At 48.9% G+C, this 52,206-nt stretch overlaps 1 protein-coding gene and 1 non-coding gene across 3 annotated transcripts; one reads left to right on the forward strand and one right to left on the reverse strand.

Annotated features, from left to right (window-relative positions):
• Window positions 1–5,244: 5,244 nt before the first annotated feature.
• Window positions 5,245–5,315, forward strand: TRNAG-GCC (transfer RNA glycine (anticodon GCC)). Its single transcript has one exon. It is a non-coding gene; the product is annotated as a tRNA-Gly (tRNA).
• Window positions 5,316–18,176: 12,861 nt separating this feature from the next.
• On the reverse strand, window positions 18,177–43,998 carry FGD2 (FYVE, RhoGEF and PH domain containing 2). 2 transcript variants are annotated; one of them, XM_053602488.1, is made up of 16 exons: window positions 43,604–43,998; window positions 40,022–40,220; window positions 37,625–37,708; window positions 36,872–37,020; window positions 34,094–34,250; window positions 33,746–33,884; window positions 33,157–33,215; window positions 32,794–32,940; window positions 31,971–32,063; window positions 26,607–26,686; window positions 26,494–26,524; window positions 25,978–26,070; window positions 24,876–25,007; window positions 20,664–20,810; window positions 19,468–19,614; window positions 18,177–19,114 (listed from the first exon to the last, which is right to left on the reverse strand). In XM_053602488.1, the coding sequence occupies exons 1-16, from the start codon at window positions 43,669–43,671 to the stop codon at window positions 18,899–18,901; spliced, it is 1,941 nt and encodes a 646-aa protein (XP_053458463.1). In that variant the 5' UTR covers window positions 43,672–43,998; the 3' UTR covers window positions 18,177–18,898. The 2 variants fall into 2 exon arrangements, with proteins under 2 accessions (XP_053458463.1, XP_053458464.1); XM_053602489.1 differs by having other exon boundaries at window positions 37,625–37,705; window positions 43,604–43,997.
• Window positions 43,999–52,206: the final 8,208 nt, after the last annotated feature.

Here is a 52,206-nt window from a genome sequence, read left to right on the forward strand (position 1 = left end):
TAAGTAGCAACAAAAATAATTTTATGGTTGGAGGTCACCACAAAATGAGAAACTGTATTAAAGGGTCGTGGCATCAGGAGGCATTAGGAAGGTTGAGAACCACTGCTCTAAGAAGTTGTACTTTTCCTTGGAAAAAAAATTGAAAACTAGTACTAATTTAGACCCCAACCACGGTGATTGAGAAAGTCCATTTCTCCATATCCTTAGTAGCACTAAATTTATCTTTTAAAAATCTTTGACAATTTGATATGCAAGAAATGGTGCCTTATTATTTGAAGAAAATTCCCTCTAACACAGCAGAAGACCTGAATTTGAGTATTGGTACCACTATCTGTGTTATTTTGCTAGGGCTGCCATGAGAAAACCCCACAAATTAGGCCAGGAGAGGTGGCTCACACCTGCAATCCTAGCACTCTGGGAGGCCAAGACGGGCAGATTGCGAGCTATGATGCCACAGCATTCTATCAAGGTCCATAAAGAAGTGAGACTCTGTCTCAAAAGAAAGAAAGAAAAGAAAAGAAAAGAAAAGGAAAGAAAGAAAGAAAATATCACAAACTTGGTGGCGTAAACAGAAATTTGTTGTCTTACAGTTATGGAGGCTGGAAGTTCAAGATTAAGGCATCAGCAGTTTTGGCTTCTCCTGAGACCTCTTCCCTTGACTTGCAGATGTCTGCCTTCTTTCTCTGTCCTCTCAAGGCCTTTCCTCTGTGCGCACATATCTCTGGTGTCTCTTATTCTTCTTATAAGGACCCCATTTATACTAGATTAAAGTTCCACCCTTATGACCTCATTTAACCTTAATTACCTCTTTAAAGATCCTTCTTACAAATATAATCACATCAGGTGTTAACGCTTCTGCATATAAATTCTGGGGGACACAATTCCGTCTGTCTAGCAGCATTTGTATTTACTTGCTGAATAATCTTGGAAGCATCACATATCTCTTTGAGCCTCTATTTTCTTACCTGATTAATGGAGATATACCACATTTCTTCATTCTCTTTCTTACTGGATTATTACGACAATTAAATTAGATAGCACATAGGAAGGGATTCTGGAGAATATAATTATTAACACATAAGAGGCTCATAATTCTAGGTCTCAATTCGGAGTTTGTATAATATAATAGTGTAGAAGGATGCATCACTTATCTATTGCTGTGTAACAAACTGTCCCCAAACTCCGACTTAAAATAGCAGTTAATATTATTTCTCTCAGTTCTGTGAGTTGGCTAGAGGGTTCCTCTGCTGGTCTCATTTATGTAGCAAGAGTCTGCTAATGGCTTGCTGGATTGGATGGTCAAGACTGGCTGGCATGCCGGGGCCTCTCTCCCCGTGATCATCCAGGCTGGGCTCTTCATATGATGATGGAAATGCTCCAGAAGACCCAAAGCAGAACCCAGCTGCAGAAGTTGCCTAGCGTCACTTCTGCTACCTCCTACAGGTCAGAGCAAGTCACAAGGCCAACCCAGACTCAAGGGCAGGTGAAATAGATCCCACCCTGTGACAGCAGAAGCAGCAGTCACATTGCACAGGGGCATGGGTGCAGGGCTGTGATCCTGCTTAGGGCCATTACTGTTACGATTCTACACAGGGACCCTGGGCAAAGCTCATCTGTATCTGCCCCCACACTGAGTCACCCAGAGACCAGAAAACTTTGACCTTACTCTTAGCAATGACCTAATGCCTTCCAATTTTCTCCTTACCCTGGTCTCAACCAGGTCAACTTTGAAGCCCTGCTTGCTGGCTGTGACTCTGGTTTGGGGCCCTGCTCATGCACCTTGGCCTTGCTGTGCATCTGAGGACTGGTTTGAATGACACTGCCAGCCTTCCACTCCTGACTGGCACCCAACTCTGCTTCCTGGAACGCACAGCCCAAGCTCTGCCCCTCCCCTCAGCTGCCCTCTGGCAATACCAGACCTGCCCTCCGGATAGGAAGTTCACATAACGCCAGTGGATTCTCCTAACCAACATCCCAAGAAAACAGCTAATACATCTAAAAGGGCAAAATAGTTCTTTCTGCTTTCACTCACCTCAACCTAATAAGCTCCAGTAATTCAGGCCTTTGAGAAATTCCACAATTTATGCTCCAAATTTTAGTCTTTTTTTTTTTGGTCTTTCCCACATGTTCTTTAGAGCTCATGAGTTACTGAGAATATAAACCCTCACTGTTGTTATTGATAAAAACTATAAAGGAAAAGATAATATCAAGAAGGCAGAATCTGCAGAATGGTTTATTGGGAGGGCTGCCAAAAGTGAACATGAATCACGTTTTCCTAATTGAATTGTGTATTTTTTTAACAGGTTCAGAAGGTCTGAATTGTATTTTTTGATGTAGTAGCAGAACTTGCTGCCTAAGGATCTTCAGAGGGCTGTAATGCAGAGCATAGAATTGTTTGGTAATGAAGGTTTGGCTTGTTTATAAACTAAGTTTTTGTAAGGGGCAGCTTTTTTTATTTGCAGTTTGGCCGGGGCCGGGCTTGAACCCGCCACCCCTGGTATATGGGGCTGGTGCCTTACTCCTTGAGCCATCTTTATCTTTATAGATATAAATTAATATCTTTATCTTTTTGATATATTATTAAATTATTAAATGATTCCAGCGTTTTGAGATGTATTGTTTTGTTTTTTTGTATTTTTTGGGTTTTTTTGTAGAGACAGAGTCTCACTTTATGGCCCTCGGTAGAGTGCTGTGGCCTCACACAGCTCACAGCAACCTCCAACTCCTGGGCTTAAGTGATTCTCTTGCCTCAGCCTCCCGAGTAGCTGGGACTACAGGCGCCCGCCACAACACCCGGCTATTTTTTGGTTGCAGTTTGGCCGGGGCCGGGTTTGAACCCGTCACCCTCGGTATATGGGGCCCGCACCTTACCGACTGAGCCACAGGCGCCGCCCGAGATGTATTGTTAAGTGAAAAAAAGAAGGTACACTGCAATCAACTAGTTCCTCTTGTGTAAAAAGGGAAGACAACAATGTAAGTGTTTATATCTCTTTTCTTTGGAAGTATCTATAAGAAACCAGAATATTGCCTCATCGGCAGAATGAGAGGGAGATTTTTTTCAGTTTATCCTTTGTACTGCCTATATTTCCACCTTGTGAGTATATTGCCTACTCAAAAATAAATCAGTAATGTGGGGGTGGGTACTGACTGGGAGTGGGCACTGAGGTGTCCTCCAGGGTCCTGGGGTCTGGATCTTGGGAATTGTGGATGAACACATGTGAAAAATCATTAATTTTTACATACAAGATCTGTGCACTTTGGCTGGGCATGGTGGTTCACATCTGTAACTCCAGCACTTCGGGAGGCTGAGGCAGGAGGATAGCTTGAGCCCAGGAGTTGGAGACCAGCCCAAGCAAGAGCAAGACCAAGACCCTGTCTCTACAAAAAATAGAAAAATTTGCCTGGCATAGTGGTACATACCTATAGTCCCAGCTACTTAGGAGGCTGAGGCAGGAGGATTGCTTAAGCTCAGGAGTTGGTGACTAGCCTGAGCAAGAGTGAGACTCTGTCTCTACTAAAAATAGAAAAACTAGCCAGGCATAACGGCGCACACCTGCAGTCCCAGCTGCTCAGGAGGCTGAGGTGGTAGCATGATTGAACCTAGGAGTTCAAGGTTATAGGGAGCTATGATGACAACACTGCACTCTAACCTAGAAAACAGAGCACGGCAAGATCATCTCTCAAAAAAAAAAGAAAGAAAAGAAAAAGAAAATCTGCTCACTTTCATATAGGCTATACTTCAAAAAAGTGATGTCTTTTAATGAAAAAGTGAAATACAGTCAGCCCTCTGTATCTGTTGGTTCCACATCTGTAGATCTAACCAATCACCAATTGAAAAAAGATTTTTTTACTATTTTTTTATTTAAAAAAATTTTTTTTTTTAGACAGAGTCTTACTATGTCATCCTCGGTAGAGTGCTGTGGTGTAAACAGCTCACAGCAACCTCAAATTCTTGGGCTTAAATGATTCCCTTGCCTCTGCCTCCCAAGTAGCTGGGACTACAGGTGCCTGCCACAACGCCCGGCTATGTTGTTGTTGTTGTTGTTGTTGTTATTGTTGTCTAGCAGGCCCAGGTCGAGTTCAAACCTGCCAGCCCCAGTGTATGTAGCTGGTGCCTTAACCACTGAGCTACAGGCACCAAGCCTGAAAAAAACTTTTTTTCAGGCTTGGCGCTTGTGGCTCAAGCAGCTAAGGCGCCAGCCACATACACCTGAGCTAGTGGGTTCAAATCCAGCCCAGGCCCGCCAAACAACAATGATGGCTGCAACCAAAAAATAGTCAGGCATGGGCGGCACCTGTGGCTCAAGGAGTAGGGCGCCTGTCCCATATGCCAGAGGTGGCAGCTTCAAACCCAGCTCCGGCCAAAAAAAACCACAAAAAAAAAAAAAAAAATAGTCAGGCATTGTGGCGGGCGCCTGTAGTCCCAGCTACTGGGAGGCTGAAGCAAGAGAATCACTTAAGCCCAAGAGTTGGAGGTTACTGTGAGCTGTGACGCCACGGCACTCTACTGAGAGCTACATAGTGAGACTCTGTCTCAAAAAAAAAAAAAAAAGAAAGAAAAAGAAAATATACAGACCTTTTTTCTTGTCATTCTCTAAACAATACAGTACAACTATTTATATATCATTTATGCTATATTGGGTATTATAAGTAGTTTAGAGATGATTTAAAGTACACAGGTAGATGTGCATAGGTTATATGCAAATACCACACCATTTTACATCCGCGACTTGAGCATCCATGGGGGTTGAGGAAAGTCCTGGGACCAATCCCCCATAGACACTGAGGGATTGATTGTATATAAAAAATAACTTCGTAAAAATTAGAAGTCAGACCAGGATATATTGCCTTGCTACTTGACACTCTCCTGAGGGCAACATAGTGAGACTCTGTCTAAAAAAAAAAAAATAATTAAAATAAAAAAATAGTGGGCGGCGCCTGTGGCTCAGTCGGTAAGGCGCCGGCCCCATATACCGAGGGTGGTGGGTTCAAACCTGGCCCCCACCAAACTGCAACCAAAAAATAGCCGGGCGTTGTGGCGGGCACCTCTAGTCCCAGCTGCTCAGGAGGCTGAGGCAAGAGAATTGCTTAAGCCCAGGAGTTGGAGGTTGCTGTGAGCTGTGTGAGGCCACGGCACTCTACTGAGGGCCATAAAATGAGACTCTGTCTCTACACAAATAAATAAATAAATAATAAAATAAAATAAAATTAAATTAAATTAAAAAATGGTAAAAACTTTTGAAAGCGTTGGTGGTTCAGTGGTAGAATTCTCGCCTGCCACGCGGGAGGCTGGGGTTCGATTCCCAGCCAATGCAACTCTGGTTTTTTCTTGGGTGGGGCCTGTGGCTCAAGGAGTGGGGCGCCGGTCCCATATGCCGGAGGTGGCGGGTTCAAACCCAGCCCCGGCCAAAAACCACAAAAAAAAAAAAAAAAAAAAACTTTTGAAAAGTTTACTCAAGCCAGTTTCTAGAAAGTGAAATGTAACTTCCAACTGGCTTCCAATGCAATGTCTAGGTATAGTCCTGTACTTTCTCGATTCAAAGCAGAGCAGTACTTGGTCTGAGCATTAGAAGCCTGACAGGAGGCTGGTCATGGTGGCTCATACCTGTAATCCCAGTGGCTCACACCTGTAATCCCAGCACTCTGGGAGGCTGAGGCAGGGGAATTGCTTGAGCTCAAGAGTTCCAGACCAGCCTGAGCAAGAGTGAGACCCTGTCTCTACTAAAAATAGAAAAATTAGCCGGGTGTTGAGGCAGGTACCTATAGTCCCAGCTACTTGAGAGGTTGAGGCAAGAGGATCTCTTGCACCCAAGAGTTTGAGGTTGCTGTGAGCTATAGTGCCACAGCACTCTACCCAGGGCAAGACTCTGTCTCAAAAAAAAAAAAAAAAAAGCCTGTTAGGGCAAACCCTCCTACTCTCTGAGTCTGGGCTTGATGATAGAAAGAGACAAGAAGAGGTGAGCTGGGTCTCCTTGACAGACTTGCGAAATAAGAGCAGAGAGCAGAGGAGGCGAAGCTGCACTGGCCGATCACCTCTGTCGGGGCTTGCTGGGCACTGTGCCTACTGGTACAGCAGAGGCAGACAAGGAGTTCTTCTGAGAGACAGCAAAGAAAATCAAAGTTGGAAAAATAGCACCCATACACTAATAATCCTCTCATTTGCTGAGTATTTTGCCATTTTCCAAGCCTTTTTTTTTTTTTTTTGTAGAGACCGAGTCTCACTGTACCGCCCTCAGGTAGAGTGCCGTGGCGTCACACAGCTCACAGCAACCTCTTAACTCTTGGGCTTATGCAATTCTCTTGCCTCAGCCTCCCAAGCAGCTGGGACTACAGGCGCCCGCCACAACGCCCGGCTATTTTTTGGTTGCAGTTTGGCCGGGGCTGGGTTTGAACCCACCACCCTCGGCATATGGGGCTGGCGCCCTACTCACTGAGCCACAGGCGCCGCCCGCCTTTTTTTTTTTTTTTTTGAGACAGTCTTACTTTGTCATCCTGGGTAGAGTGCTATGGTGTCATGGCTCATAGCAACCTCAAACTCCTGAGCTCAAGCGATCCTCTTGCCTCAGCCTTCAGAGTAGCTGGGACTACAAGTGTGCACCACAACACTTGGCTCATTTTTCTATTTTTAGTAGAGACAGGGGTCTCATTCTTGCTCAGGCTGGTTTCAAACTCCAGAGTTCAATAGATCCACCTGATCACCCCACTTTAGCCTTCCAGAGTGCTGGGATTACAGGTGTGAGCCACTACACCAGGCCTTAAAACCCTCTTACACCCATTATATAATTTGACCTTGAAATAGCCCTGCAAATGGAGGGGGCACATGTGGATCATTTCATTTTATGATGAAGAAGGAAGCTGAAACCTAGAGAGTGAAGTCCCAGGAGATGACACAGCCACTACTCAAACCTATGTCTTAAAATTCTAGGCCTCACGTGCTTATTTGCTATTTTCCAGAGAGGTCACAGACCATGTGGCGTCAGCTTTGTTTTCCCTATTTATCCGTTGTGTGATTTGGGGCAAGCTACCAAACCTCCCTGTGCCTCCTTGTTCTCATCTGTATAATGGAGCTGGTAGAAGGACTAAATAAGCCAACACATAGAAAGTACATAGTAAATGTTCATTAAAAATGGGCTCTTAGGCTTGGCACCTGTAGCACAGTGGTTACACCGCCAGCCACATGCACTGAGTCTGATGGGTTTGAGCCCAGTCCAGGCCAGCTAAACAACAATGACAACTGCAACGAGAAAATAGCCGGGCGTTGTGGCAGGCGCATGTAGTCCCAGCTACTTGGGAGGCTGAGGCAAGAGATTCACCTGAGCCCAAGAGTTGGAGGTTGCTGTGAGCTGTGTTGCCACAGCACTCTACCAAGGGCGACAAGGTGAGACTGTCTCAAAAAAAATGGGCTCTTGCTTTTAATTCTCAAAGAAATGAGAGCAAGACACAAGGAGGATGGCAAAGATGAGAAATAGAATCACAGAGAGAAGAGGGTGAGGAGAGAAATCTAGAGGTAAAAATGGCTCCAGCATGCCAGTTCTCAGCTGCCTCTGGCAGTAATTACAGGAATGGGACTATTAGGCAGAGGCCAGGGTCAGGCCAGCAGCACCAGTGGGAAGGTGCCCTCAGCCCCATCATGGCCTTCAACCTGCAGCAGCTCACTATTTCCACAGGCCCAAATCCAGCTGACAGCAGGCCTAGGACACAGAGTGAGGGCAGGTAGGGTAGAAAAGATATGAATAAGGTATCTTGGCCACTCTCAAGGGGCCTGTGATCTGGTCATAAAATCAAGCTTTGGCCATGTGAGCCGAGGCGGCTTCCCTCAGCCTCCTGCTCAGAATGCCAGGCGGGTGTCCAGTGATGTGCTGGTAGAAATGTAACAACCAGCTCTTTATTGGGGGATGAAGGGTCAGAAGGGCTGATGTGCCAATTTCCATGGTGTGAACACTCTTACTACAGCCAATTTCAAAATGAAGCAGGTCCTGGAGTCTGGCCATAAGGGAGGGACAGGCTGCAGTAAAGCAAGGACAAAGGCGTGGGCCATAGTCAGAGTTCAGCGACCCACATCCTCATCTCCAAGGGAGTCCCCAGAGGTGCTGCATGACTTTGGACACATCATTTTACCTGTCTGCCTTTCAGTCACCTCCAGAGAAGAAAAATAATACCTGCTGAGCTGAAAGGCACACAGAGCTTGAGTGAGCCCAGGCCCGGTGGTATTCTTCAAGCATCTACTGTGTGCCAAGCTCTGGGATACAGACGTGAATGAAAAAGCACCATGCTGGGATAGCAGACACAGATTAGAAAGTAGATGATCACCTTGCCACGTCTGAGCTCTGAGCCGTACACTTCATTCTGTCAGCCCTCAGAGTTGAGGACCAACCATGGACCAAACCCTGGTAAACAGCAGTGACCAAGAGACTAAGTGGCTGCCCTCCAAGAACTTGTGTCTTTAGTGGTGGAGATGGATGCTAATGAAATAAACACAAAGTAGGTAAAGCACTGTAATGTCAGTGTGACTCTTATAAAGGGGAGCAGAGTCAGGGGACTGAGAGTGGCAAGGAGCACAAGGTAGGGTGGATGGGTAAGTAAGCCTCTCCCGGGAGGGCTATGGAGGCAGAGACCTTAGTGAAGTGAGGGAGATTCTGCGGGTTTCTGGGGAGAGTTTCTAGGCTGAAGGAGCAGCAGGTGCAAAGCATCTGAGATGGGCGGGCCCTGAGGGAGGGTGTGGGGAGGGGCTGGGTTACAGAGGGCCTGGTGCACAGGGAGAGGGGAGGCTACTGGAGGGCTATGGAGGCAGGGCTGGGTTGGGTTTCAGAGTTAAAAACGTCTATGTGGACAGCAGCAATGCAGATGGCCAAAGAAATCCAGGACATATTCACTGTAATTGAATGTAATAAACTACAGAAACAAGTGTCTTTAATCAAACAATAAATAAATATATATCATGCAGGAAGTGCAAACGGTGACTGCTTACTGGATGGGCAGAAAGAATCTTAGGGCAGGACTGAGAGGAAGAAGCAGAAAACGTCCAGCACTGCTGGTGCATTCTTGCTTTTGGTCATCTAACAATCTTTTGAATTTTATTTTAAAAATATGCCCTTTAGGAGACCTTCTGGTATAGCTGTCTTACCAGCCTCCAGACCCATGGTAGGTCCACTCCAACCAGTATTCAAATCTGGCTGCTGTGTACTGATGAGTCTGCCCACTTTTCCAAGCCTTCCACTCGATGTGCAGCTTCCCCCAGAGACTGGAAACTCTGGAAAGGCTTCCTCCCTGTCCTAGACCTCCGTGGGGGACCAGCGTGTCCCAGTGCGTCACCCAAATTGTCGCTGATGGCTTGCCTAAGTTGTGAGATTTCCACCGCTCTGGATCGTGGGCTGTGTCCAACTCACCACCTCCTCACTGTGCTCCCTGAGCTATGACTTTGGTGGTCTGGAACAGAATGTGCAGTATCTCTGAGCTGGAAAGAACTCACAAACCCCACCAGACAGAACCGTCAAGGCAATGGAGTTATCTGTTCTCTGTGAAGGAAGAAAGCATCAAATGTTTGGGAAATTGTGTTAAATTAAATGTCAAAATACTTTCCAATACTTTCAACTGAATTGCCTGGCTGCCCAGCTTTAACTGGCGTCATCCACATCTTCCTCCTTTCCTCGTTCTGCTGTTCCCTTTCCCTCAGAGGAAAGAGCACTGAGCTCCCGCAGGCTGATTCTTCGTGTTCGCCTCTAGATCTCCACCTGCATCATCAGTGGCAGTGTAGCTTTTCTTTTGTTTTTGTTGTAAAACACACACACACACACACACACACGACTCGGTGCCCGTAGCACAGTGATTGTGTCCGGCCACACACCCTGAAGCTGGCAGGTTCAAACCCAGCCTGGGCCAGCTAAACAGCAATGACAACTGCCACAAAAAATAGCCGGGCGTTGTGTCGGGCGCCTGTAGCCCCAGCTACTTGGGAGGCTGAGGCAGGAGACTCGCTTGAGCCCAGGAGTTGGAGGTTGCTGTGAGCTGTGATGCCACGGCACTCTACCAAGGGTGGCATAGTGTCTCAAAAAAAAAATACACACAGATAGTAGAACCTCCATAGTTGACCACCTCCCTACACTGACCACCTCAAGCTGACCTAATTTTTTTTAGACAAAATGTAACTTTTTATGAGACTTCAATTTTTGAAATACATAATTCTTACAGAACACACACTATTTACATTTCAAGATCTTTTTACAAAGACGTGTGCCATTTTGAATAAGCTGACCTTATTTTTATGGCCTAGATATGCACCACAGGTACCTATCAGTAGGCCCAGTTCCTTATGTTGACTGCTTCTGTATGTTGACCAGTTTGTCACAGTCTCTTAGGTGGGCAACTTACAGAGATCCTAGTGTATATGTGTATATATAATATATATGTATATAAAAAAGCATAAAATATGCTGTTTTAACAAAAAAAAAGTCCTTCAGAACACAGTCATAATTAGAGGAAAAATGTTATCATGTGTCCAATTCATACACCAAGAAAATCTACTGTTCTTGGTACTTTCCTATTTGAGCTGAGTCTCACAGAAGTCCTTTTTATAAGAGCTGCCACTTTTTCATAGGGCTCAGCACAGGCGTCCATCCCCTGACATGATCCTACATTCAGTTGCAGTTTATTCTCTAAGGCCTTTCACCAGGGGCCAAATGTTGGTCTCACACCAGTAGTTCTGAATCTTATTTCATACTATACAAAAGAGTTCCCCAAATTGGAGATCTTCAATAAAATAATAGGTTCTTTAAAAAAACAATTAAAGCTTCTGTGTGGAGACGGACCTCCAGGGGGCAGGTGTGGGAACAAGGAGGGCTGGGGGGTGGTGTTAGCTACCACCCCAAAGATGACAGTGCCTGGGACTAGAGTGGTGGATGTCAGATGCTGAGGTGAGAGGAGGGCTCCCTTGCAATGTATCCTGAAAGGAGAGGCAATTGGCCTTGCTGCTGGAACAAATTATCCCAGGAATGTAGGAATGTACATAAGGAGCAGAGCTGATAAACTAGTAATGGCTAGTACCAACTCCCAGCTATTGAACACCTAACGTGGGCCAGGAGCTTTCCCTGCATAATCTCACTTGGTTTTCATGCCGAATCCTGCAAGGAGAAACTGCTCTATCAATGGACAGTGAGCAATCGGAGGCTTAGAGGTTGTGGGTGCTGTGCGCAAGGCCCCGCACCGTGTCTGCAACAGAGCTGGGATTTGAGCTTTTCAGGATATGAAGGGGGTGTCCTTCCCATGGTATCAGCTGCCCCTGGGATTTTGAAAGTATTAATATATTACCTGGCACATAATAAGTGCTTTTGTGAAAAGTAGGTGCTTTTGCACCATTTGCAAAATATTTACTGTTAAAAGCTTCATTTCTTTATATTTGTAAATTTCTTGTGAGCACTGCACACCCACCAGAATTAAAAAAAAAACAGAGGCCGGACACAGTGGTTCACACCTATAATCTCAGCCTTCTGGGAGGCTGAGGCAGGTAGATTGCTTGAATTCAGGAGTTGGAGACTAGCCTGAGCAAGAGCAAGACCCCATCTCTAAAAGTAGCTGGGCATTGTGGTGGGTATCTGTAGTGCCAGCTACTCATGAGGCAGAGGCAAGAGAATCATTTGAGCCCAAGAGTCTGAGGTTGCTGTGAGCTATGATGTCACGAGGGCGACAAAGTGATACTGTCTCAAAAAAAGTTAATTAACCCCCCCCCAAACCTACCATCCCAAATGCTGTGAAAAGTGGCAACTCACATTGCTGGTGGGAACAAAAAAGGGTACAGCCAATCTGGAAAACAGGAGGGTAGTTTCTGATAAAGTTAATCCTACACTTGCCATACCATCCAGTGACCCAATTCTAGGTATTTACTCAGCAGAAAAGAGAACTTGTGATCATTCACGACCTGAACATGAACACTGGTAGCTCATAGCAGCATTATTCATAATTGCCCCAAACTGGGAAGAACCCACATGTTCTTCAGTGGGTAAATGGCTGAACAAACAGTGGTACACTCATCTGGTGGAACACTACTCAGCAACGGAAAGGAATGAACCGCTGATAGATGCAGCAAAATGGATGGTTCTCAAATACGCAGTGCTGAGTAAAGGAAGCCAGGCTATGACCCACTTGCATGACATCTGGAACAAGCAGAGTTATCAGTCAGAAAACAGATCAGTAGTTGTCAGAGGCAGGGAGCAGGGCTAGGATTGACTACAAAGGGTGGCATGGGGACACCTACAGGGGATTGTGGTGGTGGTTATATGACTGTACGCTTTGGTCAAAACTTACAGAAATATACTAATGAGGGTGGATTTATTGTCTACAAATTATAACCCTATAAACTTAACCATAACAACACAAAGGTTGTGGCCCCACATGGGCACCACAGCCACCAGACTGCTGGGGAAGTCTCCAGCTTTTTAGAAGCAAGCACATTTGGTAGTAAAAATGAGAAGCCCTGCAGGGGTCCTCAAACTTTTCAAACAGGGGGCTAGTTCACTGTCCCTCAGACTGTGGGAGGGCTGGACTATAGTTTAAAAAAAAAAAAAAAAACTATGGGGGCAGCGCCTGTGGCTCAGTGAGTAAGGCGTCTGCCCCATATACCGAGGGTGGCGGGTTCAAACCCGGCCCCGGCTGAATTGCAACCAAAAAAATAGCCGGGCGTTGTGGCGGGCGCCTGTAGTCCCAGCTACTGGGGAGGCTGAGGCAAGAGAATCGCTTAAGCCCAGAGAGTTGGAGGTTGCTGTGACCTGTGTGAGGCCACGGCACTCTACCCAGGGTCATAAAGTGAGACTCTGTCTCTACAAAAAAAAAAAAACTATGAACAAATTCCTGTGCACACTGCACATATCTTATTTTGAAGTAAAAAAACAAAACGGGAACAAATACAATCACACCGCCTCATGTGGCCCACGGGCCGTAGTCTAAGGACCCCTGCGAGTCTTTGCTACCTGGTGGGCCCAAGCCCAGGACATACAGGGCCATGGCCTGGGATCAAATCTAGGGAGAGGTGCTGCAAGGGGAGGTCAGGGGCTTCCTCAGTCACATGGGCCCTGGACCTGAGCCTCAGCAGCTCTCAGAAGTGCTTCAGGTGCTCCTCATGTGGCTTTCTGGCGGCCCTGAGCTATGCTCTTGTCACTACACGTCTCCCTGTCTCCACTGCCATTTCTGCCAAGTGCTGCAGGCTGCTAGGCACACAGCCTCTGGCCTTGGGAGCTCGAGTCAGTCCCCCAAAGGAGGGCCGCTCAAAGGAGTCCTCCTTCCGATCTTCCTTTATTGCCCCCTTAATATGGGAAAGCATTTTTGTTTCTTGATTATAGAAGTAATACATGACGTTGAAAAACATTCAAATACCATAGAAACATCTGAAAAAGAAAGCAAAACAGCCAAGCCACTCTTCAAGTGTATCCTCTTAAATGAAGCAGATATAAAATACCTCTGTCCAGGCTTGGCGCCTGTAGCACAGTGGTTATGGTGTCAGCCACATACGTGGAGGCTGGCGGGTTCAAACCCAGCCTGAGCCTGCTAAACAACAATGACAACTGCAACAAAAAAAATAGCCAGGCATTGTGGCAGGCGCCTGTAGTCCCAGCTACTTGGAAGCCTGAGGCAAGAGAATTGCTTAAGCCCAAGAATTTGAGGTTGCTGTGAGCTGAGACGCCATGGCACTCTACCTAGGGAGACATAGTGAGACTCTGACTCAAAAAAAAAAAAACCTCTGTCCATGTAGAATGGAACATTACACCACTCAGTGGGTGGGAATGCCGCCTCTTCTACCCCAAGGTGTGAGGCTGCAAGCAAGTTACTCAACCATCCACACCTCCTTTTCCTCATCTGTAAAATGAGGATTGTGATATGGTATCTGTTCCTAATGTTATTAAGAATTAAATGAAATAGGGAGCATATGCATGCAGAGCAACTTGAATTTGTCGCCCGGGCTAAAAAAATTTTTTAAGAGATTAAATGAAATAATCTCTACCAAGGCCTTTAGCATAGTACTTGGCCCACTGTGAGTGTTTTTTTTTTTTTAGACAGTCTCAAACTGTCACACTAGGTAGAGTGTCATGGCATCCTAGCTCACAGCAACCTCCAACCCTTGGGCTCAAGCAAATCCTCTTGCCTCAGTTTTACTATTTTTTAGTAGAGACAGGGTCTAGCTTTTGCTCAGGCTGGTCTTGAACTCGTGAGCTCAAGCTATCTACCTGCCTCGGCCTCCCAGAGTGCTAGGATTACGGCGTGGGCCACCACGCCCAGCCCCCCACTGTGAGTGTTTAAGAATGCTCTCTCCTTCTGTAGTTATCAGGCACTTAATATATCACAGGCACCTTTCCATGTCAATACTTTAAGATCTAAGCCAGCCTTCTTTTTTTTTTTTTTTTTTTTTTTGTGGTTTTTGGCCTGGGCTGGGTTTGAACCCACCACCTCAGGCATATGGGACCAGTGCCCTACTCCTTGAGCCACAGACACCGCCCATAAGCCAGCCTTCTTGTTAAATAGTTGCATAGTTCTCTGTTGCATAAATTCATCAGAATTTATCTAACGAATTCCCTTTTAATGGGCATACTTTTCTTTTTCTTTTTTTCTTTTGAGACAGAGTTTCACTCTGCTGTCCCAGCCTAGAGTACCGTGGCATCAGTCTGGCTCACAGCAACCTCAAACTCCTGGGTTTGAACGATCCTCCTGTCTTGGCCTTCTAAGTCGCTAGGACTGGCACCCACCACGATGCCTGGCTAATTTTTCTATTTTTGGTAGAGATGGGGTCTTGCTCTTGCTCAGGCTGGTCTCAAATTCCTGAGGTCTAAGAATCCTCCCACCTCAGCTCCCAAAGTGCCAGGATTACAGATATAAGCTGCCTTGCCTGGCCCATAATTTTCTTTAATGAATCTCCTTTTGATGGATGTTTATGTACTTTCCTATTTGGGAGATGACTGTAAATGTACCGTGAACGGCTCCTGGATACATCTTGTTATACTGGCCTATTTCCTTGGGGTAAGTTTTCATAATTATAACTATAGGTCAAGAGTGTACAGGTAGGGAGGCGCCTGTGGCTCAGTGAGTAGGGCGCTGGCCCCATATGCCGAGGGTGGCGGGTTCAGGCCCAGCCCCGGCCAAACTGCAACAAAAAATAGCCCGGCATTGTGGCGGGCGCCTGTAGTCCCAGCTGCTTGGGAAGCTGAGGCAAGAGAATCGCGTAAGCCCAAGAGTTAGAGGTTGCTGTGAGCCGTGTGACGCCACGGCACTCTACCCGAGGGCGGTACAGTGAGACTCTGTCTCTACAAAAAAAAAAAAAAAAGAGTGTACAGGTAGAGTGCTGGGTGCATATAGGTAGGATGAGAGGGTGCTCAGGGTTAGTATGTAGGGATGTACAGTTAGAATGTTGGGGTGCTCATTTCTAGAATGCTGGGTACACAGGGCTCAGTCCTTGAACCCCTTTTTCTGTCTCGTTCACACTTTAAAATCCCATTTATAGGATGATAGCCTTGGCCCAGACCTGCTGCCTGAGCTCAGGCTCCCATCCACTTGACACGGCCCTGGTGGGCACTCCGCTGTGTCTCGTCCACACCAGAGCTCCCGATGTTTGCTACAGCACGCTCCATCCATCATCCTCTCACTTAGTGACAGCTCCATCCTCCACGGGATCCAGTCAGAGACCTTGGTGTCATCTGTGGCTCTCTGAAAGGGGACCTTATCCACTTTACCTTCAGAAAAAATTCAGAATCCTTCACTGTCTCACTCCTGATCTAAGTGTCTAAGCCAGCACCTCTCTCACCTGGTTTGTTGGAACAGACTCCTATAGCCTCTGCTCTCACCTCCTTTCTATTTTAGCAAGCAGCTAGAGGGAGCCCGTTCAGACCCCACCTCACTCACAGCCTTTAGAAGGCCTCCGTATCTCAATCTGCCTTTTCTGTCCCTACTCTCAGTGATGTCCTGACATCCCCACCCACAGGCTCTCTGCTGGCAGCCTGCTCCAGCCACACTGACCACACCACTGTTCTTTGCATGCAGTAGTCATGGTGTATGCAAACACTCGCTTTCCCCTCCACCTGGAATGCTCTTTCAGCATGACTGCCTGCCTCCCTTACAATTCTTTCATTAAGGTTGTTTTCAAACATCAACATCCTTCTGCCAGGGTGACCAGGTGTCCCAGTTTGCCTCACGTGGAGAGGCTTCCCGGTGCTTGACTTTGGTTTTAAATCCAGGAATGTACAGTTGGTTGGGCACCCCATTTAAGCACTTATCACAGCTGATGTGTTCTATATTTTAGTTACTTATTTTGTTGATTGTCTCCCCGCCAAGGATGTAAACTCCACAAGGGAAGAAACTTTTGTCTCATTAACTGCTGTATCCCTAGTGCAGGGACCACATCTACCTCCTAGAAGATGTTTCTTTTTTTATTTATTATTTTATTATTATTTTTTTTTTTTGGCCAGGGCTGGGTTTGAACCCGCCACCTCTGGCATATGGGACCGGCGCCCTACTCCTTGAGCCACAGGCGCCGCCCGATGTTTCTTATTTGTTGAATGAATGAAGGAAGGAAGGAAGGAATGAACTCATGACCAGCCTGGTCCCCTGAAAGATTTTACCAATGAGGTTTTTCAGGTTTTTAAAAACATGCTACATGGTTCGGCACCTGTGGCTCAAGCGGCTAAGGCACCAGCCACATACACCTGAGCTGGCAGGTTTGAATCCAGCCCGGGCCTGCCAAACAACAATGATGGCTGCAACCCAAAAATAGGGCGTTGTGGTGGGCGCCTGTAGTCCCAGCTACTTGAGAGGCTGAGGCAGGAGAATCACTTGAGCCCAGGAGTTGGAGGTTACTGTGAGCTATGATGCCACAGCACTCTACCCAGGGTGACAGCTTGAGGCTCTGTCTCAAAATAAATAAATAAATAAATAAATAAAAATAAAAACATGCTACATGGCCAGGGGTTGTGGCTCATGCCTATAATCCTAGCACTCTGAGAGGCTGAGGCGGGAGGATCACCCCAGCTCAGGAGTTCTGCACCAGCCTGAGCAAGAGCCAGACCCTGTCTCTACTAAAAATAGAAAATCTAGCAGGGCGTTGTGGTGGACACCTGTAGTCCCAACTACTGGGGAGGCTGAGGCAGGAGGATCGCTTGAGGCCAAGAGTCTGAGGTTGCTGTGAGCTATGATGATGTCACTGCACTCTAGCCTGGGCTACAGAGGGACTTTGTCTCAAAAAAAAAAATAAATAAATAAACAGAAAACTCCCCATCCTACAGGAGGGAAGTGGCCTCAGGTTAGAGGCAGGCAAACTGCCAGGCCTGCAAGGGGTCAAAGATCTAAGACTCATTGAGATTTCCTCCTTTGAGAACAGAGCCCAGTAATGGCTGAGCCTGCTGGGAGGAGCTGAGGGTGTCCAGGCCCAGGCTGGGACCACTGGATGTGACCTGCTTACCACTCTGTCACTCTGGTGGTCTCTTAGGAAAATGTACCCTCACCCACCAATGGGACATGGGTAGGGGGAGGTGGGACACAGGAGTTCCACCTATCCCCTTCCTCTCACCTTTCCTATCTTTCTCCCTCCTTTTCCTCTCCTTCCCCTGCCTCCCCACCTGGCTTATTGTCCTGAGACCTGATGGAAAGAGCTTTGACCTTAGTCCACTAGACTAAAACCTGGTTCTGGCATCAACTAGCTTAGCCAATTACTAAACCTCTCTGAGTCAGTGTCCTCATCTGGAAAATGGAGACTATAACTCTTGAGAGTAAAATGAGATAATCCACATAAAATACCTTGCACAGTGCCTGGCTCAGCTGACGTTTATTATTTACTATCATTATTACACATCTGGCACTTGATAGGGGCCCACACATTGGTTGTTTGCTTTTCTTCTTCATACCAGATACTCCAGACTGCTTAGATTCATGTGAGTACTCTTAAAAAATATTCAGACTGGGGCGGCGCCTGTGGCTCAGTCGGTAGGGCGCCAGCCCCATACACCGAGGGTGGCGGGTTCAAACCCAGCCCCGGCTGAACTGCAACCAAAAAATAGCCGGGCGTTGTGGCGGGCGCCTGTAGTCCCAGCTACTCGGGAGGCTGAGGCAAGAGAATCGCTTAAGCCCAGGAGTTGGAGGTTGCTGTGAGCTGTGTGAGGCCACGGCACTCTACCGAGGGCCATAAAGTGAGAATCTGTCTCTACAAAAAAAAAAAATATTCAGATTGGGGCAGCGCCTGGAGCTCAGTGGGTAGGGCCCCGGCCCCATATACCAAGGGTCGCGGGTTCAAACCCAGCCCCGGCCAAACTGCAAAAAAAAAAAAAAAAAGCCTGGCGTTGTGGTAGGTGCCTGTAGTCCTGGCTGCTCTGGAGGCTGAGGCAAGAGAATCATCTAAAAGCCCAGGAGTTGGAGGTTTCTGTGAGCTGTGATGCCACAGCACTCTACCGAGAGCGATAAAGTGAGACTTTATCTCTAAAAAAAAAAAAAAACTCAGACTAGACTAAATTAAATCAGAAACCTTTGATGGTATTTCAATATAGGCATTGGTAATTTTTAATTTTTAAATTAACTTATGTATATGTTTTCCACCTGCATATTTTAAAGCTCTCCAAGTGATACTAATGAGTAGTCCTGGCTGAGAACCACACTGGGTGACCAACAATCCTGGGCTACCTGGGACTATCCTAGTTTTAGCACTAAAAGTCCCTTGGCCCAGGAGAGCTCTGGCCAAACTGGATACTTGGTCGTCTCCTTCCCAAAAAGGAAGACTCATATTTTTTTGAATCCCAATCAGGACATATGGTCTGGGCACAAGGAACTGATTATGTGAAAGCACAGCTTGGAGTGTCAAGTCACCAAGAACTCAGGGTCAGGCTGTGGTAGGAGCCAGGCTAAATGGGAAGAGGTGGGCAGGGGAGCGGCTGGCTGTGGCTCAGTCAGACAGGTCCCCATCATGGGTCTTCTCGGGGCTCCAGCCACTGGCCGCCCGCTCCATGGCCTTCACCCAGCGATCCCTCAGCTCCTCGGTCTCAGCCTTGAAGGTGTAGAGCTGGCCTGACTGTTGCAGCTGAAAGACTCGGGTGTCCCCCTGGGTCCCAGTAGTTACCTGGTAGCCCAGCAAGGGGATGGAGGTGTGAGCCCGCATGTCCTAAGGGGAGGAGAGAGTGGTGGCCGCTGTCCTCATGGTCAGCACCACTGCCCTGGACAGCCATTGTGAAGGTAACAGCCACATGCCACCACTCATACCCCAAACCTTCATGAAAAGGGGTGAGCTGGCTTTCCCCTTTCACGAGGAAGGAGTGAGCTGGGCGTTCCTGAGGCTAAAGCAGTTGTGACATGGAGTCTGGGCTCAACACGGAAACCTGCTTATCCCATGTGTGAATCAAGGGTACCAAGACCTCATGGGGCCTCAGTTTCCTTATCTGACATATGGGGCCAATGATACTCCATTCCCAACACCCCTTGTGGGAAGGCTGAGACCTGGACAGGGCAGGGCCTTACCTGAGGGGCAGCGTAGACATAGAGCACGAGGGGGTCATCCCGAGGGATCACACACCAGCCTCGGGGGCTGCTCTTCCCCCACTTGTCCCCAGCCAGCTGCAGGAAGCTGCACATCAGGTTCCAGTCAGGCCCCGCTGAGGACCCTTTCTAAAACCAGAAGGAGGGACTGTCAGGGAACAGAGCATCCACCAAGTATCAGACATTGGCCTAGGGCCTTGACAATCACCATTTCTAACCTTGCAGCAATACTAGCAGGTGGCGTTATTTGTCCCTGAGGCTCAGAGGTCCCATCATGTGCCTATGGTCCCACAGTTGGCCACAGGCAGTGCTGCAGTCAGACCCCAGCCAGCCTGTTGTGCCCACGGGGAGGACTAGCACCTGGGAGTTGGTCCAGGAACAGAAAGGGGTGAGACGGGGCCAACCATTGCCAGGAGCAATCTGTGTTGCCTAGTGGTCAGGATGGGCTGGGGCAGAGACTGGGCCTAGAAGAATGGGGAGGATTGGAAAAGGACCACGTCTGTGGAAAGAAACCAACTTGAACCTGAGATCTCTCAGCTCCCCGGGCCAGTGATATATCAACCTGGCCTTCATGACAGAAGGGCAGGAGGGTTGTGGTAATCAATGCTGGGCCAGTTGACATGGTATCTGTGGTGCAAAGCTGAACACAGCTGAAGCCCCATCAGGGAGCAGCTCAGTCAGGCCCCAAGGGTAACAGAAAGAACATCTGTGCTGAGATCAGAGAGCCAGCTCCTAATTTGCCGTGTGGTCTTGGGCAGGTCACTTCTCTGGGCCTGGGTCTCTATGAGCTGGGACCGGCTGGCCCCTGAAGTCCCTTCTAGTTAGAATGGAGTCTCCAATCTGCCTGGCCTGGAGCCTCAGTATCCCCATCTGTAAAGTGGAATCAATGACACCAGCTCTCTCCACCTCCTGGGACTGCTGGGGCAGGGCATGGGGATATGAACACGAAGCATCCAGAGGAGCCACCCTATTATCAGATGGGGACAGAGAGGAGGGCAGAAGAGCCTAGAAAACAGCCTGCAGCCAAAAGTTGCTTCTATTTGCTGACAGGCCCAGCACTGTCTGGGCAGAGGGGAAAAGGCTGGAGTCTGTGGGTAGAAAGAGGAGAGAGCAGGAGCTGTGTGACCACAGCTTCCTCGGCACCCAGCAGGTGGTGAAATCTGGACAGGCACCCTCACCTCCAGGATGCCTCGCCTCTTGTCGTCCTTGTCCTCAGGAAGCACGTTTCCCGTGAGAAAGGTGTAGCAGGCATAGCAGACTCGGTTGGGCCTGTTGTCATCGTATTTCAGATGTGCTCGGTAGTTGGAGCACTTGGCACATATGACCTGATGGAGGGGACACAGGAGGCTTGGGCCTGAAATGAGGTATAAGAGAGCCCTCTGCCTTAGCCAGGAGGTGGGGGTATGAGAGCAACCAGGGGCAGGAGGGAGGAAAAGAAACCTTTGAGAGTAGAATGCATGTTGTGTGGGGCTGTTCCCCACACTGGCAGAGGCCTATCTGCTAGAGCTGGGGTGACAGGGGGAGCTCAGGCCCCACTACTAGGCCCTTAATGTCTCTCCTCTCCAGATTTCCCTCTCAGGAGGGGAGCTGTGAACCCAAAGTGCTTGCCCTTCTCAGGTCCCTGGCATCAAATTCACTTTTTAAGTGCTTGCCCTTTTCCCATCTCACCTGACTCTCCCAACATCCTCTCCAGGTAAAGCCACCTGCCACCGGGGCTGCGCATCTCCCTGGCAGACAGACCACCCACAGCAGGGCAAGTCTTTATAGTCTCACAGTTTAGCTTTAGGATTCATGCAAACTTTGCATTATGCTTCATCATAGAGTCAAGTGTGTTCTACTATTAATATTTTTTTTATTTGAGACAGTCTCACTATGTCACCCTCGGTAGAGTGCTGTGGCATCACAGTTTGTAACAACCTCAAACTCTAGGGCTTAAGTGATTCTTTTGTCTCAGCCTCCCAAGTAACTGGGACTCCAGGCACCCACCTATTTTTTTGTTGTAGTTGTCATTGTTGTTTAGCAGGCCTGGGCTGGGTTCAAACCTGCCAGCCCCGGTATATGTGGCCGGCGCCCTAACCACTGAGCTATGGGCGCTGAGCCTAAGTGTGTTCTAATCTGAAAGTAATAGGCTGATTGTTTTCGCCAGGAAGTCCAGGAGCAGGGCTCACCTCCAGCCCACCATGGGGAGGCCCCATGTGGATCATGCTGGGGAGGCTGAGTAAAGGCAGCCCAGGAAGATTCGGAGAGATATGGGGTGCTGCAAGATGTGACTTCTGAAAGGCTGGGGTGTTCCAGGGGAGCCAGGATATGGGCTTGGAAATGGAGGGCCAAAGGAAGGGGTGGAATTTATGAAGCAGTGCCAGCTTTAGGGGCTTGTCTATGCACCCAGCACAGCGCATGGCCTGGGAGGGAACTGAAGAAGCTGACCTGGGCCTGCCCCACCCTCTCAAGGATTCCCGTCTGGCAGGCAGGAGAGACAGAAACTGGCACCTGAATCACCGAGAGGCTGACTCACAGGTTCACCAAGCACTGAGCCTGCACAGGCGTGAGGGGCCACACCATCAAGGCTGACTCACACGTTCACCAGGCACCGAGCCTGCACAGGCGCGAGAGGCCACACCGTCAGGACCAGTGCGCCTCACATGGCCCCACACGGGGCTTCCACTACCTTTTCTTTTTTTCTTGAGAGATTTAAATTTTTTAAATGTAATTAGCATTTGTTTTCTCTTCTACCAACTTTTTACTTTGAAAAATTTCAAACTACAAACAAGTTGAAAGAATAACACAAGGATGCCACACACCAAATCTACCACTGTTACCATTTTTGCCACATTTGCTTTATATCTTTATGTGTGTATATATATATATATATTTTTTTTTTTTAAATAATTTGAGTAAAAAATTACAGTCACCATGGCACCTCACCCTTAAAGTTGTAGCTGGTGTCTCTAAGGGGAAGGACATTCTTCTACCTACCCATAATGGCATGGTCACACTTGGGGAAATTTAACATCAATGCAATATTATTGATTCATGGCTCATAATCAAATTTCCTTCCCCTAGTGGTCCCAATAACTACATTGGTAGCTTTTTCTCCCCCATCCAGAATCTAAGCAAGAATCATACATTTCATTTAGTTGTCAGAGTATTTTACATCTTAAGCTAGAAGGCAGATACTTGGGAGTTGTTATTCTTTGTGCCTCTTTGAATTTTTTTGCTACTGTAAATAATCTTTTAGAAACTACTTGCAAAGTTAGTTGCAAGTGTGAATCAGTTCAGCTCTTATTCACAGATGTGAATAAGGAACAGTAGCTAATCCCTTTCTACTTGGCTTTGGGATATAACTCTGAATGTAAGCGTGTCCCAGTCCTAGAAACTTACTTGGTGTCCTGATTGCAATTTTACACATTGGCAACACCTCCCTAACTGGCCCTAACCTGTCCAGCTGGACTCCTCCTGCCCCCTGGAGGTTATTAAAGACTAAGGTTGCAAAGGGTTTCTCTGTTTGCAGAGTGAATGGAGGGGGGTGTGGTGTCAGCAGAAAACAGCTCAAGTCCAGCAGATGCAGAATTAAAAAGCAAAGCAAGAATCAGGTCTGTGAATCCTAGCACTCTGGGAGGCTGAGGCAGGTGGATTGCTTGAGGTCAGGAGCTGGAGACCAGCCCGAGCAAGAGTGAGACCCCATCTCCACTAAAAATAGAAAAACTAGCCAGGTGTTGTGGTGGGTGCCTATAGTCCCAGCTACTCTAGAGGCTGAAGCAAGAAGATCACCTGAGCTCAAGAGTTTGAGATTGCTGTGAGCTAAGATGATTCCAGGGCACTCTAGCCAGAGTGACAAAGTAAAACTCTATCTCAAAAAAAAAAAAAAAAAAAAAAAAAAAAAAGAAAGAAAGAAAGAAAGAAAAGAAAAGAAAAAGAAAAAAACAAAAAGCATCAGGCATGGTTGAGTCTGTAATCCTAGCATTCTGGGAGACTGAAGTAGGTAGATTGCTTGAGCTCAGGAGTTCAAGACCAGCCTGAGTAAGAGCAAGACCCCACCTCTAAAAATAGCTGGGCATTGTGGTGGACACCTGTAGTGCCAGCTACTCGGGAGACCGAGGCAAGAGGATCACTTGAGTCCAGGAGTTTGAAGTTGCTGTGAACTATGATGCCACAATACTCTACCAAGGGTGACAAAGTGAGACTCTGTCTCAAAAAAAAAAAAGAAAAGAAAAAGAACAGATCGCTCACAATGGCTCCCTGTGGCCCACAGCCAAGCACTGTTGGCTCTGTCTGGCTCCGCGGCTCAGACTGGGGCCCTAGACAGCAGCCAAGGTTCTCCACACTCCCGCTCAGGCTCTCCCCAAGGCAGTTCAACTGAGTGCCGGGTCCGAAGACACCAAAACAGTTCACAGGGGTGATGATGGGCAGATCCCACCAGCCAGAGATGCCTGGAGTCCCATCTCCCCGGACTCACGGTGCCCAGATGCAAGGAAGCTGTTGCTCGGCCGCCATCTTGCTCCGCCTCCAAAGTTAGACAAATTCTAAGTGGCAGTAGGACCTGAGAACACCACACAATTTGAGCACATCTGCTTCCTGCTATTCTGTAAATGACATCACTTGAATAACTTTTTAAAAATTCAAAAAAAAAAAAAAAAGAAAAAGAAAAAAGGCAAAGCAAGATCTGCCTTAATAAGCAGGCCTGGGCTGATGAGAGGGAAAAGGGGAGTGGGCACTGTTCCTCTTCTATAAGCTGGTGGCTCAATCCTGCTAGGTGAGCCCTGCCAGAGCTATTGGAGGGATGGGAGGAGAAGGGAAGAGAAGGAGGGAAGGAGAGAGGGTTTTTACGCTGAATCCTCACTACCAGCCTGGAGGTAAGCATTCTAATCTCCGCGGCATAGAGGAGGAAACTTAAGCCTGAACCAGGCAGGTAGAGTTAGTGACAGAACCATCAGGTGCCTGGGTGCTAAGTACATGCCTGTCAGCCGAGGTGGGTCAGGAAAACAGGATGGTAAGGGTGGGTGGGTCAGCATGTAATGGGCCTGGGGCTGCTGAAATAGTGGTGCAAGGCCTGAGAGGGCTGAGGGGTTTGGCCTTTCCTACCCTGGAACTGGAAACCATTTCATAGCTCTAGGTGTGGGTCTTGGGAAATGGTGGCATGAAAGCAGGTGAATTAATAGAGTTAGCTTCAGGGGATGTGTTCTGCAAGTTATTTAAACTTTCTGATCCTCGTTTTTCCATCTGTAAAATGGGAAAATGGCACACCCTGCTTCAGAGCTGTGCTATTGGGTTGCATCTGGATGACATAGGCAGAGCTGGCCAGGAGGGAGAGAGCAAGGCCTCAGCTGGAGTTGGGGGACAGAGGCCTCTGTGGGACAGGTTGAGGCAGAGGTGCTGGTGAAAGTACTCACGTAGCCACAGGCCCTGCAATGGTGGCGTCGGCGCGTCAGGGCGTTGAAGGGCTCCTGGCAGCGCATGCACATGGTCACCATCTTGTCCCGGACCCACTGTGGTGCCCGGAGGCCCAGCTCCTCAGACTTCAGCTGTGGGATGAGGAGAGTTGAGCAGGTGTGGACACTTCATAACCATTCACTCATTCTCTGAGACCCCTGGCCTCTGCCCATCTGCTCATGGCAGGGATTCTGTGTCTTGGGTTTCCCGGGGACTTCCACACAAAGCTGACCAAACGGACAAAGACCTTATGATAGGTTAGTTACCACCATGCATTACTCCTATTTTGCAGGTCAGGAAGTCCAGAGAGGTCAAGTGACTCAGCCAAGTGAGATAAGACATTCTTTCTGAGCTCCACTCCCACCTACCTTCCACACCTTCCTTGTTTGTTTTTTTTTTTTTTTTGGCTGGGGCTGGGTTTGAACCCACCACCTCCAGTATATAGGGTGGGCGCCCTACTCCTTGAGCCACAGGTACTACCCTTATTTTGTTTTGTTTTGTTTTGTTTTTAAAGAGATAGGGACTTGCTCTATCACCCAGGCTGGAGTGCAGTGGTGTTATCATCCCAGCTCATTGTGGCCTCAAAGTCATCCTCCTGCCTCAGCCTCTCAAGTAGCTGGGACTACAAGTGCCCACCATCACATCTGGCTAAATTTTATGTATTTTTTTGTAGAGTTAGGGTCTCACTATATTGCCCAGGTTAGTCTCAAACTCCTCCTGGCTTCAAATGATCCTCCTACCTTGACCTCCCGAAGTGCTAGTATTACTGGCATGAGCCACCACACCCAGCCCACTTTCCCTTAGTCTTATACGTCTCAGATACTTTCAAACTCAAAAACCTGCAGCTGGAGTTTATATATCATAGATGTGAAATCCTTCCCCATGACAGCTGTATAAAGAGGCTCTCAAAGGAAGTTTTACTCATGGCAAAATATTTGGCAATCTGCAAGTTAATGTTGAGGTGGGAGGGCTTTCCCTGGTCCCTTAAAGTTACTCAAGGTGGGTGACATTCCCTGTCCCTCCTAGGTAGAAAACACTGTTTAGGATGGAGGCTCCATTTACCTCCTGTTCCTGGGTATCTCCCTCAGGCCCCTGGCACGCAGCCTTGAAGGTTTCATTCCGCCTCTCGATTTGGTCAATGGCTGCTTGGCAGGCCTTGGATGGAGAGAGGGAGGAGGGTTGAGAGGCTTGCAGGGTGGAAGGGAGGGTGCACCAATGTGTCCTTCCATCCACACATTCATCAAACAATGCTCAAAGCCTACTGGTTGCCAGGCACTGGAGTCTAAGCACACATAGGCTATCTGAAACTATTACACTCAGATTGCAGATATACAAACTGAGGCTCAGAGAGGTTAAGTGATCTGCTGCAGACTGCCCAGCTAGGCAGTCAGGGGCAACAACATTGGAACCCAGACCTGACTCCAAATTACCACAGGGAAACTCTGGAGGAAGAGTAGAGAGCAACTGGACATGCTCAGGTAGATGTTTGCACACACATAGGCACACGTGCGCACACACTTACATGCAAACACACCCTTCCCTCCTTGTCAGCCCGAGAGGCCTGCAGCCTTCGCATACCTGCATCCAGGAAATCATTTCCTCCCGGGACCTGCTCAGAAAGTTAACACAGGTGTTGAGCAAAAAGCAACCCCTCCCAGTTTCCTGCCCTTCCCAGACCCCATGCCCCTTACCGGGCTTGCAGCTCCAGGGTGCGCTGCTTCCCAGACACCAGGAAGGAGTTGGGGAACTCGACGTCAGTCAGCTCCCGCACCTGCAAGAGGAAGGAGGGAGGCCACTGGTTCAGACTTGTCATACCCTCCTCAGGCACAGCACTGTGGAGTGGAGGGAGGTAGATTGTGCCCCAGGGACAATTCAAATTTAAGGGACAGGGATGGGAGCTTGCTCACCACCTCCCTAATTCTGTAGAGCCAGACAAGTGTGCCTGCAACTGGGCCTTGTGTTCTAAGCAAATGAGACTTACAGTTCCTAGAATTTTAACAGTAGCTAAGTTGGCCCAGCGTGAGATAGAGGTGACAGTTCCTGACAATGGATTCACCAAAAATGGAAATTGGATTTCAAAACTGGATGAGTATATGAAGGTACATTGTACCATTTTCTTTTTTTTTGTAGAGACAGAGTCTCACTTTACGGCCCTCGGTAGAGTGCCGTGGCCTCACACAGCTCACAGCAACCTCCAACTCCTGGGCTTAAGCGATTCTCTTGCCTCAGCCTCCCGAGTAGACATTGTACCATTTTCTTGGCTTAAAAATGTCCTTAATAAAAAGTTAAGGAAATAATCTTCACAGCAATTTTGGGAAGTAGATAATACCATCTTTATATAGAAGATGCAAAATGGAGGCTCAGAGAGGGCAAAAGACCTGCCTGAGGTCACACAGCATCTAAAAGGCAGAATAAGGATTCCAACTGAGATTTTCAGCCCTAAGTGTAAGGTGGAAGAACATTTATTTTTCTTCCCACCCCCGGAGTCCTATAAGCACAGACCTCTTCCAGGCAGTGTGGAGAGAGAACCTCAGACACAGATTTAGAGCTCAAGAGTCTCTAAAGGGAACTTTGCAAGGGAACTTTGTTGCCACTGAATCCACCTGACACTGGAACTCCTCTGCTGCTTCCCTGCCATGTGGTGGCCAGGCCTTGCCAAGTTTTCAGGGCTGTCCACCACACTCCAGAGAGCGCTAAGTGTGAGCACACCCTGCTACAAGTCCGGCCTAGACCATGGCTCCACAGGGCAGTCTTTCCCTCTAGAAGGGGCCTGATGTAATTTGGACTCAATATCCTTGGCAATGGGGAGAATTCTCTGGTTTACAAATTAAAGAGGTCATGTGGAAAGAAGTGTTTGGGGAAAGCTGTGCGCAAAATACAAAGGCTGGATGTGGGCAAAAGGGACAAACTTGTAGTACAAAGGACCAGTTAGGAAGCGATACCACAAATGGCCCAGGCTTACTGACTGCACTGGAGAGAAAGGAGGTTTCCAACTGGGTCAGGGGGAAGGGAGAGGGAAAAGAAGGCAGAAACCCAAGGTTTACAGTCCAGAAGGAAAGAAATATGATGCTTTGACAGAAAAAGGCGAACTGGGGGCAGCTCCCGACCTGCAGGTCCAAGATTCCCCCTGATGTTTCCACAGAGGCCTCTAGCTCCCCCATTAGGTTACAAGAGGACGATGTCCCAAGTCCTGCCATGCCAAGTCTCAACTACGTTCCTTGGGTCTGAGTCAATTCAGTCCTCTGCTGGTCCATATTGTGCCTTTGTGCTAATTAGAAAAGGACACCCTTCCTCAAAACACTTTACTGACATCTGTTGGCAAACTGGCATAATATCCAGATTTTGTTGGAACAAGACATTTGACTGCCATCTGCTGGACAATTCTAACTATAAATATACAATCCATAATAACGCTAATCTGCAGTCTGCTGTAGATAGTCCCCTCTTACATGAAGTATCCTTGTGTAGTGCACATGGAGCCCCTGGATATGTATGCCTGTACTCTTTTCCCCTTCCCAGACTGCCCCTGTGCAGGATGGCAAAACAATAAGACCAATTCAGACTTTAAGCAGAATCAGCTGCTGCAAACTAGGCCTCCCTGATACCCAGAAAGGAGGGTGAGGGTCACAAGCCAGTGGGAATCATTATGGTGGTCGAAGGTCAGACCTGCTACCAAACATCAAACTAAGAAAACGGTTCCTACACAGACCAGGGTAGGTCATTAGCTGTGCACCTGCCAAGCCGGTGCAATCCAGAAGAAGGTGCTGTGTGGCTGTAGGCATGTCAGACACATTCCCTGGGACTGGAAGAGGCCAAACATCTGACACCCTCAGGCTCATCTGTTTTCTCTTTATGCATCTGTTTAGGTCTCTGTATTTCTTGGCTTTTCTATCTGTCAATCTCTTCCTCTTTTTCTAGGCCTGGGTCTCTGACAGTAATGTGACAGGGCTATTTGTCACCATTTATTGTAGCTCTCTATAAATCTGCCTTTCTCAGTCTGACCCACCAAGGACTCCAAACATACAAGCCTGCACAACCCTGGCCTAGAAGACATTCTGGCCACTTCTAGGTAGAAAGCTAGATGCCCCAGTAGGGGGTGGGATCTGCACCCCTAAAAAACCTCAGTCATCTTAGATTTGGGGGGTGGGCTGTGAACCCCAGAAGATGCCTAGGTCCTCCCATTAGGATTCATCACCCCCAGGCTATGCCCAAATGCCAGGCAACTATAGTCAAGAGCAGGGGCAAGGCTCTCCTCTCAGAGATCCAGGGGCTCAATACCTGCCTGCAGCTCCCTCATGGGTCTGATGCAGGTGTGGATTGGGGAGAGAGGGTTTGCAAGATAGGCTAGACCAGAACTCTGCTGCTTCCAGCCCCAGCCCTAAGGATACACCAGGACTCAGCAGCTATCAGAGAGGATGGTCAAGAAGGTTCTCCTGCCATTTCCCCAACCATGCCTGAATCCCACCATAAGCTTTATCCCTCTGGGCCGTAGTCTTAGTAGAAGATGACATGGCATGATGATTCAATACAGGGCTCTAGACTCTGTTGCACCTGAGTCTAAATCCTGGTTAAGTTGCTCAGACCAGGATTTTCCATATGAACTCCATGAAAATTACTTAAGCTAGAAAGGTTTTCCAGGGCCTTGGTTTTTTTATTTTTATTTTTTAATGGGGTTAACTATAGATATACAGGGTCTGATAATTAAGTTTGCAAACTCATCCTATTAAAAGTGCTACATATATCATTGCTGAATATCACTATAGTCACCTTTGAAGTATTCCTGGTTGGAAGCCATTCACCAACACTTCAAAGCAATTTTGGGACTCTTTTTTCTGGAATGGTCATCAGAGCTGTCATCATACAGCACACAAAAACACACAACAATAATGAACACCACTTAGCAAGACACTGCCATACGTCAACACAAACACAGCTTAAGACACTGATATACCAAGGTTAAGGAACTTTACCGAATTGTTTGTACAGTGCTGCCAGTGTAAGCACGTGGTGGCAAGTTCATGAACTTAACTGTCAGACTTCATATGATGACAGCTCTGATGGTCATTCTAGAAAAAAAGTTCTCAAATTGCTTTGAAGGGTGGACTAGGCTCTGGAGTTGGTGAATAGCTTCCCTATGGGGAGTACTTTGAAGATGACTGTAGTGAAATCCGACAATGAGATATGTAGCACTTTTTCTAGGATGAGTTCGAGAACTTAATTGTTAGACCTCATACTCACACACGGCAGAACAGTACAAGGTTATTCACTGCAATCTCATTTGCATCCGCTGACAACAGAAAACAATCTAAATATCCCTCAGCAGAGGACTCAGCTGAATCAATTATAGTAACATCCACACAGTGGATATTATGAAACTATGTAAAAGGATGTGAGGTTCTAAAGTACATATCTCCAAAACTTGTAGTTAGTTTAAAAAGCAAAGTGCAAGCTGGGCATGGTGGCTCACACCTGTCATCCTAATGCTTCAAGAGACCCAAGCAAGATTGTTTGAGGTTAGGGAGTCTGAGACCCCATTTCTACAAAAAATAGAAAAATTAGCCATTTAGTGGTAGGTTCCTGCAGTTCCAGCTACTGGGAAGCTGAAGTAGGAGGATCACTTGAGCCCAGGAGTTAGAGGTCGATGTGAGCTGTGATGACAACATTGCACTCTAGCCCACATGACAGAATGAGACCCTGTCTCAGAAAAAAACTAAAAACAACAACAAAAAATAATAAAAAGCAAAGTGCAGAAAAGCGTATAGAGTATGTCACTGCTTATAGTATGACGTGAGGAGACAGTACTGTATGACTGTCTGTATATGCAAAGACTAGCCCTGGGAGGACTCAGGAGAAGCCAAGGCTGCCTTCAGGAAGGAGAACCAGGGGATAGAGTAGGGAAGAGATCTTTCTTTCTTTTCTTTCTTTCCTCTTTTTTTTTGAGACAGAGCCTCAAGCTGTCGCCCTGAGTAGAGTGCTGTGGCATCACAGCTCACAGCAACCTCCAACTCCTGGGCTTAAGTGATCCTCTTGCCTCAGTCTCCTAAGTAGCTGGGACTACAGATGCCCACCAGAATACCCGACTACTTTTTGGTTTTTTTGTTTTTTTTTTGTTTTTTTTTTCAGTTTTGGCCAAGGCTGGGTTTGAACCTACCACCTCTGGCATATGGGGCCAGCGCCCTACTCCTTTGAGCCACAGGCGCTGCCCTCCGACTAATTTTTGGTTGTAGTTGTCATTGTTGTTCGGCAGGCCCTGGCTGGATTCAAACCCACCAGCTCTGGTGTATGTGGCTGGCACCTCAGCTGCCTGAGCTTCAGGTGCCGAGCCAGAAGAGAGTTTTTGCTGTATATACTTTTTATATTGTTTGATTTTAGAATATGTATTATCTATATTTTTAAGGTATAACATTAAAATTATCTTTAAAAGATAAAAGGAAAAAATCCAAGGAAAATAACAGCGTTATGACCATCTGATGGGATGCCACAGGGCTCAGGAGACCGCACAGTCACTGGCCACTGCTATGGACTGCTGCTGTCCCTGCTCATTAGCAGTCATCTCTGGATGGGGACACACACAAGCCAGCAGCTCAGCTGACAGCTTAGACCTTTCTGTCTCAAAGTGTGGTCTGCAGACCTGCAGCATCAGCATCTCCTGGGAGTGGCTAGAATGCGGGATCTCAGGCCCCACCAGGCCAGCTGCCTCAGAACCTGCATTTTGTTTTTATTTATTTATTTATTTTTATTAAATCATAGCTGAACCTGCATTTTAATAACATGCCCAGGGAATGCGTGCACATGTTGAAGTTTTAGAAACAGAAAGCAGAGAGAGGCCGTGCTGGGCTGTGCACTGTCCCCCACATGGGCCAGGCCTATGGGAACCTGGGAAGAACCTGGGCAGGAGGGCTGCAGCCTGCATGGGAGAGCTCTAACTTTTCCACTTCCACGTTTGCTCAGGACGTTAGTCATCTAATTGAGAACCTGGGTTAGCCCCTCCTGCCACTCCCCATATGTACTCCCACTTTTAGGGTGAAGCCCAGTGGTAGTTGGAGGCCTCTCACCTTCATCCCTGCCACGTCGATGCGGGTCCTCACCTGGAATTGGGCGCCTACCTGGATGACCCTGGGCACGCAGTAAAGCAGCATGTTGTTGAACTGTGGGAGACACAGATGTGAACATGCAGGCAGGGGCAGGGCAGGAAGGATGGCAGGTGGCTGCCCTGAGGGGGCGCTGAGCACCTCTGGATTCCTCCTCCCCTCTAGCTGTACTCTGGGCCACCTCACAAGATGTCACAGGTGACACTGAAAGTAATGAGGAAGGGGTTGTCTAGCCTCCAACCCCACTGGGATGGCCACTGAAGAGACATGCTTCCTGTGGGCATCAAGGGATTATAGCAATGGCAAACCTTAGAAGCCTACAAGGCCTTTCTCACGGGGCTCAGGGCTACAGGGTTTACAGGAGGTTGTGGCTCCCTCACCTGCACCTCCAGGCAGGACCACCTTTCTAGATCACAAGGGAGCTCATGGCCTCTTCTATGCAACCCAGGGTGGTTATTCCCGGTAGCTTCTCCTATTCCTTCTTGCTGTGCGCCCTCTAGAGCACAGATTAATGCCACGGGCATTGGAGCCAGACTGGATTCAAATTCTGACTCTGTGGCTCCCTAGGGCATGTCCAGGGAACCCATGGGTTGGAAATCCCTGAGGCATAGAGGCAGCACATGACTTGTCCAAAGTCACCTGAGTGCCAAAGCAGAAAAAGACAGAGAGGCAGGCTCTTCCCTGTCCCTCCTGCAGTAACATACAGAGGCCTAGCAGGCATCACCAGGGCCAGAGTGGTCCATGGACTTCCCTCCTCAGTGTGGCCTATGGCTCCCAGCACCCCTACCAAGAAAAGATAGCGCTCCAAGGGGTCACTGCGGCGGAAGGAGATCTTAAGGACCGGGCCCTCTCGAAGCAGGGTGTTGGAAGGGTCTACTATGTCATCGTCCAGGCCCAGGCGCTGGTACACCTCCCACAGGTCCTGCAGCCGCTCCTGTGTGTGGGAGGGTGCACCCTAAGCCAAGGCCAGGCCAAGCTCACCTGTTTCTGGAAGGTTTCCCTTGTAGGGACAAGGACAGGAATGTGAAAGTGGAGCAGGTGTTGTGGTGGGCCAAGGGGCTGAGTGGATACAGCCACCAGGATGTGTGGGGATAGACCGAGACCTGCTGGGAGGAGGGGAACACAGCCCTAGCACAGGCCGGGTACTCACCATCTCAGTGATGGCCGCATTAGAGTGCTGAGCTGCCGAGAAGATCATATCCAGGGCTTCTGAAGAGGGGCAGGGTCAGAGTTAGCCTCTGAAAATTGGGGCCTGGGGGCTAAGGTAGGAAGCCCTTGAGGCTCAACAAGAGCCACAGGACTTGCCACAACAGCCCCCAGGAGAGGTCCTGCTGGTGCAGCCTGGCTCTTGGAGTGGCCCCAGGGTAGACTGAGTGGAAGTCACTGAAAGGCAGCAATTTGGTGTTTGGCCTTGGGGCTTCTTGCTGTTCCCAACCGGAGACAGACCCGGGGGGTAAAGCAAAAGAAACATAGGCTTTGGCACCATACAAGCATGAGTTCAAATCTCAGCTCTGCTCTTTTCTGGCTGTGTGATCTTGAGAAAGCCACTGAACCTCTCTGGGCCTTAAAGACCTCATCATCTGTAAAATATGGCTAATGGTATGGACAATGTCTGTGAAGCACCAATGATCAATGTTGCTGACTGATGGTCTTCCTGACCATTTTTGCAGGAGCTCAATAAACATATGGGAATGGCTTGGGCCTCCCCAGCCCCCTGGAACCCTTGTGGGTGTTCTCACTCTGGGCATCAGCCTGGTCTGGGGCCTGGGCTGGCAGCTTCTGGACATACTCCTTGAGCAACAGCTCGTAGCGTGGAATTCTCTGTACCGGTTCCAGCATATGGTGCTGCAGGGTGAGGCTGCCTGAAGCCTCGCTGCTCTTGGGGAGGGATGGGGGAGTGATAGGAGGAGGGTGAGAAATGGGAGGGGCAAGTCAGACTTCCCCCAAGAGTCAGGGGAGTGGGCAGGGTGGGTACTGGAGCAGTTTGAAGCAGTTGAGCCTGAAAGATGCTCTAAATCACTCAGGGAAACTGAGCCACTGCATGCTGGAGGTGGCAGTGCAGGCTCTGGCCCTCCCCGCAACCTCACCTGGATGCGAGTGATAACCTCCTGGAAGAGGGGAGACTTCTCAGTCCAGGTGGCCAGCAGCTCAGCAGCCCGCTCAAAGTTCTTGACATACTCACTATACATCTTCAGGAATGGGGCCAATTTCTGGATCACGTCACCGATGCGGGGGGTAACCGTCCTGCCAGAGGAGCACCCAGGATTGCCCTCAGCATGTGGTCTCCTCTCCTGACTCCAAGTAGGGCCAGGTTAGGCCAGGGTCCCTGACCCCCACCCATCTCCTCTGCACTTGTGGGTGCAGGCAGGGGCAGGCTGTCATTCTCCCAAGTTTGTGCTTCCCCACTCTTAGGCTGTGAGCGCCCCAAGAGCAGAGGCTATTCTGGTCCACTGATAGGCTTTTCCCACAGGTCCAGTAGAATTCTGGGCCCACAACAGGTGTTCAGTAACTACCTGGTGCTTGATTACATAACAATCACAAGGACCACATGCCCAGCATTGCCCCGGACACACTGCATGTCTCATTTCATTTAATTCTCACAACTCTGAAGGTTGGGGCACTTATTAGCACATCTTAGAGATGAGAAAAAGAGAACTTATCCACGATCATCCTGTGGTATGGCCTGAAGGTCATTCAACTGAGAGACTATTGTAGCAAAGCTATAAGGAGCCATGACTCTGGAGCTGGGTGCCTGGGTTTGATTCCTTGCTGCACCAGTGACCCAGCTATCTGTTCTTGGGAAAGCCACTTATCCTTTCTGTACTCCAATTTTCTCATCTGAAAAAACTGGGATGATGGGAGGCAATTTTATAGTAATGATTTTTTTTTTTTTAATTTTATGGCCAGGCACAGAGACTAACACCTGTGATCCTAGCACAGGGAGGCTGAGGTGGGAAGATCCCTTGAGCTCAGGAGTTCAAGATCAGCCTGAGCTGATCTCTGCAAAAAATAGAAAAAATTGGCTAACAAACATATGAGAACATGCTCATAGTCCCTAATTATTAGAGAAATGCAAATCAAAAACACCCTGAGATATCATCTAACCCCAGTGAGAATGGCCCACATCACAAAATCTCAAAACTGCAGATGCTGGCGTGGATGTGGAGAGAAGGGAACACTTTTCCACCACTGGTGGGACTGCAAACTAGTACAACCTTTCTGGAAGGAAGTATGTACAACCCTCAAAGAACTCAAGCTAGACCTCCCATTTGATCCTGCAATCCCATTACTGGGCATCTACCCAGAAGGAAAAAAATCCTTTTACTGTAAGGACACTTGCACTAGGCTGTTTATTGAAGCTCAATTTACAATCGCCAAAATGTGGAAACAGCCTAAATGCCCACCGACCCAGGAATGGATTAACAAGCCCTGGTATATGTATACCATGGAATACTATTCAGCCATTAAAAAAGATGGAGACTTTACATCCTTTGTATTAACCTGGCTGGAAAGTGGAACATATTCTTAGTAACGCATCACAAGAATGGAGAAGCAAGAATCCTATGTACTCAATTCTCATATAAGGACAGTTGATGACCTAATACATGGTGGGGGTTGAGGGAAGGGGACAGCAGAGATGGAAGGAAGGGAGGGTGGGGGAAGGCAAGAGCAGAGAGAGGGAAGGAGGGAGGAGGGTGGGGGGGTCATGGTGTGTGACACACTTTTTGGGGGTGGGACACAATTATAAGAGGGACTTTACCTAACAAATGCAATCAATGTAACCTGGTTCTTTGTACCCTCAACGAATCCTCAACAATAACAATAAAAATTAAAAAATTACTGGGTGAGGTATCGCATGCCTATAGTCCCAGCTATTCAAGAGGCTGAGTCAGGAGGTTTTCTTGAGCCCAGGAGTTTGAGGTTGCTGTGACCTAGGATGAGACTATGGCAACTTTAATTTTTGAGACCTTTCTCAAAAAAAGAAAAAAAAAATCAAAACCCCAAAAACTAAAGATAGTTTTTAAAAATAAATAATTAAAATTTAAAAATTTTTATTATAGGGCGGCGCCTGTGGCTCAGTCGGTAAGGCGCCGGCTCCATATACCGAGGGTGGCGGGTTCAAACTCGGCCCCGGCCAAACTGCAACCAAAAAATAGCCAGGCGTTGTGGCGGGCACCTGTAGTCCCAGCTACTCGGGAGCCTGAGGCAAGAGAATCGCTTAAGCCCAGGAGTTGGAGGTTGCTGTGAGCTGTGTGAGGCCACGGCACTCTACCGAGGGCCATAAAGTGAGACTCTGTCTCTACAAAAAAAAAAATTTTTATTATAAAAAATTTAAGCAATTATTCCATCACTAGATTTAACAATTATTAACATTCTTCTTTGCCAAAGATTTTAAAAGACATCCCAAACATTATAGCTTTTCTTTGCCAAAATAAAGCAAATAATCTCACCACTAAATATTTTGGTGGTCATCTCCAGAAACAAAGGGATTTTTTGCTTAACCATGATGCTGTCATCACACAGGGCTGATTTAAATATTGAGTGAATTAATAAGTGCAAAGTCTGCAGCCAGGCATGTAGGTAACCCTCTGCACTAGCTATTCCCATGACCTCCTAAGTCACTCAGCTGAGCTCGATCCCCTCCCTCAGGAGGCAGTACTCCCCTCCCCATACACACCCTTTCACACACATGCCTCTGAGGGATGGGGTCTTTCTTCCAAGCCCCTCCACCAATCACAGAGGAAGAGACTGTTGTGACCACAGCCAGGGCGTAGGCCTAGCAGGCTGAACCCAGCGTCCTGGGGCTTCCCCCTTCAGTTGCCCAAGGCTGCAGATGGGGCCTCAGGGCTCCTGGTGGACCTCACCAGTCATCCAGGCGCCGCTGCAGCTCTGGGAGGAAGAACTGTGCATGGAACTGGTAGATGGAGGAGATGTTGGAGAAAATGATCCTGACCACTTCTTCGGGGAAGGCCTTGCTGCTGCGGGCCGTCCTCAGCAGCTCCTGGAAGAACACCTGCAGCCGCCGCCACCCATCACCCTCTGTGGGGGGAGAGAGCCACCCACACACCAGCCCAGGGGAATCAGGGGCCCTCCAGGCTTACTTAATGCTTTTACCTCCCTAATCTCCCAGCATCCTCATAACAACCCCGGGAAGATAAGCAGGGAAGATTGCCATTTTACATTCCGGCCATTTTAAAGAAGGGCAAACCGAGGCCTAAAGCTGAAGGGCCTTGGCTGAATGCTGCCAGCTGTAAATGTCGGAAATGGTTCTGTGGAGGTCTTGGCCTTCACTAAGCTGAAGCTCCCTGCACTGATGCTCAATGATTAACTCTCTAGCCTTAACAAAGTGTGAAGAGTGAGATAATGTTGATGACAGAGGACATGCTGCAGGGGCCTGGAAGGACGGGCTGATGTGTGCTGTGCTGTGCCTGAGGCCCTCCAGGGCTAACAGAGTGGTGCTACGGTGCTACACCTTGATTCTACCCCAGCCCCAGCTGCATGGGGCTGAGGGCTAAGGCATCCTAGAGTCAAACCCAGGGGTTCTAACTCAGCTCTGGTGAGGTGGGTGGGAAGGCAGAGCAGGGTTGGGGCTCAGAGGGGGTACCCTGGCCACTGGCCTGGTCTAGCAGGTGAAGGCGAGCCACGTAGGCCTGCTCTGTCTCCAGAAGCTCCTGGACGATCCTCTTCTCTTCAGGCTCCTGCTGGGGGGTTGTGCGAAGAGAAGGAAAAGAAGGGAGGGACACTTTTGGTCTCCTCTGGTAGGGACCTTGGCTCAGTTTCCAAAGATTCCCAGTGAAGCTCACCTCTTGGTGTTCATGCCCTGCCACAGTGCACCTGGGCTAGCCCTGATCTGGCCTTCATGGAGAATGGGGCAGAGTGAGGCTGTTTCGTCCTGGGCCTAAGCCTCAAGAGGCCTCATCTCTCCCTGTACTCTCTTGGGAGTTGTGAACCACCACATCAAGAAATCTGGTTGCAGGGTATGGGGGTCACGGTATGTAACACACCTTTTGGGGGTGGGACACAATTATAAGAGAGCCTTTACCTAACAAATGCAAGCAGTGTAACCTGGTTCTTTGAACCCTCAGTGAATCCTCAGCAACTAAAAAAAAAAAGAAGAAGAAGTCCGGCTGCTCTGATAAAGAGACTCCTGGGCAGGCCATGTGGAGAGAAGAGGCCTAGAGACCACATGGAGAGTGGGGGGCCCAGCCACGCCAGCCTCCCTACAGTCTCTGCCCAAGTACCAGGCTTGTGGGGTGAACTATCTTGGGCATTCCAGTGCCAGCCACCAGCTGACTGCAGCTACATGAGAGACCCTGTTAGGGATTGAATTGTGTCTCTGTAAGTTCATAATGTTGCAGCCTTAACTCCCAGAGTAACTATATTTGGAGATCAGCCCTTTAAGGAGGTAATTAAGGTTAAATGAAGTCATAAGGGTGGGGCCCTAAACTGATATGGTTGGTATCCTTATAAGAAAAAGTGACACCAGGGATGTACATGCACAGAAAAAAGGTCAAGAAGGGCACAATGAGAAGGTGGTTGTCTGTAAGGCAAGAAAAAGACCCCCCTGGAAACCAAACCTGCCAGCACCTTGATCTTGGACTTGCAGCCTCCAGAACTGTGAGACAATAAATTTTCTTTCTTTTTTTTTTTTTTGAGACAGAATCTCATTTTGTCACCCTTGGTAGAGTGCCATGGTGTCACAGCTCACAGCAACCTCCAACTCTTGGGCTTAAGCAGTTCTCTTGCCTCAGCCTCCCAAGTAGCTGGGACTACAGGCACCCACCACAACACCCAGCTATTTTTTGGTTAAGGTTGTCAATGTTGTTTAGCTGGCCCGGGCTGGATTCAAACCCTCCAGCCTTGGTGTATGTGGCTGGTGCTGTAACCACTGTGCTATAGGCGCCAGGCCGAGACAATAAATTTCTGTTTAGTGGCATTTTTGTTTCTTTGTGTGTGTGTGTGTGTGTGTGTGTGTGTGTGTGTGTGTGTGTGTGTGTGGTTTTTGGCAGGGGCTGGGTTTGAATCCGCCACTTCCGGCATATGAGACCGGCGCCCTTCCCCTTTGAGCCACAGGTGCCGCCCAAAAGCTTTGCTTTTTGTTTGTTTGTTTATTTGTTTTTTTGCAGTTTTTGGCCAGGGCTGGGTTTGAACCCACCACCTCCGGCATATGGGGCCAGCACCCTACTGTTGAGCCATAGGCACCACACTGTTTAGTGGTATTTTTTTATGGCAGCCCAACCTGACTAGCACAGTCTCCAGTGAGACCAATAGAGAGGCTGCCCAGCACTATCCCAGTAAACCCACAAAACGTGAGAAATAATAAATTGTTGTATCTAAGCCACTATGTTTGGGGGTGGTTTGCTATGTAGCAATTGATAACCACAGAACACTACTATCAGCACTATCCCCATTTTGCAAATGAGGAAATTGAGGCACAAAGAAGTTAAACGCCTTGCCCAAAGTTACAGTTAGAAAGCAGGAGAGCTGGGATGAGGCTTCAGGGAGCTTGGATCCAGGGAGCACAGCATCTTGCATTCTAACCCTTGAACTCTACACATGAGGAAACTGAGACCCACAGAAGGGAGGTGGCCTGCTCAGGATCAGACCACATTCCAAGGGCATGAAAACTGGCACTCAGACCTCTGTGTCTAGTTTGGCATCATGGCCTCCTCCAGTGGGTGAACTGAGGCCAGGGAAGGGTGCAGGTTCACAAGATGGAGACTGAACCAAGCCATAAGGCCTTGAACAAGTTCTTTAAGATGAATTTTTATTTTCTTGCCTAAATAACTCCCACAGTAAGGATATGTGAAGTAAAGCAGCAGGGGGCGCAGCAGGGGGCACAGCAGGTAGCTAATCAAAGGCTGTCAGTGGGGAGAATCTAGCTCCCAGCTGATCTCTGCTTACACAAGACTCCCACCTGGGGGACTGCTGGCTCTGACTGGGAGAGAATCTGTGGAGGGATCAATGGAAAGCCACCCACCCAGCTCCCCACTTCTACCCCAGTCATGAAGCACCTGTGTCCCTGGCCCAGCGCAGGTCCCAGGGTGGCAAGATTTCCTCCAGGCCCCACTGGACAGCTTGTTCTTCAGGGAGCTCAGGTACCTCCTGCTGACTGTCCTGGCCCCAGACTCCAGGGTCTCCCAGACATCAGGATTCTCCCATGACCCTGGGGGGTGGGGAGGCCTATGGGCTCTGGGCACTGCTCCTGGGGTCCTGAGAACAGAACAGATATGAAGGTTTCCTGTCCGGAGAACAGGTAAAATAGCGGCATGTCCCTGGAGGGGATTTGGGACGACTGATGTGAATCACTGGTGTGCAGGGGCCCGGGCGTGCCGGCTCTCTGTAGGAACTTGCTAGGTAAGACTTCTAATTCTTTCCTAACACCTTTCTTGGAGGAGGCTCCAGTCTACAAAATGAGTCAGCATGGACTACATTTTATTCTCTAGGAGAACTACATACTTCCCTGTTTAAAATGCAGGAACACTGCCTTTGCACACAGAGGTTTGTTTTGTTTTGTTTTGTTTTTAGAGATAGAGTTTCATTTTATCGCCCTTGGTAGAGTGCTGTAGCATCACAGCTCACAGCAACCTCTGGCTCTGGGGCTTAGGCGATTCTCTTGCTCAGCCTTCTGAGTAGCTGGGACGACAGGCACCCACCACAATGCCCGGCTATTTTTTGTTGCAGTTTGGCCAGGGCTGGGTTTGAACCTGCCACCCTCAGTATATGGGTCTGGCGCCCTATTCACTGAGCCACAGGCGCCATCCTGCACACAGAGGTTTTTAAGTGGTTCCTTCCATATCATCCTCACCTTTGGACCTCATCTCTGTTTTTAGTTTCTGGATTAGTAACCAACACATCAAAGGAAGGTGAGAGCCATAGAACAATCTAAAGTGAGAGCACAGCAGTTAATGCTGAGGCTTTCCAGTGGGAGCTATGCTCTCCTCGCCTCCAGTAGGAGTGTAACCAGCCTGGGAGCAGATTTCCTATTCTCCCAGGGAGGGACCTTAATAGGGCAGCTTCATTACACTGTACTGAGTCTGCAGGCCAGTTAGAGTCTTTAGATAACAAAGGCCACTCTCATTGAATATATCCAACAATTTCAGCACTGCCCCATTCCCCTTGGTGTGGAAAGACTTGTAGTGACAGTGTAGGGTAGGCATCCTTATGAGAAAGACAGGATAGGAAATGGAGGGCCGGACAGGTACAAAATCTCTGAACTCGATGGGAAAGGTTTCCATTACCCCCATTTTTCAGCCAAGGAAACTGAGATACAAAGCGGTTAAGTAACTTGCTGCTCAGAAATGGCAGAGGTGGGAGCCAAATCAAACTGGTTCCTAAGGCTTCACCCTGAACTGTCCATCTCCATTTGAGTAAAGGAGAAACATGTCCAGGGAGTTAAAGTCCTCAAGTCACAGTTGGTTCATGGCAGGAAGAAAATTAAGACCCAGTGCTGGCCTGATGCTTCCAGGTTCTCTCACCACTCCCCGGCACCCCAATCCTCAGTTCCTCAGCCCACATGTCTGCAGCTCAAAAGAGTAGCTGGTCTCAAGCTTTTTGTTCTACATTTAGTTTCGGGTTCTGCATTTCTCCCTAAGTGCCCTAGGCCAGCTTCTGTTTCCTCTTCACCCCCAGTTTCAGATCAGCTATTCTTCTAGAGAACTCACAAGGAAGCCCAGGCCGAGGCAGCTGACATGGGGCCCCCCACTCAGTAGAGGGTAGCTCTCCCTCTCCTGACACCACTTGCTCTAACCTCACCCTGGTCTAAGGGCTACCCCTCCTGCCAGGGGTGCTGCTGGGCAGAGCACAGCAGGCCAAGGAGCCTCGCCAGTGCGCTCCTACTCTTTGCCTGGTGAGGTGAATGAGGTGGTGCCACTGCCTCACACCCAAGGGGATAGTGGGTCAGGAAGGCGGCATCTAAGAGCTGTCCTCGGTGCTGAATAGGACGAGCTTGGCAAAGACCCTGGGAGAGGCAGGATAAAGTCACCCTGCTCAGGAAGCTGAACTGTCCTACCAGGTCCACTTCTATGCCACCTTCACCATGAAGGGCACAGGACGATTTGCCTGCCCTAAGTGCCTTCAACACAGCATCTGGGCCCTTTCTAGGACCTCTACTGCCCATGACTTTGTATCATGGTTATCACATGAGCTAAGTATTCAAAGACAGAAATCCTTCACCGGGATCCTCTAGGATTCCTACAGGGTGCTGTGCTGTGTGGTACACATCCCCTCTTCAGGACAGAAACACTATTCTCCCTGCCCCAGCTGCTGGTAGTATTGGTGGCTAAAAGGTTGACAGGTTATTGGCTGAGTCCCTCTCTGGAAATTGCTCTCTTGAAGAGAGCTGCCTCACCTAAAAGCTAATGTGCCTCACATGCAGGCACAAATACCCAGCTCTTTGCCTTCACGGAAATAACTGAAGGCCATCCCAGCTCCAGAGCTCCCAGGGACAGGCTGAGGCCTCTGTTGCAAGGGCACTGCCATTCAACTTCTCCTTCTGCCTAGCCCTGATTCACTCACCTGCACAGATGTTGTTCCCCAAAGCTCTCACTGATAAACCTCCTGAGGCAAATCTCTATCTCAGAGCCTATTTCCAGACAACAGATCCCTAACACAGTCCTGGGCTCCTGGGCTTAAGAAATACCTGCTGCATGTTAATGTTCCTGTTTCTCTCTCATACCCTGCCAGGACCACCAATGTCCTCTACATATCTGGTGCACCCTTTTCCCTTCAGATAGAAGTCCTAGCATTGCCTCAAACCACATGTACTTAAAACACTGGGCATCCTTATCTCTGTGTATCCATTTTCTCATCTTTTTTTTTTTTTTTTTTTTTTTTCTAGTGTGGCAGTTAATGTGTTAACATCCATCAGGTCTTTTTTTTTTTTTTTTTAATTTGGCCGGGGCTGGGTTTGAACCCGCCACCTCCGGCATATGGGACCGGCGCCCTACCCGCTGAGCCACAGGCGCCGCCCCCCATTTTCTCATCTTTAAGATAGGAATAGAGCCCACCCCCATTGGGCAGTTTGGATGACTAAACCAAATAAGTAATGACATGAACTTAGAGCAGTGCTCCATAGGAAAGCTGACGCTGCACCACGATTTGCCCAACATGGTCCCCATCCACCCACCCAATTTTATTGGCATCCACTTTCACTTTCAGCTAGGTCCTCCTTGAGTGATAAATTATATGGTTGTCCTACTCACAGGGAGTAAATGCTCAGTGGTAGCTACTGTTTCCTCCAGGTGCTCAGAGGCACTGGTAAGAATCTGCAGCCTGAACACTGCATTTGCTCTGCTCACGCTCACTCACAACCGCACTCATCTGGACTCTTCCCAGCACACGCTGGCGCTCAAAACCCTGCCTAGCTCCCAGCATTCCTATGCTCCAAGCAATGTGGGTGCTGCCCAGACTGGGGGTGGTATCCAGGGAAGGGCCAGAGAGGGACCGCTCACTGTGAGGCCCAAGGTTGTCCTGGCCCTGTGCCTTGGCCTGGAGGCAGGGAAAGTTGAGGTGCCAAAGGGCCCCGGATGGGCAATGGAGGCAGGGGAGGCTGCCAGCCCATTATGGTGATCCTTCCCACCCCAAACACCCGGTACCTGCTGCTCTCAAACACAGTCACCAGGTTGGACACAGATGCCAGCTTCTCCTCACTCTCTTCTTCCATCCTGCAGGGCTTCACGTGACCCTCAGCTATCCCCAAAGCAGGGAGGAAGGTCTCCCGCCGGCACACTCGCCCACCCTGGCTTAGGGTCACAGATGAACTAAGTCCTCCCAGTATCTGCTCTCATCTTTCCAGAGGACTCAGCAGGCTGGGACCTGGCTTCAGAGTGAGGAAAGAGGAAGTGGTCCCAGAGCCACAACCCTGCAGGAGAAAGGCCACTGCTCTCCACAGTGGGAGGAACCTGCTCAGGCCCCACCCCACCTTCATGGGGCTGAGTTCTCAGGCATGTAGAGCCCTACTTCCCGAAGCCACTCTGAAGCAGGGAACAGGACATAGAGATAGTTTCTAGAGCCAGGCCCTTGGCTGGCTTCTTGGCCAACCATACTTTCCCCCTCATATATAGTAAGGTCCAGTGGCAGTTACTTGTTCCTTTTCTTAGCAACTTCTTTTCTGCATCTGCCCCTGCTCATGGCTGTGAGGAAACAATTTCTTTTATTAAAAATAGATCACAAACCTGGTAAGGGTAGGTTGCCCCAAGGGAGGACAGCTTCCTTTCTATAACCCTGATGATAATAATAGCTAACACACACTCTTTTTGGTGCTTTATGAGTATTTTCTTATTTGATCCTATAACAACCCTATGAGGTGGGTCCTATTCCTATCCCCATTTTATCCACAAAGAAAGCGAGGTTCAGAGGGGATAAATAACTTATCCAAGGTCATATTTCCAAAGCAAAGGTGGTGTGAATCCTACAGTCCAGCAGAGATGTGTTGAGACCCTCATGACCATGTTCTTGCTGCTCCGTCCTCGGGCTTCCCTGCTCCTACGAGGTTTTCTCCACCTGACGCCTTCAGTACCACCTCGTCTCTCAGCTCTTCCAGAACAAATGGCCACCGCTTCTGCTCCCCTTGTTTAAGCCTCACAGGCCTTTCGGGACTCTCCCACTTGGTATGTTTTTTTTGCTTGTCCTGAGCCAGGGCTCTCTGCTGAAACTGGTCTTTGTCCTGGAGGGTAGGGTCTGAGCCTAAGTCATCTGGTACCCAAAGTGCCTGGCAGAGCTTCATGCTCCAGCAACTGTGAACCCTGGGGACCTCACACGCCCTGCAGTCTCACCCCCTCTCAGCTCCGCCTGAGCCGCTTCTTCCACCAGATGTCAGGCTCCTGCCCCAGCCCTGTATCTCACCCATCCTCCTCACTTTTTTGTTTTTGTTTTTACTTGTTATTATGAAGAATTCAGAACATAAGCAGAAGTGGACAGAATAGTACAATGCACCTTGATGAACCAGTAACTCAACAACCCGTAATGCACAGCCATCCCCTGTCCCAGCTACAGCCACGTCTGCTGTCTTCCGCCATACCATTTTGAAGAAAATCCCAGATGTCACATGATTTCATCCATAAATATTTCAGTGTGTGTAAAAGATAAGGACTCCTTAAGTAAATAAATATATATGTATGCACCCACATAAATGTACACTCATGAATACACGTTTATAATAGTAATATTGCTTTATATGTTGTATACATGTGCTCACAGGAAGTAATACTGCCATTATCATCACACCATGAGCAACAATTCCCCAATATAATTAAATATCCAGAAAGCCTTCAAAGTGCTAATTCTTCATCAATATCATGATTTTCAAAAAATCAAGATCCAAATGAGGTTCACACATTCCAATGAGCTGTCACATTAACTGCTATTTACCCATAGATTCACTCTTATTCTGTTTTCCCATCCAGTATAGTTGACAAGGACACTGTGTTGGTGGCTCTGTAGGTCCCTTTGCAGTGCTGCCCTCTGGATTTCCTCTCAGTGGTGGTTAGATCTAGCAGCTTGATCGAATTTATCTTTAAATGCCACTGCTCCCTGAACATCCTCCCTGGTATGGAGCCTCCCTTTCTGGTGTGACTGCAGTGTGTGAGCAGGCCTTGGGCATGTAGCTTCCTGGTTGGCCCTCAGCCCCAGCACCTGTCCTGCACATGGTAGGGCCTCAGAAGGCAGGTGGGACAGACTAATATCATACCCCAAGCCCTAAGGGTTGTCTCAATCATCAGGTGCCAGTGCTCTGAGTTTCCAGAGGAGGGTAGAGGCCTTCCACTGCTCAACCCCGAATGTGGCACAGGTACTATCAGAGCTGCATCTGCCCTGGAAGGAGGAGCTAGAATGTTCACACCCCCAAAATGATCTCTACTCATCTTCCAGAGCTCTGCCTCCCTTGCCCCCCTTCACCCTGACCTTGGTCCCTCACAGTCTGTCAGCCTTTCTGCCTACACCTGCAAGCATCACCTGAGCCGAGCCCAGGCATCATGGTCTCATACACACCTCCCACCACCCCATTCAGAACTCATCCCAGAGGTCCCACATGTACCTCTTCCTGCCCTGCCACCCAGCAATACCTTCAGGTCATTACCAAGTATATGTCCCACCTTCACTTCCAACTCAACACACAGTCTCTGAAACCAGCACTGTTATCCCACAGAAGACATCCTGAACTCATTGGGCAGCCAGCCAAGACCCTCCTGGTCAACATTCCTGGCTACTTCCTTTCTGCGCAAACCCACTCTGGGTTGGGATCTAAGCCCACCAGGTACTGGCTGTGTGACCTGAAGTAGAGCCTTATGCTGTGTCAGCTGAGCTGAGCCCCAGGCCCAGAATCCCCTTCCTTGCATGTTCTGGGCTGTAGGAGGGGACCCAGCAACTGTGTTTTGTTTCTGAGATTGGCACAGGGGACTCAGCAACTGTGTTTTGTTTCTGAGATTGGCACAGGGCTCCAGCTCATGCATGTTTTTTTTTGTTGTTGTTGTTTGTTTGTTTTTGAGACAGAGTCTCAAGCTGTCACCCTGGGTAAAGTGCAGTTGCGTCATAGCTCACAGCAACCTCAAACTCTTGGGCTTAACCAGCAGTTTTTAACCTGTGGGTCACGACCCCTTTGGGCGTCAATTGACCCTTTCACAGGGGTCACTTAAGACCATCAGAATACACATATTTCAGTTATGAAGTAGCAATGAAAATAATAATAATTTTATGGTTGGGGGTCACCACAACATGAGGAACTGTATTAAAGGGTCGCGGCATTAGGAAGGTTGAGAACCACTGGTTTAAGCAATCCTCTTGCCTCAGCCTCCCAAGTAGCTGGGACTCCAGGCGCCCACCACAATGCCCAGCTATTTTTTTTTTGTTGTTGTTGTTATAGTTGTCATTGTTGTTTAGCAGGCCTGGGCTGGATTCAAGCCCACCAGCTCCAGTGTATGTGGCTGGCGCCCCAGCCACTTGAGCTACAGGTGTGGAGCCCAGCTCATGCATGTTGATGTGGGTCTGTGGATTCTCCACTCATCTCCTTCCTTTTCAGCTTGTCTAGCTCCTGGGCCAGGTGTTTGTTTAGCTCTAGAGCTAAGGGCACACGCTTCTACAGGTCACCAATGTCATCAGAGTTGATGGCTTGGAAGTGGCTCCCTGTCATCCTCCAGAGTCCCAGCTCTTCCACACTGGTTCACTTTATCCTTGCTCTCCCCACTTCACACCTGGCCTGCTTTTCCATCTCTGCCATGTTTACTCTAGACTTGCAGCATTAACTCTTCAGGCAGCACCCTCACCCCATCATATAAGGTCAACTCCTGTGTTCTGTGTTATTCCTAATTATTCCAATTCTTTGTAATAACTTGGAAACTGAACTTCACTTTCCTCATCTGTGAAATGGGGATAATCATACATGTCATGTCAACCTCCTGTGGTCATTATGAAGATGAAAGGAGATAATAATATGTATAGAGGCCTAGAGTAAGGTCTGGTACAGAGTAGACCCCCAGAGAACACTGGCTACTAGCATTCTTATTCCTGGGTGAAGCCCTTTGCTATGCTCCTCCCTGCTTCGATCAGTCATTTCCCTTTGTCTAGGGTGTCTCGACCTGTTTACTTCCTCCAGGAAGCCTTCTTTGAAATCCATGGATGTACTTCCTTTCCTTCCTCAGAGATGTGGTGTCCTCTCTACTTAATTCTATCCTTCTCCCCCATTCATGACATCGTGCATTCAGTAGACAAGTATTTCTTGAGCATTTACTATGGCAGAGGTTGTGGATTAAACCAGCCCCCTACCTCTTCGTTCGAACTCTAATAAGGAAGCTGAGCCTATTAATCACTAAAATACAATGTGGTAAGTGCAGTGGCTCACATCTGTAATCCTAGCACTCTAGGGGGCCAAAGTGGGTAGATTACCTGAACTCAGGAGTTCGAGACCAGCCTGAACAAGCATGAGGCCCATCTCTACTAAAAAATAGAAAAAACTAGCTGGCACATGCCTGTAGTCCTGGCTACTCGGGAGACTGAGGCAAGAGGATCACTTGAGCTCAAGAGTTTGAGGTTGCTACGAGCTATGAGGCCATGGCATTTTACTCAGGGCAATGGAGTGAGACTGTCAAAAAAATAAAAGTAAAATTTAAAAAACAAATAAAAAATTTTTTTAAATGTAACGTGACAAATGCTTTGAACAAGGGAGCTATGAATACCTGAAGAAGTGTTATCAGAAGCCTTAATGGCAGAGGTGACCTTGAAGGATGAAGGAGGAGTTAACTCTCCAGGTAGACTAACTCTCCAAGATAGGAAAGGGCATTCAAAGCAGAGGGAACAGCATGTGTAGAGGTATGTGGGCTCCAGAGACCATGGCTAGACTGGGAAGGGCAGGTCTCACACACATGGGCGTCCTGAGCCTGGGGAATGGTGGAACGTGCAGCTGAAGGGAACCCCCGGAGGCTGGCCAAGTCAAGGTGCTTGTGAGCTAAAGGGGACCCCTGATCCAGTGGGTGTGAACAGACCTCCCTGAGGGGGGCAGTGCCTCCTTTTCAGGGCTCTAAGGGCCCTTGACATGAATAAGCATCTTGCTTTTCTCTCCTCTTCTCTGCTTTCAAGCCCCTGGAAGGATGGAAGAGCTCTGTTCTCTGCAGCCCAGATGGGAGAAAGAGGGAGGTGGAGAGGGAGGGAAGGAGGCCCAAGCCAAGCAGGAACTGCAGGGCTGGGCAGTCCCTCCCTGGTTGACAAGGAAGCCCTACCTAGGGAAGCAGAGGGGCTTTTTTTTTTTTTTTTTGTAGAGACAGAGCCTCACTTTATGGCCCTCGGTAGAGTACCGTGGCATCACACAGCTCACAGCAACCTCCAACTCCTGAGCTTAAGCGATTCTCTTGCCTCAGCCTCCCAAGTAGCTGGGATTACAGGCGCCCGCCACAACGCCCGGCTATTTTTTGGTTGCAGTTTGGCCGGGGCCAGGTTTGAACCTGCCACCCTTGGTATATGGGGCCGGCGCCTTACCGACTGAGCCACAGGCGCCGCCCCAGAGGGGCTTTATATGCAGATTGGGGGCACCCAAATAACCTGTCAGGGTAGCTTTGGGGCAGCAGAGGGTATTTGAGGGCTTCCAGGGAGGAAGTGTCAGATTTTTAAATTGGAATGCTGTGAATGTGTGTGTGTGGTGTATGTGTGTATGTGGGCCGTGAGTGTGTGTGTGTGTGTGTGTGTGTGTGTGTGTGTAGGGCTTGTGATGGTATAGCTTTTTCAGGGGAGAGGGAGGACTCCCCAGAGGAGCCTTTATCCTCAGGGAGACAAGGCCTGGGAGGGGAGGGGACAGGCTGGCATGTTCCCAGGCTCCCCCTTACCCTCCACCTGCCTCCAGCCTCAGCCAAGTGGATAGCACCTGCCAAGGGCTTAATGGCCTATGACAGACAGGGCGGTGAGGAGGGTGATGTGGCTCTAGGGAAGGTACAGCCTGCTCCTGTGGCTGCTGCAGCCCTTTCCCCTCCCTGCCCCACCTCACCCACTCTCCTGCCCGCCCCACACCTGTCTTTGGGAGGTGCTGTCAGGTAGTCACATGGTGGGCAGAAGCCACTCTGCCAGTGCCAATGGAAGGGGTGGGCACTATGAGCAGACAGTCTTTGGCTGGGAGGAAGGAAGCTGAAAAACGCCCGACTTCCTTGGAGACTAGTCCTGCCTGTCCCCTCCCCCAAGCAGCCAGAATTTTTCCACTCTGTCCCCCTCGCTGGAAACTTCACCATGTGCTGAGGCTTTCTCCTGGGAGGCCCTCGTGCTGCCAGCCTGCCCCTCGGCAGGCACAGGTGCCAGGCCTGAGGACTATGGGGAGGCAAAGCCCACCCCGCCCCACAAGGGCTCATCACAGCCAACTGCGCCAGGTGGAGGGTCTGCTCTGGGAGTCGAAAGGACAGAGCAAAGGCCAGACAGCAAATGGGTGTCAGTCCTGACGTGGGTGGCTGGAGGACGTCAGGGAAGAACATAAACAGCTCTTTCTTCTTCGGTGTGTGAGCTATCTAGTTTCAACACTGGCATTCTCAGGGATTGGCCAAGGCTGTGCCAGGCCCTGGCACCAGCCCCACTATTCAGGCAGGACTCAAGGTCACAAGAGGCAGAGATCAGGTGGGGCCTAGGGAGGCATCCTGGGAAACCGGGACTGAAATCACAGTGGGGCTGAGCTAACAGTGAATGCGCAGGCTGGCATGAGATATGCCTCTTGAGGGCTGGAAGCCGGCAAAGGGAGGGATTGTGTTTCTTGGGGAGAGGAGGAGCCTGGCAGAGCCAGGGCCGGGGTCTGGCCAGGAAGGCGCCAGAAGGGAGCCAGCAAGGCAAGGCCAGAGCCCAGGAGTGGTGCCAGGTCATGCCTGAGAAGGCACCCTGAGAGCGAGCACAAAGCTGGCATTCGGGCCCTCATGCCCCAGGTCGGGATCCTTTTATCTCTAAATGGCTGTGGGCCTTTCTTGAGGTCCTGACTGCTTGGATCTTCACAGCAGCTCATAAGGAAACATGAGTGGCTTAGAGAGATTCAACAGGTTTCCAAGTGGAGAAAGGGAACAAATTGTCCCTGCACTGCCCACTGGTGACCTTTCTCCCATCCACTCACTCCCTGACCTGAGCTACCTTCTCACTGTCTTCCCACACAACAGCAGCAGTTACTCTCTGCCTGCACTGCCAGCATTAACCCACCTGGTTACTAAGCTCCTCTTTTACGGACTTCCAGGAGAGCGCTTACGTAACCAAGCCCACGGAAGCCCTCTAAAGCCCATCTCTCCCCTCAAAGAGCTGCAGGATGCCTCCTCTCCTCCCACCAGATTTCTTCCCTTCTTCTTCCCTCTCAAACAAATAACTAGGAACTTGGGAAACTATGACAAATGACACTCAAATCCCACCCGAGGCCACAGTCCTTACAAATCCTAAAAGGGCAGGATCTTGGCTTGTCTCTGTGCCCCCAGAAGTTAGGACAGTGCCTGCCACATAGCGGGCCCTCCACAGATCTTTCCTGAGTAGGCAGTAGGGCATTCCAGCATGCAGAAAGGGGTTGCACAAGTTTCTTTTTCTGCAACTTGCTGCCTTCTCTGAGTTTGGCTTTTGGTCTTCCCCTTGATCAATCCTGCCAAGCCCCAGCTATTCCCCCATCCCCACTGTGGCCCAGCCCTTCAAGGCTGACAAATACTCCTCAGTTTTCCACTCTCTCAGGCCTCAGTGCTCCAATGTGAGTGAGCCACCCTCCCTCCTGACCACACTCCAGTCCCCTGCAAGGCAAATCAGGAAGACCCCTGGCTGGATGTCCACTACTCTTGCCTTAGTCCCCCCCCCTTTTTTTTTCTTGGCAGTTTTTGGCCGGGGCTGGGTTTGAACCCATCACCTGTGGTATATGGGGCCAGCACCCTACTCCTTTGAGCCACAGGTACTACCCAATTTCCCCCTCTTTTCAAGGGTCCCTTCTTCTGGGCTACATTAGGAATATGTCCAATTTATGTATCACTGAATGTTACAGCCAAGATCATAGTAGTGCTTGTCCTTGTAGTCCAACAGTCCGCAAGGCCCACCCCCGACCTCATTTCATTTGCTCCAGACACCTGGCTGCTTCTTTGCCCTTCCCCTGCTAACTTCTCACCTCAGGGCCTTTGCGCTTGTTATTTCTCCTTCTAGAATGCTCTTCTTCCAGATATCTGTTGGTTCACCCTCTGGCCCCACGCAAATCTTTGCTTAAATGCTGTCTTACAAGGATTTTCCTAACACCCACACACCCCCAATCTTCTCCCCTGCTTTGCTTTTCACATTTATCACTTTCTGAGATGTTGATTTATTTTTTACATTTATTGTCTATCTCTCCACTAGAATATCTGCTCTTGAGGGCAGGCATTTCTGCCTGTTTTGCTCACTGCTGTACCCCCAGCATCTACAAAAGTTCTTAGCACATGGTCAGTACTCAGCAAATATGGGTGAAGGAATCAAGGGGGGAGTTTTTTTTTTCTGACCCTTCGGAGCTCTCACAGGGCAGAAGCTCTAGGATACCCAGCTTCACTGTGAGCCAAGGCTCATTCTACCTCTGGCCCCTCCTGGAACCCCAGGACCTAGTCTCCTGGGCAAGACACAGCTTCCACCTGGCACCCAGTGAGGGCTGGGGCATGGCAAGCCGCATTTCCCTTCCTGCCCCGCCTTTTCATTAGAAGTAGAAATCACAACATAGGGAGGGAAAAGAACTTAAAACTGGATGCCAGTGACTCTTCCCTTAGCC

Source organism: Nycticebus coucang, chromosome 9 (assembly GCF_027406575.1).
Source record: "Nycticebus coucang isolate mNycCou1 chromosome 9, mNycCou1.pri, whole genome shotgun sequence".
In the NCBI taxonomy this organism is placed as follows: Eukaryota; Metazoa; Chordata; class Mammalia; order Primates; family Lorisidae; genus Nycticebus; species Nycticebus coucang.

What these genes read in the sequence shown, in the direction of transcription:
- FGD2 (XM_053602488.1), bottom strand. Translation starts at nt 43,671, where the DNA reads ATGGAAGAAGAGAGTGAGGAGAAGCTGGCATCTGTGTCCAACCTGGTG. An exon ending in ATGCGGCCATCACTGAGATG is followed by an intron (nt 32,941 to 33,156) that starts GTGAGTACCCGG and finishes TCCCACACACAG; the next exon opens with GAGCGGCTGCAGGACCTGTG. An exon ending in TCGACGTGGCAGGGATGAAG is followed by an intron (nt 26,687 to 31,970) that starts GTGAGAGGCCTC and finishes TTCCTCTTGCAG; the next exon opens with GTGCGGGAGCTGACTGACGT.